Here is a 72,089-nt window from a genome sequence, read left to right as displayed (position 1 = left end):
TGATATTGTTCAGTGCTGATGTGTTTTACTAACCATTTTCATATAATAGCTTGGCTACTGGAAGGCACATCGTACACTTATAAAGGCACGGGAGTATGTTAGGGGTACACCTGAAAGTGGATACGCTGAATTACCTGCATATTTATACATGCTGAGGTGCTCTAATCCGGGGATCCTTAATAGACTGGTCGTTGATGCAGAAGCCAGATTCAAGTATGTTTTCATTGTGATTGCTGGATGCATTAAGGGTTTCAGGTATATGCGGAAAGTTGTAGTTGTAGATACTAGATGGAACCTTTTTGAAAGGTGAATTCAAAGGGACTCTTCTGATAGCGACAACACAAGATGGGAATTTTAATATATTCCCTTTGGCATATGCGGTTGTTGATACAGAGAACGACGAGTCGTGGGAATGGTTCTTTACGCAATTAAGTAGTGTAATTCCTGATGATGAAGAGCTTGCACTGATATATGACCGGCATAAATCTATTGGTAAAGCTATCGGTAAAGTGTACCCCCTGGCAAGTCGTGGAATCTGCACTTATCATCTTCACAAGAATATTATTCAGAGATTTAGTGGGAGCGAAACATTCCGGCTGGTAAAAAAAACAGCTGCATCGTACCGTGTAGTTGATTTCGAAAAAATCTTCCAGCAAATTCAAGAAGCGAATCCGCAACTGCATGCTTACTTGCTGCGTGTAGATGTATCCAAGTGGAGCAGGGCGCACTTTCCTGGTGATAGGTACAACTTCACCATGAGCAACATTGCAGAATCGCTAAACAAAGTACTGAATCCTGCGAGAGCCTATCCCATTGTAGAGTTATTAGAAGCGGTTCGGAATATGTTAACACGTTGGTTTGCTACAAGGAGAAAACAAGCTGCCGCAATGCCAACTTTACTCACCAAAGGAGTGGAGAACCTGTTACAGGTATGAGATTTATTAATATATCCATCGATATATGTCAACCAAAGGAGTGGAAAATGGTAGTGGATATGTTGTGTTGCTTTGGTTATATGAACTTACGCTTTCATTTACTCATAGGTACGTATTGAACATTCAAGGCATCTAAAGGTTCAAGAAATTGATGAAGATGGATTTCAAGTAAGTGGTGGTACCTCTACGCATGTTGTCAATCTGAGGTATAAGAGGTGTTCATGTAGGCGTTTTGATCTAGAGAAGATGCCATGCGTACATGCTATCGCAGCCGCATATACGGCCAACCAATCAGTTATAATCCAGTTCCATCCATACTTCCACAGAGACAGCCTCTGCAGTGGTTATGCGGACTCGATAGTGCCGATAGATACATCCTGCATCGTTCCTACTGATGTTACACCGTCTAGATGTAAACCGCCTTTCGTTAGGAATCCTCCAGGAAGGCCAAAGATGTCGAGGATGAAGTCTTTTGTCGAGGTTGCGTTGGAGACGAAGCGGCCCCGTAAACAGCATGCTTGTTCTTAGAAGAGTGAGTTCAGTAATGGTTAGGAAAAAAAGGAGAGACAAGGTCCCAAACAGGAGGCGGTGACACTGCTAAGGTTGATATGACAAATAGTGTAAGGGTTGTAATATTTTAACTTCTTACATATATTAAATTATGTTGGTATCGTGGTGTGCACATGATGTTCGAAATACTCGTGGTTTGAAGGATGTCATACATGGTGAACACTCTATCAGTGGTGATACGTCAGTTGGAGGCCAGGTAATGGACAACATGTCATTTAAAATGCGGGTGCATCAATTTAATGTGGGTGTTTGTTGTTGATGCACCTATCATTTCCCTTTATATAATTGATTGTAGGGTACAACCGTAGTCCTATTACTGGGTGGGAAACAGATAATTACGACTGTGACATGAAGGAACCATCTCCGGACGATGGAGTTACTGAGTGTTGCCAAGATTATGACGGGGGTGAAGCTAAAATTGCTGTGGAGCTATCACCAACTACAACCGTATCCAATGTAAGTATTTGACACGGAGTGGAGATTACAATTACGTGTATTCATATTCAAGCATTGTCCACCTTTAATTGAACAAATTTTGGTGCAGTTGAATACTGAAATGGAACCTGATCTGCATTGTAACAAAATGGTACGTCAGAATGTAACCATAGAGGGGATCACCATCTGTAGGTTTCATATATATTCGGTTATTTGTTTATCTCCTCCGATCTAAACGTGTTAAAATGTATTTTGTACCGAGGTCTACAAACACGCGGTTCTACATACATATAACAAAAGTTTCATTATTTTGAATAGGTGGATGGGGAAGAACTGCATTAGGAAGGCGAAAAGTCGAGTGGTTTAACAGTACCGAAGGGGACAGAATACATAAGGAAGGCGAGTCAGTTGAGGGTTGTAACAAAACCGGAAAACCTATAGAAAATGAAACTACAGTTGAAGGTCAACCAGAGGCAAGTGTCTAACTTTTTTGATTTCGATTATTTGTAATACCCACATATATATAGTGTGTACTTAGTTACATTAGTGTACGTAAATATGAATCTATGCACGTACATGTTTTAGGCAGCAGTCCAAGCAATACGCAAGGAAAGCGATGTCGAGGAGGGCTGTAACAAAACTGATCGACCTGTACAAATAGAAACTACAATTGAAGTTCAACCACTGGCAAGTGTACGTCACAATTAATCTATGTACCCTAATATATATAGTGTCTACTATATATATATGTGGGTATTACAAATAGTCAAAGGATTAATCTATATATATAGTGTCTGCTTAGTTAATTAAGTGTACGTCACAATTAATCTATGTACGTACATCTTATTAGGCTGAAGACCAAGCGATACACAAGGAAAACGATGTCGAGTAGGGCTGTAAAGAAATTAGAGGTCAACTAGATAAAAGTCCAGGGGAGGAATGTATTCCCGGTGACTCAGATAATTTAGTGACGCAGTCGGTTATTATTGTGGATGAGACAGGACGGACAGAAGAACAGATCATCGAGATACGTGAGAATCAACCATCTGAAGCCATAGTGATAAAAGCAGGGTCGGTTTCATACGACCCGATGGAAAATGTTGATGATGGGAAATTCGCCAAATTCACCGACTTGATAAAACGCGATAATGTGTAAGTGTAGTATATATTACTCAGATGACATAATTGGTATGTCTCAACCATTAATTTAGGATATTCGTAACAATATTGCGCAGGATACACAACATTTTTGGATTCCGCTAGGCAGATAGCCTATTCTTCTCTACTCTTATATCGCCTAAACAATGGGTCCAAAATCTGGTACATATTTTAAACTTTACGTACACGATTTTAGGTGTGTATGCACTTTGCGTACATGGTTTCTTGTTGGATTTAAAATTGAGTTAGTTTGCGTTTAACTAAAACTGCAGCACATGGAGATGATTGCCCTAGCGCTGTGGCACAAAAACGGAGAAGAAATGATAAAACGAAGGAGCGTAATTTTGGACTCCGTTCTCTTTTACGAGTTGACAAGAAGGTCCCAAGCATTCTCCAAGTCCAAGATGAAACAGAATTTCCGGTGGGATAAAGTACTCATTGACATCGTCAATGGGGAATGGATGCACCACGAACCAAGGTTGAAGTGGGTTACAGATGTCGACGTTATATATGCTCAAATGAACTGAAAATCTACGCATTGGGTTAGAGTGGCCATAAATCTTAAAACGAGAAACGTATCCATTTACGATCCGTTGATGAGCTTGGCCAGAGAACCTGTTGTGAGGTCCCGGATGCAGCCGGTGATTAAGATGATACCGTACCTACTTCAGTGTGTTATCGATGTCAATTACCCTGTCGATCCATTTACCGCTTCCAGGGTCAGCCCTCTAGGACAAAACTTGAGGACGAGAGATTGTGGACCTTTTGCTATGAAGTTTTTAAAACTGTTGAGCATGGGTAAACCGATGGCTGATTGCTTGAAGATCACCGACAACAATATTGGCAATTTCCGAAAGAAGTTCGCGATGGATGTCTACGAAGCTGGTATCGGCCCGATAAATTAAGTAGCGAATAACACTTCTTCCTGGTTGTAATTATTACTTTCACGCAGGTGGTCCATCTGATCCAAAACCGTTTGTTAGGATGATTCTAGTTTGATGCCTTGGAATACAATTTAATTGCCTCGCTCATCATACATGCACCTACATGTTGCCTATGTACGTAGGATTACCAGTAGGGACAACTTAATGTGCTCAAAATGGAGAGAAACTAAGTACGAACCATGCACATAAAATTAACGTTTATAACGTTAGAGAATCGATTGTACGTACACAGATGAATATACGAAAAGAAGACACTTACAAAAACTTATGTACGTACACAGACCATAATAAGGCCGTTACTTAGTTAATGATACGTACACAGCTGATAAAGGCCTTACATATGCTAATACGGGTTAGAAAGACATCATAATGATACATATCTAAACCCTGCAATATACAAAACACTAGACCTAAAGAGTGTTTAAACCGATCGGAGCTATGTGGGTGACCAGACGTCGAATAATCTAAGAACGACATCCTCAAATCCCACATGTTACCAAAAATTTTATGACCAAGGACGCATTTTCTATTAGCAACACGCGTAAAACCAATGTTCACCGGTTCCAAAATTATACTGCTCCGGTAATGTACATGGAACCTAACTTCTTCAACTGTTTGATCCCGAGATGAACTCAGCTTCCGGATAATCTAATGTCACCGACGTACCATCTAGTTGCAGAAAGCAGTATCGGTCTGGAACCTCATCAAACACTTTTGCAGCAAGTTTCATCCTAATCGAAGACATGGCTGCATCACAGAGGCCTGTGTAATTTATACCAAGAACTATACACTCTAAGCACTTTAACGTGTACACACCACAGTCACCTTCTTGATAGTTCCNTGATGGTTCTGTGGGAGTGTTTTCACCCTGTAATAACTAAATGTCGCTGCCCCGATATTATGATCTTTGTACCTCCGGTAATATGCTTGTATCAAGCGAGGAATCATTTTAGCGAGCGGCTTACACTTCGTTTGTAGAACAAAGTCGCTTCTACCGTTGTTTATGCTATCGTAAACTCTAAGCCTTCAGTGGACTAAGTCAGCTTCGATGGCTACCCAGTGGTTGTTATCGAGGTTGTATGGGAAGAGCAGGGTGTCTACATCGTCAACCACACCTTGTGCGTCATTTCGTATTTTGGCAGCCTTCCCACGTACGTCTCAAAACAACCTTCTCCAAATTCCCATTTATTAGAGGCTTCCATTTTTGGGAATTCGAATGCCCACGTACTAACAAACAACAGGTCAAGGAAAGCAATACGATCTGTTATATATGGGGATGGCGTTTGCGTCCCCCTACTACGGAACATATGCATACATGTAACCATGTGCTGCAACACGAGTGACATCTATCAGGCATTAGTATACCATAGTTAGGTGCGTTAGATGTTATGGAACAAAACTACAAAGCTTACCGCATCCCATAACCAGCCAAACGTTGTAGTTGGCCACGATTGTTTAGGGGTCAGGAGGCAAAAATAATATTTGGCATTTCCAGTGTTAGGTACTTTAGCCCTGAATACCAAAATTAACAAATATGTTATAAATCGTAGTTGATATCCTAATATAATCAGTAATTATATCACAACTCTAAATAAACACTTACAAATCATCAGTTATGAGGACTTCAGCTTTTCAACTTTCTCAGGACTTGCCTCAATGAAAGGATCGTACACTGCGGGAGAGAGGACTACAGTTTGGTTTTCACGTCGGGTAATTAATGCAAGTCGCGTTGATTCGTCATTAGGGCTTACCCCTATGTTAGTGCCCACTGGATCTACTAATAGAAGATCAAGCTCTCTTGAGGGAGGAAACACTTTTTGTAACAAATGTGCAAAATACCTGGGTTTCTCCTTATCTTTCAGTGTATGAGATGATGCAGGAGTACTGGTCCCCTCGGTTAAATCCACAACAGATTCGCACTTTCAATCCGACCATACAGGATTACCACTACTTGGGAGATCACCACTTACCGGATGGATAATATTAATAGGAACGGGTTGAACACCTGCTCCATCTACTTTGTCATTATACTTTACTCTTTTATCACCTTCCTCTGTCTGCCAACTCTGTACTCTTTTGCCACGCTGTACACTGTCTACCATCAGCTTTGGAATTCGCTCTAGACTCGCAGCTTCGTTGTCCTCTGGTTCGATTATAATACTCCTAGACCCCATGACTCTATCCTTAATGGCTAACGGATTCCTAACACAACTTGCAACTTTATAACCATCCTGGGCCGAATGCTTCATCTGATATAGCCATGACTTGAACAAAGACATGTATTTGACGTTATATACAAGACATTTGAAATATAATATGACGCTGTTAAACTAGAGAAAAAGTATACAAATTGCAAAATTTGTGTGTACAAAAATCATATATCAAAATAATTACAAAATTATACAACTTCACAATACTGAAATTAATATTGTTTCTTCGAATAGATAAATACAAAGACTTCATACTGAACACTAGATATATAATAACAATTTTATCAATACGGTACACAGATCATACCTCCTCTATTTTAGGTTCGTCATTTTTTATTGTACGAGGTCCTTGCATATGCGCTCCTTCGTCCGTTGAGTAGATAACAACTTTCTTCAATAGTTGAACGTCACTATCAAAGTTACCCATCTTACTCTCCGTACCTTGAAGTTTGTACACAACTTCCGCAATTGCTCTAGCAAACGATAACTCAATATTATCCATTTTTGCCCCTAGTGTTTTAACCATAGTAAATAACCTTCCACTACCATCTTCACCCTGCACACCTGACTGCTTATCTCCAGACGCCTTCTTTGCTGAACATTTGTCCCAAACACTTTCTTTCTTCTCTCTCGCATTTTTTGGGGAAATTACTGATGCTGGTTGGGGCTGTCTCAATGAAATCATCGTCACTTACCCCTACAACAGGTTGCCTCCTCCCCCTCTTCTTCGTATGTTCCCCCTTGTTCTTTTTACACATTCTCATTCTCTTTCATCCACTTCGCAATTGATCACGTCTAACAGCAGATTATCCAGTTTCTTCTTCAAACCTTCCCCTACACCATACACAGAATACTCTCATGGCCAATCTGGATATATGAACTCCAAAGGTTTAGGTACTAGATGCTTCACCTGAAGCTGCTTTTCAGATACCATAACTTTAAATATGCTTACTATTATATAAAATGCTAACAAATAATGTATATGTAAATTGAAGGCATACCTCCCCATTATTAAGGAGTTTGCTCTCGGATATGAAGGCTTCAATATCCTTCCTTGGCCTCCCTCCTCTCCACCATAACAGAGGCAAATCTACACCTTCTCTTACATTCCCATAGCTATCCCCCAGCACCTTCACGCTCTCAAATGCCCATATCAGCAATACATGGACACATCCATGGAGGGTATAAGCATTGTTAGGTAACCCGAGGACTTTTATGGATCAACTAAACTCTTGAATCCAACCCTACCCCATTGAAAACTCTCAAATGCTTTCTCATTCAACGCCCTTTTTGCGTATTCCAGAGGTATCCTACTGTTCCTTGATAAACCAAGTACTCCAACATGCACAAGATACAACCGAACAATCTGAGTCTTCATTTCATCAGGCCACCCACGGCAGCTTCTCAAACCGTCAACTAGCTCCTGCCAGTTGGGTCCATTAAAAACTTGCACCTTTAAAGCCGCCCATAAAGGTGTATGATCGTCTTCACACTCTGTTTCATCAATCTTCTCACAATTCAAACCACTAATTTCTTCATATTCATATAGAGAGAACCTTAGCCGCTTTCCTCCAACCAAAAACCATACCTCCGATGGGATATCTATTGACAATTGATTGGTCAATAGATAATGAATGGTCTTTCCACAAAACAGGTAGTTGGATTCTGCTAGATCCAATAACACTCCCAGCTGCGATTTCTCTCTTATTTTGTCGTACAACTCATCACCAACGAAGCCTTTCAAACCAGCTAGATTGGGGAAACTACAATCATGGGGCATGCTTCTCATCGGCAGTGGAAATTTACCATCCCGATACAGCCTACTTGTATACCTCTTCGCATCATTGCTTGACCCCATAACTACGATATAAGCATTAGTTTTGTTATTAATTCAACATCACAAAACATTTGTTGCTAACTTTATCAACGAATCAACATGAAGTCTCACCAATATCTTCCGAAAAACAGAGTTCAACTACATACTGAAAACTAACATGAATATATCAACATGACTATCATCAGAAGTACCCTTCCACAAAATACAACGCCTACTATGTAATACTCAAAATTTTACTAAACAACACGCAATAGAACTTAAACCACGATATAGAAATTTGGATTAAGCAACGCAGAGAAGATCGCTATATACCTCCTCCCCAGCTTCAATCCACCTCGCACGAAACTCGCCGCCCGTCCGTCGTCCACCCGCAGTCTGTCGTCCAGCCGTCCGTTGTCGACCCAGAGTCAGTCCTCGCCGCACACTATCCAAATAGTTTCTCAAATACCCGATCTTAACCCAACTTTCGTAAGACAAACACCAAAACATTCAAGGGATCGATGCCAGCTTTTATTGGGATTCTCTATTATTCCCTATAAGCATCGTCGTTTAAAAATTAAATGGCATATACCGTAATAAAACACACAACCCTGGTTTATAAGTAATACTCAAACTTTTCTGTATTGTTTGAGTAAGTCGGAAATCATAACGTGTTGTTATAGTAATAAACCTACTTTTATGTAATATTCTAGGTAATTTCTCTATTTTTTATTGTATGCTAATTATATTATATGTGTGTTCTCAATAAAATTTAACATGTGTAAGCAAAAACTTAATTTATTAAGCACGTATATTAATCAATAAATAATGAATAACAAAGTTTAAAGAATAACATAAGTTATTTAACATAATTTTAGTCAGATATAAATTGTATTTATTATTGTAATATAAATTTTTATTGTAAGTAAGTATACAAAACTAGCCCTGGGCATTCGGATTCCCGAACCCGATCGGGTTCGAGTTTTCACATATAGAACCCGTTTGGGTTTTTTATACTATCGGGTTCGGGTTCAGGTAATTCAGGTAATTTTGGTATACCCGAACTCAAACAAACCATTAAAAAAACTAACTTTTATTTCTTTATAAATTTTAGAACACTTGTATATATAGAAATATTTAACGTTTCACATTAAGACAGAGAAACTAAGATGGCAAAATAGTTAAATATTAGGATGCATAATATGCCTACTTTGAAACGTTCCGGGTTCCGGGTGATTTGAACTAAGATGGATATGAAATTATGATATATAGAAGAATAATATTTAGGATATTTTTAGATTTCCAAAAATTTTGTGGATGTTAACTGATTTTTTTACTGATTATATTTATTGTTAAATTTAAAATACTAACCAATATACATATGATGCTCATATTATTTTTGTTATTAAAATTTTAACTCTAATCCATGAAGAAGTGAATTATGGTTTTACGATGAAATAGATAGTTAAATGTGATTACTAAACTGAATGTCTAATGATTGAATTTATTTTAGGTTAAAAACTTTTCAAATATTAATATGTATCATTTAAGAATATTAGTAATTTTTTATGTTTGAATTTTATAATTTTAACACATGTAATTTTGTAATGCATATGTTAAAACATAAGATAATTGGAATAAATTATACTTTATACGAAGGAATCTTAGTTATTTGATGAGAATGTTTCTATATCTTTATATATGCTTTTATTTTATAAATTTCACTTATTTAAAATTGATTATAACATGAGGTAAAATTAATACTTATGATATAACAACCTAACAAATATATCTTAAATAATATTGATTCAGTTTTTTGCGAATTATATTTTGTTAATTTTTATTTGTATTTTCAATTCTTACTAAGATATAGATTTGATATCATGTATTAATTGTGTTTGATAGAAAATATTTAGTACTATGCATTAAGATGAAATGTGTAATTAAACTTAAAATATCGTTTGTTATGATGGTATAGATATTTAAATGGTACTCCATGTTCTATAAGAGTTTTTGGATAAAAGCATAAAAAGATTAATAAACAAGAAATATTATCTCTTTTATAAAACTTCAACCAAAAAGAAAATCTACTATATAGTTCAAATAGTAATAAATTGTTATATCAATAAAAATTGTATATAAAAATTTGAGAAAATCTTATTATATAAAGTTTGATGTCAAAGTTACTCATTAACAAGATCGTGACATGTGTCAACTGTATCATTCAGATGTTGACACATGTCAATTCTAATTTATTAATTTTTTTAAAAATATAAATGTAAAAATTTAAAACCTACCATAAAAAAAGTTTATGTAAAAGCAAAATAGAGAAAAGAAAACTAATTTTATTTAAAACACTTGGCCTCCAACAACAATGTTCGCTCCTCAGCAACGCAATACCACCAGTCCAATCCTGAATGCACATTGGTTGCTTTCCAAGAACCATCAATCTGACAACAAGGTGAAGAAATCTAGACATCCGAAGACGGCGATTGAGCTGACATGACCGCCGTAAAAGAGAGCGCCTCTTCCCAAAGCTTGAGCAATTATATCATTCGCCTCAATCTCTAAACCTTTAAAAACTTTTTTATTTATGGCCTTCCGGGTTGCCCATAAAATTCATGGTAATTGAAGAAGTTGATTAGGATCACCCTCCCTCCAGAAACAAAATCAAAATTCAAGTATACCGACTCATATGGAAAACTCTCTGACGAGACTGGAGTCGGAGATAAATCCTCAACTTCACACGAGCGAATGCATTCAAAGAAACATGATTGATAGTCTCAACCACAAAGTCGCAGCACACCAAATATCATATTGGACATCTGGGTGTATCTATTTACTTTTATAGATAGTTTCTACTTACTAAAAATATTTGCTTTATATTTTTTATTAAAATATTATTTTATAAACTCTAAACCCGCACATCGGACGGATCTAGTATGAAATAAAGATGAATGTGATATAAGTAAATGAGATATATAGTAAATAAATGAATAAATTTATGCCAACTATTCTTTTCTGAGGGATATGGTTTAACATAAATAAATGGTTAAATTTGGCAAAATATCATAAATGTTTCATCCAACCATATTCTTCTTATCCCTCTAGGCTCTACCTACTCCAAAGAATATCGAAATATATACTGAAATGAAAAGAACTTTTTAAAAAATAACAATCATCATTAGTTTAAAACATTAAGTGCTTGGCGCATTTATATATTGCGTGTATGTGTACTGTGTTGTGTATATATGCTTTGTGATGATAAACAATTAAGTTTTAACAGATCATATTATTTTGTCTTTTATACATCTCAATGTATAATACACCTCGTATTCCACGACGACATGTTCGTAAGTTCCACCTTCCAACTCATTCTCTATATTTGGTAAAGTCTACAGCTCAAGACCCTAATCATTAATCCAAAAGAAGAAAATTAATTATAAACTCGAAAACATTACTTAATCAGAAGAAAGCTCTCAACAAATACAAAGAGACATCGAAACAATGAAACAAGAACATAACAACAACAAACAAAAGAAGAAGCCAAACAGCTTTAAAATCAAATCAAAAGATTGGTAACTTTTTTTGTTTCATGAGCCTTGGTTGAGTCCATGTGAAGTGGCTTCTAAGACACAATCCATAGCTTGAAACCCTATTCTCTCTTTCTCCAAATCATACACTACCTTCACATTCTGTTGCTGAAAACTCCCGAAAATTCCGGCCGGTCCATAATCTCCATCTTCCATGTTTTGAAACAACAAGCATTTCACCACCGAGTCGTCGCTAGGCGCGCTCATTGCGTAAAAAGAGTTACCTTGATGGAGAAGTAAGGTTGCATTGTTCAAGAAATTGAATGTGATTGAAGGAAAGACCATCTTTACATCGTTCTCGAGGCTAATGAGATTGTTGTTAGGACATGGGACTTTGTAGCAGAGATCAAAGCCAGTTCTTGATTCAGTTTCCGTTGCCCTCGGGTATGTGATGATTGATTGGAGAACTGTGAGGAGTTGTGAGTAGAAAGGAACGGGTAAATGTGTGTAAGTCGTACCTGAATCGATCAGCATTCCTCCATTTCCTTGTGAATCAAACTGTCTTAAGGTTAAAGGAACCTGTGTGGGAGTGATATTTGTGCCTATTGTAACTGATTCTAAACCGATGTAATAGCTATTGGGGTACATTGGAGTGTTTAACATGGGAGTAAACTGTAAAGAGTCGGTGAGATTGACCGATAAAGCGGAGGCTCCTAGTATCAATGGGCTTGAGATGTTAGGGTTGTTGACAAACTTGAAAGGCAAGAAACAGTGAGAAAACCCCTTTTCAACAAAGCCTAACTGCGAGGGGAGAGAGAGTATACCTCTTCCAAATCCAGCTATGCCAATAGGTTCACGGTAAGTGGATGCTACACAACCGAAAGAGAACCTTGGGACTTCCCTTGTTCGAGCCTTCAATATATCTCTGGTTAATATCCCAGAGACAAGACCCCCTTCACCATAAGTATAAGCAAAGGAGGGACAAGGTCGTAAGCAAGTGGACTTGAGAAGCATACTCACAGAGCAGCCAGCAATTGCGCAAGGGTCAAAAGGATTGTCGGAACTATGGACCTCGACGCAAAAGGAACTAGCGCAAGAGGCTCTAAAAGATGAAGATGAATGAAGAGGAGAGAAGATTGATGATGATTTTAGATTGTTGTTCTTGAGACCATAACAATCTATGCAATCGAAACTTAGATTCCCACATGGAACCCAAGTGAGATCACTTCCTGTGTCCATGTACACTTGGACTGCTTGTGGAGGTGTTCCAATGTTCAAGGTTATCAAATAACCATCTATCACTTCTCTCAAGGGCTCCATTACTACAACATCTAGTGATGATTCTAATGGCTTCTTGATCCTTTCTTGGGGTTGGGATATTGGTGTGGGAAGAGAAACACTTGATTTGGTCAAGGCAAGAACAAAAAAAGAAGATGAGGAGGAACTAGGGTTTTTATGTTGACGTGCTTGGATTTTTTTGGTGGTATTTAACAGTATTGTGATGATGAGTAGGAAGAGAAACAAAACATTTGTTCTGGTTTCCATCGCTTGCAATGATGGTGAAAAAAAAAAAAGAGATGTAAAATTAAAGGTTTGATTTTGTATATGTTTTGTGTGAAGTTAGTTTTGGTATTTATAGAGACAAATTAGGGTTGAATAACCCTTATTTAATCAGTTAGCTGTACTTTGAAAGCAAGAAATAGTATATAAATAATGTATTTGATAAACTAAGATTAATAGGGAGCTTTACATGTACTTTTCATGTGATATTTTAGATTACGTAGTTTTACATTTGATATCACTAGCTTCGAATGGACTGCACTTTGTCTCACGTGGAGTAAAGTATTGTTAGATACCACTATACCACAAGCTTTTTAATGATCATTAACATAATAATGGTTAATGGGTTTGATTGTTACTTCGTTTGAACAAAGCAGTAAAAACGGTGGAAAATTGGTAATTTCATATCCCAGCTAAGGGTATGTTCAATTCCTACACAATGTTTAATCCTGTGTAAATCCATATATTAAGTTAAATAAAATTTAAATTTACAATCCCAACTCTTCAAACTATGCTAATACATACCTAAGTCATAACGGTGTTAAGAAACCGTTAGCGGCTTCTGACGTGGACGCCACATATGAAACGACGTCGTTTTGAAAAAAAAAAATCTTTTAATCAAAACGACATCGTTTCCTTCCTTCTTCTTCTTTCTCTTTCCGGATTCGCGTTTTTTCAATTCTTGTTTCTTCTATTTTATCAGAAACTTGAGAATTTTCTTCTCGAGAATGTAACCCCTCTCCTTCGTTTCTGTATTCGGATCTACATTTTTGTGTTTTTTATTGAGGTGGGATTTTGTTGAGTCCGTACCCAAAGAATCTGGGTTTCTGCGATTGAACCGGCTGCAGAAGAGGAAGAGAACACAGAGTGCGTTAGGGTTGTCGTTAGAATTTAGAATAGGTTGTAATCTTTGGGATTTGATTATTGTTTCAATTTGGCAAATCCAACTTTATGCGTGAATGAGAAATTATTAGGTTTTTCCTAAGATCATTACCATTGGAGTTGACTCCCAAAATCGTCGTCGGCGACTTTGAACTCTGAAGCGGAGAGAACAAAGCACACATGTCTCCGCCTTGAAATCTCCAGCGCCGATCTGATTTTTGTCAAAGGCTCTTGGTATCACTCTCGTTTTGGTATCTCTGTCACCGATGGCTCCTCCTATTGGATTTGCAATGGTAAATAAAACCTCTAAATTCATACTGTCACTAATCTTTTTCTCGGATTTGACGTTTCTTTGGGGTTTTAATCGGAATTGAAGCAACGGAGGAGGAGCTTTCGGAGCGAGCGAGCAAAAGAAGGAAGAAGAAGAAGGAAGGAAACGACGTCGTTTTGACCAAAATAAGTTTTTTTTTTTTTTTCAAATCGACGTCGTTTCATATGTGGCGTCCATGTCAGAAACCATTAACGGTTTTTTAACACTGTTACGACTTAGGTATGTATTAGCAAAAATTGAAAAGTTGGAGTTGTGAATTTAAATTTTATTTAATTTAATGTATGGATTCACCTAGGTTTAAACATCATGTAGGAATTGAACATACCCCCTTAGTTGGGATATGAAATTACCGATTTCTCTAAAAACGGTTGTATAAAGATGGTTAGTGAGACGAAGATCAAATATAGTAGAAAAGAAACCTTAGTTAATTTTAAAAGATCTGTTAAATAATAGCGGTAATTAGTAACAAACATTTACATAGTATATTTTTCTAGAAAAAATAACATAAACAAGTTAAAATATAAGTAACTGTTCAAAAAAATAGAGAGTACTAAATAATAATCCGCGCTGGTAACGCGGGGAATATATATATATATATTTTGAATTATATGATTATAATTATTTGGGATCTTATATAATATAGTGTTGTATAGTGTAATTTAATTCATATTATAATACTAATTGGTTTATTTTTAAAATATAGAGATAAAGAACATATGTTGGACTATATATAAATTAGAATTAGCATGTAATGTAATTAAGTATAAGGGGTTGGTTAATTAGTATTATTGTCATCATAACCTAATTTGTTTCCCAAAGTAGAACATCTCTATTAATTAATTTAGCAATGTAATTTAGAAGTTAGAGAATAATTATATGTTTTCATTGTGTTTGGATATTTTTTAAAGGTCTACCCACAATCCATTAAGCAAATTATCAAGTTAGTATACAATTAATATTGTCTAAGGTCCAATGCAAACGGCCCAGTCCAAGGCCCACAGTCGAAAAACGTTAACGATTATTTCATTCCTTTTTTTTGTTCATTTCAGTTTTTTTTTCTTCAACCGTCGAATCGGAAAACAATGAATCTCGATCTCTTCGTCTGCTCACTGCAAGAACAACAAATCCTTTCAGTTTCCCAATCTTTGATTTCTTTTTTGAAAAATCAGATATAAACGATGCAAGCGAAGCAATCCGTCTACTCACTACATAATTACCTTATGTTTCTGATTTCAAACTCCAACTTTTTTGTTGGTTTGTTGTTTACCTCAATTGTATCCATTGGACCAACATTCACAACTTGACCAAGTACATCTATGAAATACATGTCAGGAAATAACGATTTAAGTTGTTCTCCTGTTTAAAAAGTGTTACCAGCTTATAAAAGAAAATAAACAAAAACAGAAACTTACCAATCAAGTAGAAGAGAATAAGATCCCCAACAATGATGTTTTGAAAGTCGGGCAATGTGAGGTACACATCATCAGAGATGGAGACGCACGGTTACATGAATGTTGTTCACGAAGCCCATTTTAAACGGATGGTTAGTAACCCTGAACTGGCCTCTCACCTGGGTTAGTCCAAAATTTTCAATGACCCTCTGTTCACCTTTTGTAATCTGCCTCTCGAACTTACTCACAAGTCTTTTCTTGATCGAAGCATGAATCTTGGCATCCTGGTTATGATAGTTATAAACAAAAACAAAAAACTAACAATTAAAACATTGATTATAAGATGTTTACTTTTTATTGATTATATTTGCGTAAAAATACTCTGTTTATAACAACTTACCCTCTGGTCAGCTAACACCATCTCCAATGTTTTCCCAGATTGGGCAGTGTATTGCTTCCACGCATGTAGGACCTTAACTTGAACCCACCAAGTGCTTTTGTACGGTTTGACATTGGCGAGGTAAGTCATTGCCATTAGACCATTCATCTTGGGTAACTCGTTTGCTTCTAATAATAGGATAGCTGTTTGCGTATTTGTATTGATGGTTTGTAGAAAGTTGCTAATGGGCTGTTTATATAGATAATGAAGCAGTGAATATGTTAGGTTTAACTTGTAGAGATAAAAGTTTAATCTAATCATCAAGAAAGGATCATTCGAGTAAGAAGATCTTACCTGATATATTCTAAGAACTATATGATCAATGTATGATCCCTTATTTGAGAGCAGGTTCTTAAACTGTTATATACTATAAGGGAGATATGTTAGTTGTGTAGTTGTGGGATTGTAAATTTTACATTATCGTAACTAGCAAATGAGAATCTCACTGGTTAGATATTGAAACTTATTTTTTGTAGTATTGTGGTTCTTCTGGTCAGGTATCTATTATGGTTGAAGAACTCTATTATTATGGTTGAAGAACTCTATTTTGGTGGAATTTTGCGAACAGACTACGATTTAATTGTGTGTCGTTTGTTTTTAAAAAATGGTTTATAAGCAGTCTTTCAAATAGGCTTTGTATGGGCTCATTTTATTTTTATTCCAAATATTAAGATTCTGTTATTATATTTTGTATCAAATTATAGTGGCATTTTGTGTAATATACTATCTGGAAGTAGGGTTATTTGTTTTGAACATTGTTTAAATAAGTATATAAAGATATAAATTTATATTAAAATTTTAAAAAGTAAAATTAATAAATAATAAATTTTAACAGTCGCCTTGATGTCATCATCGTCAAACTGATTTTTTTTTTTTTATTAGACATGATTTAGGATTTTAACATTAGACTAATCTCTTAGGATAAGTAGTATTACCGTCCAACGGATTATTACAACTACGGAACTACCTTTGTCTAGCGTTTGATTAATAAACTCATGACCTTTTTATAATTTTCTCATGACCTTTTCCAACTATTTATTCTAATCACTTTTTTTCAACCCTTAGTTTGATTAATAAACTCTAAAATGATTTATTTATAAATGAAGTTATTGGAAATACCAATCAAAACAAATACTACTATATATATATATTACTACTATTAACGAAAAATAAACAGTTTTATGTCTAAAGGAATAATCGAACTATATTCACTTTTGATATAAGGGATTTTCGTCACCTAATTTTAAACTAACGTAATATTAATAGGTTGTAATGCATTGTGAGAAATGTAGAAATACTTATATAAAAAATATGTTTGTGTAATAATAATGCAGAAATTAATAGATCCAGAAAATAAGGAAGAGTCAAGAGACGAAAATGAGGACAACAAGGTGACGCTGAGGTGTACATGACTCATCCACTTAACTGTCTAACCGTAAGTTTCCCGCAAATTTGGTTTTTATTTTTATTTAATTAAAGACTAACCAAACAATTTAAAGAGGATTATATACAGATAACTATATTTTGTAGGACGTACCAATGAGTGCACCATAAAATGTGTGTACTTACTTGCATTTCGTCCAATTAAAATGTATTTTTGTGGAGCACGTAAGCCCCACCATACATTGTCTTCTTTGCCAAACCAATGTACATACACAAAATACAAAAACAAACACATTATATTCTTACTTTTGGTTCATTGTCATGACAACTATTTTATAAACGATTTGAACATAAAAGAAAATAAAAACTATTTTATTTTTATGTATATGATTCCAGAGAGAAGTTTATACTCTACACTGATTCAGAGTTTCGTTGCTCTTGGTTAAATATTTACAACAATTTACATATATACTAGTTCGTCAAATTTTACCAGTAATTGTAGATAAATCAGTTTCATGTAATATATATTTTTAACTAATAACATGAATTTCGCACATGTTTTAAGCACATATCATGCATGCTGATCCCTTTTATCTAATATCATGATATTTTACCTTATATCTGTTATTTATTTAAATTATACGGAAATAAAATACATGAGTTCCTTTTTACCCTAATTTACTGCATTTTAAAATATTTTTTGGAATAAATCTTGATTATCAAGCAAAGAACTCCTATTTACAGTGATCAAGGTTTCACTCACAACTAAATCATTATCTTCGATAATATGCAATGGACATTTGCATTTAAAAGTAAATCATAGTTTTCATTTACATAAAAGTACACAAACACACATTTCAATAAATTATCTATGTGTTCTTTACTTTTTTGTCAAGCTTCAGTTCCACTAATATGAAAACAACCATAGATTTTTTTTCTTTAAACCTAAGTTGGGCCATATGTTTATCTTATATTCTTCAGGCTAATCAAACAAGAAGATATACAAATATAAACCAGATGCAATACAACAATCCAAATAAAAGTTACATAAGAAGTGTACACAAATGGAACAACATATGCAAACAAAGATTTATATGAAACCCAAAAAGGAAAATAAAGGAAATACTTTACAAAGTTGTACTCATATCTAGGGATGTTAATTTGGGTATAAAACTCCCATTTAATATATGGGTACGCGTAAAAAATTTTACCCATATAAATCCATATATCAAAAATAATTTAATGGAATAAAATGGGTTTATCCAACTAAACCCACTTAGTAAATAGGCTTTTATATTACTATACGGGTACCCATTAAGATTATTTGTTTCGTCACATAAAATATAACGACAACGTTTTGGCTTAAGGTTAAACATAATCTTCCCCAATCTTCACGAGTCACGAGTCCAAGTCGAGAGAATGAGTGATACTGAAAAAAATTTCGGCAGCAATCTCGATTCCGACGTGAAGATTGCTTAATTCACTGCTTTTTTGGATCTGGGTCGTCGTCCTCTCTTTAATTTTCGATCTGGGTCATCTTCCTTTGTTCAATTCAATTTATTGTGAATTTGTTATTCTAGCTTTTGACTTTCCTTAGACACAATTTCAAAAACATAACATATGTTTCAGATTTGTGTAATGCTACTTAGCTTATCAAAGATTATACATTTTGAAACATAGAAAATATCAAGTAAACTTATAGTAAAACATGTGTTTAAAGTGGGTATAGTTAAATGGGTTCAATATGTTAAATAGAGTAATGTATATTTAAGTGGGTATAGTTAAATGTGTTTCAAATATATATTAGTTTATATATTAGATTTTGCTTTTTCTTATGATTCACTTTTATTTTCATGTTCGTGTAGCTGTTACTTGGAAAGTAAAATTTCAAATCTTACTGTTTTGTATTATTCACCTAATTTAATGTGTTTTCCTGTTCGTGTAGTGTTTTCTTGGGAACCAACATTCGAATCTCACCAAGCTTCGGTTATTGTTGGTTCACCTTTAAAAAAGGGTATAATATTTTACTATTTTGAATGATGATTTACATTAGTTTCTTTTGTCATGATCTCAAAATTATATTGGTTGCAAGCCAGAGATTATATATTACTATATTTTACTATATATTAGTTTCACTACAGATCTATAGATTAATTGTATTTACCTGTTTCTATGGTTGTTTCATATATAATAATATAATAATAATTATTATTTGATCTAGGTATTGTGGAGCACATTAAACGATACAAGAATTTGATACTAAATAATATCATGTATTATTTCAGGTGTTTGCATGAGAAATGGTAAGTGCACTAAATTTTTTCCAAAACCATTCATAGAAAATACTATCGTCGACGATGCTGGTTATCCAATATACAAACGGAGGAAAAACGGGAGATTCGTGCATAAAAAAGGTTTTGATTGTGATAACAGCTTTGTTATTCCGTATAACCAGGAATTGTCTATTCGTTATCGTGCTCATATTAATGTTGAGTGGTGTAATCAGTCACGTTCAGTGAAATATCTTTTCAAGTACATTACCAAAGGGCCGGATTATATTAGAGCTAACGTAGGAGAGGAAGACGATCAGAATGAAATCAAGAAATACTTTAACTGCAGGTGTGCCTATTTATTTAACACATATGTCTAATTGAAAATATGTGTAATCCCTAATAATTTAATATTTATTAATAGTATTATTCTTTTATTAGATATGTCTCCGCATGTGAAGCAACTTGGCGAATATTGGCTTTTCCGATTTGCTATCGTACTACTCCCGTTGAGAAACTTCCGTTTCATCTTCCTGGACAGGAATTGGTAGTTTACAATGAAGATGATCCTATTGCAGATGTAATGAAGCGTTCAGCCAGAAGATCTAAACTGTTGGCCTGGATGGAATGCAATAAAAAACATCCGGAAGGTAGAAGTCTCACTTATGCTGAATTTCCAAATATGTTTGTGTGGATTAATAGTAAAAAAATCTGGCAACGAAGATCTGAAAGAAAAAAAAGTTTTGCAATAGGTAGAATTACATATGTACCACCTTCGATAGGCCCGGCGTACTACTTGAGAGTTTTACTTAATACAGTTCCAGGGGCCACAAGTTTTGATTTTTTAAAAACGGTAAAAGGTAAACTGTACAAAGAATTTAAAGATGCATGCTTTGCATTGGGATTATTGGATGACGACAAAGAATATATTCTAGCTATAAAAGAGGCAAGTGTGTGGTGTTTTGAGCCGTTTCCAAGGAAGTTGTTTGTCATACTATTGCTTTCGAAAAGTGTTTCAATGCCTCTCGATCTCTGGCTCGCTACAAAAGACATATTGTGCGAAGATATTTTGTATTTGCAAAGGAACCGTACGAACAACCACAATAAGTATTTAGTGTTTAAAATATAAATAAATATAATAGTATTTTTAAAATTTATTGATCTACACTAACGTATGCGATTATTATTCTGATCATAAATATGTCAACTAAAAAAAAATTATCCCTAATGCAGGTCTAATGTTAAGTCAGGAACAAATAACAAACTTATGCTTAGCTGAGATTGAAATAATTATGCGGGCCAACGGAAGCTCTCTGACAACTATTGTGAATATGCCTAAACCAGACCAATCTGTGATGGATAATAATGAGAATAGGCTTCTGCTAGATGAGAGAAACTACAACCGTGATGAACAAAGAGAGAATTTAGACAAGTGGTTACGTATGTCGACCGATGAGCAATGAAGTGTCTACCTAGAAATTATTGAAGCTGTGAATTGTAACAAGGGAGGTATGTTTTTTGTTCATGGATTTGGTGGTACCGGAAAAACATTCTTGTGGAGTATTCTTGGCGCTGATATTCGATCTAGGGGTGATATTGTTCTTAATGTTGCATCGAGTGGTATAGCTGCTTTACTTATGGAAGGTGGTAGGACAGCTCATTCTAGATTTGGTATACCCATCCATGTGGACGAATTTACAATATGTTCGATAGATGGTAAATCACATGTTGCCGAGTTAATTAGAGAAGCAAAGCTCATTATATGGGATGAGGCTCCAATGATGAACAAATATTGTTTCGAAACCTTGGATAGGAGTATGCGAGATATTATGAAGTGTGATCGGATTTTTGGAGGTAAAGTTTTTGTTTTAGGGGGTGATTTTAGACAAATTTTACCGGTTGTGCCAGAGGCTGGGAGAGTTGGAACAGTTTTAGCCTCTATAAACTCATCATTGCTTTGGGATAGTTGTAAAGTACTTCGGCTTACACAAAACATGAGGCTTCGCAAGGCGAAAAATAGTCAAGATGCAGATGCTCTCTCCACATTTTCAAAATGGCTACTCGATATTGGGGATGGCAAGATCAACGAGCCTAACAATGGTGAGGTAGAAATAGAAATACCCGAGGATTTATTGATTGTTGCATGTGATAATCCTATAGAAGCAATTGTTAAACAGATATACGGTCCATCATTTGCAACAAGGACCGATGCAAAATTCTTTTGCGAAAGAGCTATTCTTAGTCCAAGAAATGATGACGTCGATAAAATAAATCAATATATGCTCTCTCAACTTCCAGGTAAATTAAGAGTGCAACTTTTTAAAAAATATTTTTTTTGCAAACAAAATTCAATATAAACAGTTACTTATTTGAATTTTATTATATCCAGGGGAAGAAAGACAGTATTTGAGTTCAGACAGCATCGAGACTTCCGATACAAGTGCATACGACGATATGATCTACACTCAGGAATTCTTAAACAGTATTCACATTTCTGGATTACCTAACCATGTTCTGACTNTCTGACGCTAAAAAAGGGAGCACCTATCATGTTGCTTAGGAATATTGATCCTAAGGGAGGTTTATGCAATGGTACGAGATTGATTGTCACACAAATGGCGAATCATGTTATTGAAGCAAGGATTGTAACAGGTAAAAGAAACGTCAACGACAAAGTTCTTATCCCTAGGATGTTTGTGACGCCACCGGATGCAAAGTTTCCCTTTCGTATGAGGCGTCGTCGGTTTCCTGTTGCTCTTGCATTTGCGATCACTATAAACAAAAGCCAAGGACAGACGTTGGAACATGTTGGATTGTATCTACCCAAGCCCGTATTTACACATGGACAACTATACGTTGCATTTTCCAGAGTGACAAGCAGAAAATGATTGAAGATTTTGATTACAGATGAAGAAGGGAAATGTCAGAAGAAAACCCTTAATGTGGTTTTCAAAGAAGTCTTTGAAAATATATGATTTTCTTTTAAGCATCTAATATCTACTATAACGTTTCATTCCATAATATTGTCATCTGATTCTCAGTTTTTTCCCCTTAATGATATTACCTTTTAAAATATCAATATACAAGTGTTAAGTTTTTAAAAATGAGTACGTAAAAACATCTTAATATCCAAGTGTTAAGTTTTGAAAATTGAGTACGTATAAACATCTTAAACACGTTAACATAAATTATATTTTCTACATACAAATGTGATAAACCTTATATTAAAACTGTGTTTATTTATAAAATATTATAATTTAAAATAATCAGACTAAAGTGAGAAACTAAAAAGATTGAGACGCAACGTTTAGTCGTGACTCTTTGTATTCTTACAAATCAAAAATCCCCTTTTTGTTTTCGATAACATAGAAGAATCCAGCAAAACCTAAATTGAGAAAATCATGAAATTCGATTATATTGCTGATCTGGTTCGCGAAAGAACTAATTGGTGTATCAATGTCAAGGTCTTACACTCTTGGACAGTCAGAGAGTTCTTCAAAAAACGAGTTCTGCTCCTTGTGGATCAAAAGGTTAGAGTCATTATCTGAATGATTTTTACTTAAATTTCGAGTTCTAACAGTTGTTGTATATAAGACTTCTTACAAAATTTTTGTTAAACTGTGAAGGGTGACACAATTGAAGCTCCTTATTTGAACGATACACTCGCTAACCTCCCGAAATATATATATGATGGTGAGTGGTGNTACGATGGTGAGTGGTACAATATTAGAAATTTCAAAGTGATCTATCCAACCCTGGAGGATAGGAATACTCATCACCCCTATCAGATTAAATTTACGGGTCAAACCACAATGACGCTGCTCGAATCATTGAGTCCTAAGAATTACTTTAGGTTCGAGGATTTGGATGACATAAAACATGGAAGAATAGATCATCCTATCACTTTCGGTATGAATTTCTTTAATTGATTATATTAGTTTGAAACAATCCGTCTATATAGTTAATTGGTATCTTTGTGTTTGAAAAGTAGATTCTTAATTTTAGGATTTATGAAACTTTGTGTATTGGTTCTTCACATAAAAAAGGAATAATAACACTTTACCAATAATAGATTAGCAACACTTTGAAAACCTATATTCTCTATTTTCCCAAATTAGATGTTTGTGTGTGTATAATGGATGTTGAAGATAGAAGACGGCCTGGGAGTATCATTGATATTAATGAAGTTGTTCTCACATTGTTGAATGGCAGGTACTAGATATTTAATTTCCCTTTATGATTGTTACAATTCAAATTAGTTTCTGTCAACATTTTAATTGAGTTGATAAACATGTAGGTGTGAGACTGTGAAGTGTCGTCTCAAAGACAACCACGCTACTGAATTCAGGACCATATGGCAATCAAGCGGGTGCCATCTCATATACAAATCCGAACCTGTGTTCTGTGTAATGCGGTTTATGAGGGTTGGAGAATATGAAGGTATGTAACATAAGTTTTAATTATCATAAGGTAGTCAATAAAATTACCTAAAATTCTAAATGTCCATAGGTTCACCATGTCTTGAAAATACCTTGGACTCTTCGAAGATCTTCATAAAACCAGAGTACAAAGGACTGGAGCATCATCAGGCTATGTAAGATGTAATTATGTTTATGAAATCAAGTTCTGTATGATGTTAAACTCAAATTTCTTAAAACAATATATATATATATTTGCAGGACTGAATTTTCTGGGCGTTATTATATAAAACATGTGATGAACCAACAAAGTTAAAGCTCAGCAACTCAAATGTGAAGAATGGGATGTTGGCTGTCTTTTTTTTTTCTTTTTGAATGACTATATTTTAGTTTTTGTATTAACCGCTACTCAAATCCAACTTTCCGTTACTCTAAACTTTATTTTGTAATTAAGATAATACATTCTAATATCGAACTTTTGGAAATTACTTACGCTCTTACAAAATTTGGTATTACTTATTGAATCTCAATATCTGTTTACTACAGTTTAGTAGTTTATTTAAAAGACTCAATTAATAATTCACATTCAGAATATTATTTTTCTTTAGTGAAATAAATCTTTTACTATATATGCAAATACAAAAATGTATTTATAATCAAATAAAACATTATAAACTTTAAAAAATTAGTTCAAAAAAATAGCATATCATAAAGTAACAAAACAGTTATTATTAAAATCTTAATACCGCGCTTTAGGCGCGGATACCTTCCTAGTTTTGGTTTATTATATAATTAATTAATGCATTAAGATTTAGGATTGGTGTCCACGTTTAGGTTAATTCTAAGCTGTATCATGGCCTATATAAATACAGGTCTTATGGTAATGGAAAACCAAGCTCCAACAATTAACCTAATTCTCAAAGAGTGAGTTGGGTTAGAGCGAAGTTTTGCCTAAATCATTCCAGTCTTTTACGTTTATCAAAGATTCTAATTACGGGTTAGAAGACAATAACTTTGACTTGTAATAATTTGGTATCAGAACTGATCGATTCGCTGGGAGGGTTCGATAAGATAGCGATAGGGATCAATATTAACAACAAATACACAATATCAACATAAAGAATTAGAAACTTTGTGCGTGTGCTGCGGTGATGTTGTGTTGATTTGGATAAAAATAAAGATGTTTCGTTAGGCTAGGTGGTTTTCATATATTGTTTAATTTACAACGTAACGTAACAATGTATGTATGCGAATCTAGAGAGTAAATGGGTAGGGCATTGGACAATTTCTCAGATATGACGATGTGTTTATGCGGCAGAAATGAGCGAATATACTTGATTATTGCAGTTTTGGTTTTTGTTATTTAGACATTACAAAAATTAGCATTCAAGGCGATTTTCTCTCCCAGGCACACTCCTCGAGGAGCCATGAGGAAGTCTATTATCCAGATCTCACCCACCTCTTCCCATCAATAACCGCTGACCTCTCTTGTTATCCGTTGGTCCAACGTTAGACTGAAGCAGTTTTTCAAACTTTCTCAGCCAAAACCCTAGATCTGCAAGCTTCATCAAATCAAGTCCCTTAATCTGGTTTATGTTTCTCTTTGAGATAATCTGAATGCTTTGCTCGTATACCGCATTTACTCTGTTCCAACCGTCTTACAAACCTTTTTAAAGCCATCCTTAAAGCCAACACCTCAATTTTCTTCTCGCCAATCGTTCCCCTTCGTATCACCATACTCAGCAGCACTCTCACCATGGTAAACTGCATACCAAACCACCTGAAAGGCAAAGAGATCCAAGGAGGTCACTCTCCACCACCCCGCAAGAGAATCAGAGCCCCTGAGCTCGATACCTCAGATCTAATCCAAGAGAACGCCCTCACACTCATTGGTCGACTCACAAACCCAGCCATCCAACGTATGTGGGCTCTTTTCCCTTTTTTGTTAAATCGTTGGAACCTACATGGCAAAGCAGCAGGTGCAGATCTAGGCCAAGGGATCTTCCAGTTCACCTTTGAAACCGAGGAGGATATACTACAAGTGCTAGCAAACCGACCCTATCACTTTGATCACTGGATGATCATACTTCAACGCTGGGAACCTGTTATCTCTCTGTCCTTCTCATCCCAGATCCCCTTCTGGCTCGAGATCCAAGGCCTACCAAAACACTACTGGAAGAAGGAAATGGTGTTCTCCATAGGGGAAGCTCTCGGAGAGATCCTAGATTGGAACATTACTCCCTCATCGGTCCTTATCCAACTTCTCATAAATGAGACTATCATCGAATTCACAGTAGGAAGCGAAGCTCTAATCACCTTGGAATACAAAAATCTCAAGAACCATTGTTCGCACTATCATCGTCTTACGCATGATAAAGCAGCCTGTCCAGGATTACTGGACCAAAGAGAAGAGCCAAAACTTTCAACAAAATATAACTTACCGGCGAACTCGCAGCAGTCAATATCCAGGAACTACTATACTCCCCAGGACCACTTCCTTCCACCATGCGAGAATCCCCAGATAACTGGAAACTCCTCTCACCACTGCTTTAACCAGTTCCCAAAGACCAGGAGTTACAAAGATCGAAGCTCCAACCACAGAGGTATCATCTCCCCAAGACATTACACTCGCTTTTCGAAGGAAAGTAGGGAGAGATCATTTAGAACAAAATCACCAGACAGACACGCTCCCAGTCGTGAGGGAAGGTCTCACCATTCTGGCCATCATCGATCCTTTGAGCATACAACACGTAATCTGCAGTGGAGAGAAAAACCAAGATCAGCTACAGGCCTAAACGATGAAACCTCTGTTTCGTCTAGAACAAGAAGACCCCCTTTGGAGAGAAACATATTAAGTCCTGACCCCCATACCTCTACTTCGATCCGGAATAAGGACACATGAGACAAAAATCAGCCTACCGCCCTACCACAACCGGAAGCAGTACAACAAACTAAGGAACAAATTTTAGAGGAGCTCCAAGAAGTCACCGTCCAGTATATCTCGTGCCCAAACCTGGTTGAAAGTGCTGCTAGAAGACTTCGTGTCCTACATAGTGACCAAGAAAACATGATGGAGGAAACTGGTAATTCCATCCTAGCATCCAACCAGAAAACTAAATCTCTGTTGGCATCGTCTCCTAATGATCTCCTGGCTGATGAAAACCACATACCCACCCTCTCAAGTGCTCTTGTTCCACTGCAAAGGACCATAGGAGAACCTAGCAAAAGAGGTCGAGGTCGTCCTCCAAATAAAAAACAGACAGGAAAAACAAGCCAACCTCTACGTGGAGTAAAATCACAAAAGAGGATCTTTACCCAAGGATCCCCTAGGAAATCACCCAGTCACACTTCCACATCCTCTAAAGCAGGTGCTTCAAAGTCCAACAAAAAGAAAACCTCTTCACAGCCAGTTGGTGTAACCAAGGATAGAGCCCAAACTCTAGGAATTCTTCCAACGAATCACCCACCCTCCTCTAGTCCACCTTGAATCTCCCTGATCCCTGCCAGTAAGAAAAAGAAGGCGGATTTTCAGAAACCGCCAACCCCTCTTCCTTAAGATTGGTGAGCTGGAACTGTTGTGGGCTGGGGAACCCCATAACAGTCCAAAGACTCCGGGAAATAAGGAAAAAGATATTCCCAGATGTATTATTTCTTATGGAAACTAAAAACTCACCCGATTCAGTTCTTCAAACCCTGCTATGGCTTGACTACCCCCATCATCATCGGGTTCCCCCTGAATCTCTAGCTGCGGGTGGTCTTGCTCTTTTCTGGAAATCGAGTGTAGAATTAGAAATCATCAAATCTAGTCATCACTTTGTAGATACAAAGATTAAAGCAAAAGGACGATATTTTTTCTCTACTTTCCTGTATGGTGAACCGGATCAATCAAAGCGACATCAAGCTTGGCTTCAACTCCAAGAATATGCTCTGGACAGAACAGGACCTTGGTTCATTACTGGGGATTTCAATGAGATCATTGGAAATGATGAAAAGTCAGGAGGCCCTATGAGACCTGAAAGCTCTTTCACGGATCTACGCTCCTTTATGTCAGCGTGCGACCTATATGACCTGAAACACTCTGGCAATTTCCTCTCATGGAGAGGTCAGAGACACTCGCACCTGGTCAAATGCAGTCTGGATAGAGCAATGGCGAACAGTGATTGGATCCTAGCTTATCCCTCGGGTAAAAGTGAATACCTGCGTTTTGAAGAATCCGACCATAGGCCCCTGGTATCTTCCTTTGATCCTGTCAAACGACACCACAAGAGTCTATTCCGCTATGACAGGCGACTCAGGGATAATCCAGAAATTAGCCATATTGCCTCTGAGGCATGGAACCTTGAACCTGCGGCCCCCATTGACCATCGGTTACATCTATGTAGGCTAGCAAAAATCCAATGGATTAAACTACAACACCAAAACAGTCAACAGGAAATCTCCTCTCTTCAAGATCAACTGGAGGAAGCTATGTGTGATGATACTGCGTGCCAAACCACCATTGAATCTGTCAATCAGAAATTGCTTTTAGCCTATAAAAGAGAAGAAGAGTATTGGAAACAACGCAGCAGGCAACTCTGGCTCACCCTAGGAGATAAAAACTCTAGATATTTTCATGCAGCTACAAAAAACAGGAAAGCTCTGAATAATATATCCGTCTTAGAATCAAGTTTAGGATCAAAAGTCTATGAGGAAAATGAGATAGTGAGAGTAAACTCTGAATATTACCAGGATATCTTCACCTCGCATGAAGGAGAAAGGACTGCAGTGGTAAAAGAAGCCTTAACTCCGTGTGTCTCCCCTGAAATGAATGAGATGCTGATCTCCATGCCAACCCCCTCAAAATCAAACAGGCTTGCTTCTCGATACACCCTGACAAAGCACCAGGGCCGGATGGTTTCTCAGCCAGCTTCTTCCAAACGAACTGGTCTTCAGTAGGTGATGCAATCATTGCAGAGATCCAGGCTTTCTTCATCTCTTGTTCCCTGCCAACAAATATCAACCATACCCATGTCAGACCCAAATTCCAATGTGGCTAAAACAATTGAGGATTATAGACCAATAGCTTTATGCTCAGTTTACTACAAAATCATTGCAAAACTGTTGGCAAAAAGACTACAACCTGTCCTGCATTGTTGTATCTCAGAAAATCAATCAGCATTTGTACCGCAAAGAGCCATAGCGGATAATGTCCTCATCACTCATGAATCCCTAAACTATCTGAAGACTTCCGGAACTCAAAAGCGATGCTTCATGGCTGTGAAAACAGACATGAGTAAAGCCTATGATAGGTTAGAGTGGGACTTCATAAAAGCTGCGTTGTTACAATTGGGCTTTCACAATACTTGGGTAAACTGGATTATGCAATGTGTCTCCACTGTGTCTTACTCCTTCCTCATCAATGGACAAGCAAAAGAACTAGTCCAACTCCAGCGTGGAATCAGACAAGGTGACCCATTATCCCCCTATATCTTCATTATCTGCAGCGAAGTTCTATCAGGACTTTGTTTAAAATCTCAACACCAAGGAAAGTTACAAGGATTGCGAGTATCAAAAGGAAGTCCCAGAGTGAATCACTTACTTTTCGCCGATAATACCATGTTTTTTATACGCTCTGACTCCAGTAGCTGCCAAACCCTCAGATGGATCCTGCAAAGGTATGAATCAGCCTCGGGACAGAAGATTAACCAAGCTAAATCCTCCATCACCTTCTCCTCAAACCCCCCCCCCCCCAAGAGATTAAGGAATCAGCAAAAAGAATTCTTGAAATCCATAAAGAAGGAGGACAAGGCAAGTACTTGGGCTTACCAGAGCTATTTAGCAGGAAGAAAAAGGACCTCTTCTCTTCTATAGTGGATCGCATCAAACAGAGAGCTCTTAGTTGGTCCTCACGGTTCCTCTCCACAGCTGGGAAGCTAACAATGCTCAAATCAATATTGACAGCTATGCCAACCTATATCATGTCGTGTTTTCACCTCCCTGCATCTCTTTGCAAACGGATTCAATCCGCACTGACACGCTTCTGGTGGGACTCAAAAACAGAGATGAAAAAGATGTCTTGGGTGGCCTGGAAAAGAATAGCAAAACCGACAAAAACAGGAGGTTTAGGCCTTCGAGATATTAAACTGTTCAACAAGGCTCTATTGGTAAAGTTAAGTTGGCGAGTCCTCACTAACCCTAAGAGCCTAATTGCAAGAGTGCTAATAGGGAAATATTGCCCCTCACTACCTTTCCTGGAATCCTCGACCCCAACCTCAGCCTCTCATGGATGGAAAAGCATTTGCTTAGGCCAAAACCTCCTCAAGTCAAATCTTGGGGCTCTAATTGGTTTGGGAAAGAACACACCCCTGTGGAGAACCCCTTGGCTATCTCTCTCCTCACTAACAAGTCCAATGGGACCCCCAACTGAAGCTACGCAGAATCTTATAGTGGCTGACCTCATTATCCCTCACACAAATAAATGAAACACGGAAGTTATCAGAAATATTCTACCAATGTATGAGGATATGATTCTTAAGCTAAAACCAAGTGCAAGATGGGCAAAAGATACATGGGCCTGGATGTGATTGGCTTGCTCGTTACACTCCGATATATCTACATTCTACCAACAACAAAAGAAAATTGCACTTTATCGAAAGTACCCATGGATAATGCACTCTATAGAAATCAAATAGCAAATTTGAAGTAAATCATTCAACTAAATTATTGATCAACCACTGTGAGAAGATTTTAAGAACCAAAAAAAAACACACACATACATTTTGGTCAATATTAGTAAGAAAAGGAAGACTTCAAGGACCTACTAGTAATTTATATCCTTCGGTCGCCTGAAAATCACAAACGGTACGGAAGGTTTAGGTTCTGAGCGATGGAACCTTACAAAATCAGGAGAAGATGGAGGATTCAATCGCTTTATAATCCGTAATTTTCTGGTAAATTTCAATTCTTTCGATGATTTGTTAAAGAAAGATCACTATTTTTCCTCTGGGTTTTAGGATTGGTGTGTTTGATACCTCTCTTTTACCTTAAATTTGTTAGGTTGCAATGATGTTTTCCAGATTCTTGAAAAAATTAGAAAGAATTGCTCAATTCAATATCTGCATTGCTCATAAAAACAAGGTTTCAAGGTCCAAACTTTATAATGTTTACAGTACAGTGAGATGTTATCAGAATGGTAGATTTGTCTGTTCTTCACGGCATTGGTCTCAATCACCAACAAGGGTTTTCGGGAATCGGGTTTCTAAAGCTATGAAGAACGAAGCTCAAAAAGCTCTCTTTGATTACTTGCATCATACGAGAACTCTTAGTTTTGTTGATGCAGAGCATATAAGTAAGAATTCCCCTCGTTTTGTTTTGAGTTTGTTGTCCAAGATTGATGATACTCGTAAAGAGGATATATCTCGTTCGTTGGCCAAGTTTCTAAGGTACAATCCCATCAACGAGTTTGAACCATTTTTCGAGAGTTTGGGTTTGCGTCCATTTGAGATTTCACGTTTCCTTCAGCGTGACTTGGTGCTTTTGAGTGATGACAGTGTCATGTTTGAGAACTTTCATGTTCTTTGTCATTATGGGATTCCCCGTGGCAAGATTGGTCGAATGTATAAAGAAGTAAGAGAGATTTTCGGATACGAGAATGGAGTTTTGGCTTCGAAACTTGAAGGTTATGAGAGATTGGTTCTTAGTAAGCCTGTAGTTATTAAGCTTGTTACGTGTTGCCCGTTGCTTCTTGTTGGTGGCATTGATAGTGAGTTTGTTTCTGTGGTGAATAAGTTGAAGGGGTTAAACATAGGATGTGACTGGCTTGCTCGTTATTTGTCTGATAGGAAAACATATAACTGGCGCCGGATTCTTGAAACAATGGAGCTTCTTGATAAGGTTGGGTTTAAAGAGGAAAAGTTGAGTAGTCTTTTGAAAGCATATCCAGATTTGGTGGGTGAAACTTCTGGCAATAAAGCTTATATTATGTTTGAAAAGTTCCATAAAGTTCTTGGACTTGAGATGAATGAAATCGATAAATTAGTGATAGACAATCCAGAGATGCTATTGGAGAAATCTGTTAAAAGAATTTTGGAGGCGTTGAAGTTCTTGAGATATATCAAAATGGAAAAGCAGTTTATCGTTAGTTTTTTACTGTGTCACATGAAGCTTATCTGTTCATCATCTCTGATAGGACCTAGAGCTGTTTGGAATAGATCAAAAATCGGAAGAGACGAGTTATGTCAGATTATAAAGGGAGAGCCTTTGAAATTGTTTAGTTTAGCTTCTAAAAGTAATAATAGTAGGATTGAACTTGGTTCACTGGACTCGAGGAATGCAGAGAAGACGGCATTCTTGTTGAAGCTAGGGTATGTAGAGAATTCTGATGAGTTGGTGAGGGCTCTGAAAAAGTTCCAAGGGAGGGGAGATGAGCTGCAGGAAAGATTTGATTGCTTTGTGAAAGCTGGTTTGGACTATAACGTTGTTACTCAGCTAGTTAAGCGGGCTCCTCATATACTTAACCGGCCGAAAGATATCATAAAAAAGAAGATCAATATGCTAACAGATTATTTGGGTTATCCAATTGAATCCTTGATAGAGTCCCCAACATATTTGTGTTATAGTGTGGAGAGAATACATCAGAGGTTCTCAATGTACATTTGGTTGAGGAAAATAGATGCAGTCATTCCGAGGCTGACACTAGGCACTATTGTTGGTATTTCTAATACCTTGTTTGTGTCATACTTTGTCCGTACCCACCCTGAAGGTCCAGCTACTTGGGAAAATATAAAGAAAGCATCATACCTGGAGTGAAGTTAACTGGTCAGTTCAATTATATAAATGTTATCTTCAATCTGATGCAGATGTCTGTTGATCTCTATAGCATTTTCTCATTGCTGTGCTCACAGTCAGTGACCTGAGTCTGGCATTTTTCAGTGCGGTGGGGAGGATCAGAGAATATGTCCATGCATATAAGTATTTCCGCCTTTGGAATTGTATGAAACTCTATCCATCAGTATAGTGATATTAATTCCAACAAATGGACAGGAAGGACTTGGAGAAAGCTGAAAGAACAGAGACTCTCCATAATGTTGATATGCTATATGCCATTTTGACGTATGATGCATCTTAAAAGGCTTTCTTTGTTGAAAGAGAGTATTGGTCAGACAAGCCCCGACCCTATACCAAAGAGATCAGCTAACATCTACATACTGGGACATACCTGTGACAGCTCTATTCAGAATGCATTATTACAGGTTTTTTGGAACAATGGTTTTGTCCTTTACTCTTAGCCACCATAGTCTTATCGCCTGTAACTATGCAAAGATGTCTATGACAAATGATCATGTTTTTTCCTGATTTTTTTGTGGAGTGTCTTAGTCTATTTTAAGTGTCAGGTATCTGAGAAGTTTTTGTAAATTACCTAAAATAGTATATATATCTTTGTATAGAAAACAAAAGATTGCATATGGTTAGAATGGTCTGGGTTAATCAGCACTCCTATTCTTACTGCTTTACATTTAACTATCTCTTTATTAAAACTGAACCTAAAGCATCTGTATATAAACTGACCCAAAAAGAAGAACCCTTTTAAGAAAGATATCTAATTACATTTAACTTATGGTGCAGATTCATGTTGCGTTCTTCAGATGTCTTTTATGGAAGAAGAAGGAGAAGATGAAGCAGAAAGACAAGAACGTGCAATCTTAGACTCTTTGTCTTTGCTATACGCCTTTTGCACATCATCCTTAAGCTCTCTATACCTCATTCTCTTCAATCTTCTTTCCTGTGTAGATCCCTTCTCGATACGTAAATCATCGAGGATGTCTTCGTCTATGTACTCATCCATGTACCTATCTAGAACCTCTGAGCCATATGGAAAAAATCTCCGACCAGTCTCAACTGCATATTGTAATGGTTAATGAAGTTAGTCAAGAGAAAATGAGCAGCAGAAGAAGAAGAAGAGTAAACTCACAAAAACCTAACCTGTTTTCATCAGAGCCTCCATACGGGTAAGAAGTCTTTTGGTTAGCATATGAGGTGTTTCGTTTAAATCAACCTGACTCAAGTTTCCCGTTAACCCATTCGAAGGCGGTGGCAGACCTGTGAACTCACTTGTACCTTCTACATTACCAATGTCCATAGCCACTTTAGCTTCCGTTGGAAAGAACAACTGAGCAAGTCCCACTGCAAAAGGTTGTGATGCTTTAACAAATATATATCGTAAAGATACAGAAGATTTTAACAACTTTTAGTCAATTACCTCTCTTTTCTAGGTACAACAGTCTCATTTGGAGATCTTCAGGCATAGATAGGGAACACATTGGTGTATCAAGAACCATAGGCTTCTTCCTGATTTCTCTTTCCAAGATGTCAATGCATAACCGTGCTTTACTAGATTCACGCCCTTTCGCCGTTTTTGTTTGGTAATCCTTTGGATTAGTCAGTCTTCTCAATATATTAACCGCACTGCGTCCATCAGATGTGAACTCAGATGCATTGGCGCCTTTTTCGATAAGCGATATAATGATCGATGGCTCTCTACGCATTGCAGCAAAATGAAGAACCGTGTAACCCCTAGAGTTTCTGTGATTTACATCACCCATACCAAGAGCAAGAATCTCAGCAACAACTTTTGGATCACTATACACCACTGAATAATGCAGACCATTGGCTTGATCTAGAGTAATATCTGACTCAGTTAAAAGAAGCTTCACAAGCTCAACATCATCTGAATCCAACGCCTTGAGAATTTTTCCAATTCTCCCAAGCAATTTCTCTGAAACCTTGCTCTCTCCTCCGTCTTGTGGAGACTTGAGTCGAATCTGTTTAATCTTCTCTGCTACTTCGAAAGGAACCTCTTTTTCGATACAGAACCTGTAAAGATCTGACCTCGCCACTCTCTCGATACACTGATCAAGTAAGTCAGTCAAGTTACAATTGAAAGCAACCATAAGAATGGGAAGAACATTCTCAACAAGGGTCTTCTCCACAAAGTTACAAAGCCGCCGCTGCAAACACACACACAAACATAAAGCACAAACCTTTAAGCTCTCATTGAGGTCTGTAAATCAAGAAACAAAGAGACACAGAGAAAAAAAAGATGATTTTTACCTGAAAAGATGAAACTAGCTCAGGCACTTGGAGAATAGATGAAGCATACATCAACTGAACAACAAAATCAATGGCGGGTCGACAAGAGTCATGAGCACAAACTGGATCAACACAAGTCGAAGCCTCCAAAGGAAATGGCTTTAATCTGCCAGTGTAGATATAACTCAACAAGTACAAGAAAGCATCATGACCAACAGCTCCATAAGGCAACATCTCTTTCAACTGGTACTTTGGTTTCTCAGTTTTCGAAATTTTCTTCTCTTTCTTGAACATTTCTTGGAAAAACTTACTTCTCGCAGCTAAAATGCATCTGTGAACACCAACAGGAACACCATCAACAATGACCTCCGCATCGCTGTAATCACAATCCGGATTACTAAGAAGCTGCTCAAGATTGGAGCTGAGTTTGCTTAGACTAACAACTTCAGGATTCGAAGCTGAGCTTGATGGGAATTGATTAGACCCAATAGAACCGTAAGAGAAATGAGAAGATGTGAAATTCAAAGATGATGATGGCTCAGTCAAAGTAGCCATTTTTTTCCCCTTCTGTTTTGCAGAATTACCAACCAAATCAAAAGCTCTGCTTTTGTTGTTGTTGCATGGAGGATCAAAGATCACACAAGTCTCAAGAAACAATAGCCCTAAATTCACATTTCTAATAGGGAAATAACCAAACCCAGAACCAAAAGGGTGAAAATTGTGAACTTGGAGGATTGAGTTAACAAACTATAAAAACAAAATCGAAGAAAAAGTTCGAATTTTTCAGACAGAACATTACTCTATNAGAAATGAGAAGATGTGAAACTCAAAGATGATGATGGCTCAGTCAAAGTAGCCATTTTATTCCCCTTCTGTTTTGCAGAATTATCAACCAAATCAAAAGCTCTGCTTTTGTTGTTGTTGCATGGAGGATCAAAGATCACACAAGTCTCAAGGAACAAAAGCCCTAAATTCACATTTCTAAGAGGGAAATAACCAAACCCAGAACCAAAAGGGTGAAAATTGTGAACTTGGAGAACTGAGTTATGAAACTATAGAAACAAAATCGAATTTTTCAGACAGAACATTACTCTGAATCAATGTCCTGACCTAAACAGAGAGTCAGAAGGAAAGGTGAAAACTTTAAAGAAAGAATCAAACAAAATTGGGAGAAACCAAAAGAGAATTAAAAAAAAAAACCCTATAAGAATCTGAGGAAACGAAGGAATTAGAGACTGAGATCTGCACAATCGTAAAAAGATAAGATCAGAGGAGAAGGCAAAAGTTGGATGGAGGAAAGAACCAAAAAGGAAGTGATATATAAAAGATGATGAAATTGAGAACAAACAAGACACAACAGGTGCAACTGATGGTGAAAGAAAGAGACAGCTTCAATGTGAAGATGAGGAAGGAAGGAAACAAACTATATAATATACATACTAATCTCTTACATTATTATTAATAATGTGACTTTAAGCATTTAGATTAAAAACATGGTCTAATATATAAACAAAGACTTGAATATGAAAGTTGACAAATAGAAAACAAAGACTAGAAAGAAAAATACGTGTGTGGTGCCAAAGGTTCTCCGTGTATCATGACGCCACACACTAACATTTTCTACAATTTTTCTCTAATTTTAATATAGTTTTTGTTTTTTTTTTTAATGTAGAAAACACATTAAAGCTTAAATGTAGTTTAAGTTTTAAAATTTGTAACAAACAATTCGACACTTTCTATTTAAAAATGTTCGCTTTTTTATATATATAATTTTTTTCAGCCTTCGCTTTTTTTATAGAAGGCTTATTTTTCACAATAGTTAACTAGTATAATTTAAAGATAAAACAAAAGTGAACTTTTTATTGACAATTTTGGGATTTTGTCATAGATATATTTAAGAATTGTTTTGTATGATGTGAATGCATTTTTCGTTTTAATTGACCAATAAACTAGTGACTATATATGAAATCAAATCAGATCCACTCTACAATTTAAACTCCCAGAATCTTTGATTCTTATAAAATTATTGTTATATAATAATTTATGGTTGACATGTAGTTTTAAATAAATAGAGTTTAAGATTCTGAATTCACAAATTACCTGAAAAACATATATGATAAATCAAAGGTTCGCATGATAATAATATATTCACAGAAAATAACTTGTTTTCTATTAATTTAACGAAAACTAAAAAATTAGAAAAATTATTATTTGATTCACTGTGTTATACATGCTAACTATTCAAAAGTTTTAGCATAGTTTAATGATTTTATGCATTTTCGTAGATTATAAATTGTTTTTCTAAATAATTAAAAAATAAAAAACTTATTAGAAATGTTCTTTTTGAAATATTCCATTTCAGAAATACTTTTGTTTAGTTTTTTATTTTATTTTATTTTTACTATCTTTTATACAATTATAATATATTAAATTAATTTTAAAATTTAGTCATTTAATATATTAAAAAGGTATTTTTGAAAATAAATACCATAAAACATATTTTTTAAAAGTAATATAGAAAAAAGAAAATTTTTGAAAATGGAAAAAAAAAATAAAAAATACATGCTGTTAAAATTGAATAACCGAAAATATAAAATTTAGTGAAATTAGGAATTAGTAGTTTCTAAGATGGACTTTCAATATGCATGGGTCTACGGATCCCAATTTTTTTTGTTTATATAAAGAAAAAGGAATATAGGACTAATACTAATAAATAAAGTTCTAATGATTATGCTAATTGCCGTCACTAAACAGGCTTAAGTCAAGAAAAAGCCGTCACAATTGATGACGGAAGGAACTGACGCAAGCAAAAATGCGAACGGCATATGAATGATGTCGGCTTGTGGGTTGGATTTGCTGTGATATGGTTACGTATTAGACAACGTCACTTTTTCTTTTCGGGAAAAAAAAGCTAGATAAAATCCTGATTACTAATAGTTTATTTATTTTGTAGGTACGTAGTGTGGTCCGACTTTATTAAATTTCATAATAATATTGTGATGACCAAAGTCATTCTTTTATGTGGCCTATACTATAGTTCCAAATTTCAAGACATGTAATGTTTCTAAGATTGAATAGTATATGAAAGAGCGACAACTATTGAATTAGTTTATAAGAAAAGAAAGAAAATAATTTTCAGAGGGTAACTTAACGAAGTGGTTAAAACTTAAAACTCTCTAAAGCCATACTTTCTTTGTTCTTTAAAAATTGATGTTCGAGGATTTTCAGAAAAATTAAGAAGTAATGATTATTAACATTAAATACAATATTATTTTTTTACTAAAAATAATTATATATTTATAAACTAATGACTGATTAGATTTTCAAATTTTTTTAATGATTACTTCTTGAAATTCACAAAAGTTTAATATTGATTAACTAAAAATAGTAAAACATTAATTTTTGTAGAATAAAAAAATCACAAAATATCAATTTTTAAGGGACAGAGGGGCGCAAGGTTATGCCACAAACTGACAAAAACTAATCTGGCATGTTAGTTTTTAATCTGAATGCCATAAAAAATATGATATTCATAAATTACCCTTAATAAAATCAGAGACGAAATACAACTAGAACTAATGAGAAAAAATTAGACAACTGGTACAATATGATAATTAATACAATTAGTACAACTGAGATATAATATTATAATGAGTACAACTGATAGAGAATAGAACAATTGGTACAACTAATATATAAAAGTACAACTAGTACAAATGATATATACAGCGGGTACAACTGTTACCAAACCAACTATAATTCTAAACCCTCTAGTACCACCGAAGATTATGCACCATCAACCTTTCATTACTCTTCCTCACTACTTCCTCCGTCATCAACCCCCGATTTTAACCTCTCCATGGCTTCCTCCGTCGTCCATTTACGCCCCCAGATCTTCCCTCTTCATCACCAACTCATTTATGCCCCCAGATATTTCCTCCATGGCTTCCTTCGCCGCAAATCCTCATCTCCGCTGCAACTAAACGAGAACCGAAATAAGCTTTGGCTATAGCAGCACACACACACAACGATCAGAAGAGAAATCTAGGAACATTCAAAAAAAAAATCACTCTCTTTGTTTTTTTCAGATATGTCGGCGAGAGGGAGAAAACCGAAGGGAAAATAAATAAATGAGTATTAGGTTAAAGGGTTTTTGGTCTTTTCTAAACATTTTGATTTAAATAAAATTTAAAAATAAATAAATAAACGTGATATGGCATTCTAGCTTTTTTTCTCTGATATATGGCATTTTTGACATTGTTCCGGACAAGGAGAGTATTATATATAAGTGTCAAAATGAGTCAAGATTAATTAGCCAACTCAACTCAACTCAATTCATGAACTATAATGAGTTAAAGAAATTGATGGTTAAATGAGTTCATAAATCAAATGAGTTCGGTTATAATGGGTTTATGAGTTAACCACTAACCAATCAATTTCTTTATTATCAACCCAATATCATCAACATCATCATACTATCATCATCAACATAATACCAACATCCTCATACTATCATCATCATCATCATCATCCTACCATCATCATATCAACATCCTCATACTATCATCATCATCAACATTGTCATACTATAATCATCATCATCATACCTTCATAATCATATTAACTTCACCATCATCATATCAACATATATATCATAGTCAACAAGTTTAAATCTTTTTTATGGTTTTTATCTGTTTCATAATTTACAAGTTTTATACAATTCTGATTAATCACTAATTCGGTAAACGTTAGATTCAGGTATGTTGTTTTGTGAATCTTAATTTTATGTTGAAACCTTTATTATTTCAAAAATCACAAACTGAATGAAACCAAACTAATATAAGTTTGAACTGTAAATGATTTAACAAATAATTATATCTATAAATGTAATTCTATGTGTACATAATATATTACAAACCTTATAGTAAAAATAGTTTTGAATCAATCACGCACGTACGTGCGGATCCGTACCTAGTATATCATTTAAAAGGTAAACATAGTGTAAATCTAAATTAAATTCATTAATAAAACTAAATTTAAAATTTATATAAATGAAAATTTAAACATATTGTATTTTCTGTTCATATATTTTTCCTTTTCTAATGACTTTATAAATTTACCAATCACAGTCTATGTAAGAAATTTTGGTCATAAAATACTTGTTTTATTTTAAATATAAAATTTATAACTTATTTTGAACTGCCTACAACATTTTAATTAAAAACTTTCCTACCAACACATTTAAAAGTAGGGGAATTTTGTGAGATAATCAAATATAAAAAAAAAACTGAAGAAGAATATAGCACACTAATGTGTGAAATTAAGAAATGGCCAAGGTCCATTGTGAGATAACCAAAATAGGGTCACGTGGTATGAATGCCCTGTATGGAAGGAGATGCTGAGTATAATGTGTAGCAGCTACTGCTGTAGGTTTAACATGACATGTAGTATTTTATGTCTAAAATCTGATGTAAAAAATATTATAATAGTATATAGTGTTGGTAGTTAGATACAAATAATACTATATAGAATTTGGATGAATATAATGTTATACTATACTATTTTTAATATATTTTTAGAAATCTAAATAAATAAATAAAAAGCAAAAAGAAAAAAAATAATTTGTAAATACAACATTTCAGTTTAAACTGAACACACAAATGGAATAATAGAAAATGAAATGAAAAATATGAAACAAGTCATATAAAATCTAGTATGTTGAGTTGAATATTTGCTTAATAAAAATACTATATATCCTAAGGGATACAATATAGAGAATCCAAACATTCGACTCAAATGCATATCGAATAAAAAACGTTATACCATAAGGGATATAATATTGTCAATCCCAACAACCAAATTAAACGCTATAAAAAACATATAATTGACAAAAAAAAACATATAAATCGTTTACAACATTTCAGTTTAAATAGAACACATAAATGGAATAGTATAAAATAAAATGAAAAGTATGAAACAAGTCTTTTATTAAGAAAGATACAACATATGAAACATAATTTTTCGAGTTGAATATTTGCTTAATAAAAAACACTATATCCTAAAGAATACAACATAGAGAATCCAAATATTCGAGACAAACGTATATCAAATAAAAACGCTATACCCTAAATAATATAATATTGTCAACCCTAACAACCAAATTAAACGCTAAAAAACAATAACATATAAATCGTTTGCATACTTGTAATTATAATTTAAATTTTGTAATTATGCAATATAAATATAACTCAAAAATTGAGAATGATATTTTTTTAAAAACATGAAAGTGAATGTTGTTATGTTCTATATTTTACAAATAATTTTATTATTTATATATATAGTGAGTTAAAATTGTTTGTTTTAAAAAATGAAATAATTAGATAAACTAAAAAAAAGTTTGTTTTTAGATTGAGATTGTGAAATCCAAAAACAAATAAATTTTATTGTAAACTATAAACAGATAAATAGAAATATATAGAATAAAAAAATTAAAGGATAAAAAAGGAAAAAGAAGAGAGAAAATAAAATATGTGTACATATATAATAGAAATGAGGGTGCATAGAGGGTGAGAGAGAGAGAATGTGTTAACAACTTTTGATTATATACTAGGAATAATATTATCATTATTATAAAAAATATACATAATATGAGAAGGTTATAGTTAGAATAGTTAACCAGTTAATTAAAGTTTTTTTAGGTTATATCTGCCAATTTCCCTTCAAAGTACACCTCTCTTGTATAGGAATACGGAATACAAATAACCCCATAATGATTTTAAGAGTACCACATGGATAACGACACTCATATTCATCATCTATATATATAAAGTTAACTTTGTTCACTTCTCCTTCCTTCACATCAAGATCCACATAATCAATTTTTTTTGCATAAAAAATACTATTTAATATTCATTCATTGCATATTTATTACTTATAATTAATAATAGTAAAAAAATAAATAAAAAACGAATTAACTAAAATTAATTAAATTTTAAAATAGTATAAACAATAATATAATTTTTAGTAAATAATAAAAATAATAACTATCTAAAATGAATTAAGTAAAATAAATGAAAATTTTAAAATTATAAAAATAATACTATAAATTTGTTTTAGTAATAATGTTATTATTAAAATAATAACGAAAAATGATTATATTCCAAAATTTAGAATAAGTTAATGAGTTTTAGAATGTAAGTAAGATTTTAATGCATGGTGGAATAAAAAAAACAAGTTATGTAATTGTATTTATAAAAATCTAAACATGAAAATAAAATTGAAGTGAAACATTAGTTTCTAAGAAACATATACCATAAAGATTTATTATTAAATTTTACTTATAAGAAAGAAAAGATTAATTACTTAAATTAACTTAACTTAAAAGTTTTGATCTAAAACAAAGATATTGTAAGGGGGAAAACTTTTTTTTTGGGAAAACTATGAAAAGAATTTTGGAAAAATAATCTATCTAAAAAAAAAAATCAATGGTCAGGAAATATAGAAAAAATGATATGTTAGCCGTTACAAAAAGTGGCATGTGATTTGTGTAGCATATCTTATAAGATATATTATCAACTGGAACTACAATTTTATAACATATATATAACATATATATATATATATATATATATATATATATGTATATATATATTATATATATGTATATATATATATATATTATCAAATGCTTTTAACCTAAAACATTGGTAAAAACAACATATTTAAAGTACACTATGTTTTTTGAGAAAATGAAGTTGGGGTTGCATCACAAAATTAACATCTGCAAATAACATATGAGATTTTAGAAAAATATGTAACTTGGATTAGTGAATAGATATTCATTGTGGGGTTTAAACGTTTCATCATTTAAGCATTCTTGACTTAGTTGGAAATTTTATTATGGCAGATGATGTATTTGTATAACCTTATTGTAGCGACATAACACTAAAATTATTCATGAAACTTTGTATATTCGCATTTCATGTAGGATATCGATATGTTTAAATGGTTTCTATAATTAGGTCAATGATCGATATTGACATTAGAACTTTTAAATTTATGTTTTCATGGGATATGAATATGGAATGAACTCTATTAAAGATAAAAGGTTAGAAGATCGACAATATTATTGCGACACTAGACAATATATGTTATATATATATATATTAGTAAAATAAGTACGGCATTTATATAGATTTATCTTTTAATCTTCAAATTATATTCATATTCAATGGTTTTTATTGATAAAAAAAATAACTAAAATTCCACATAAAATCGCAAATAGATATAACAAAGAAATATTATCTTCAAAAATATATATGTTGTATATCACTGAGTAAAGTAAGTTTAGTATTTATATAGATTTATATTCAAAAGTTGGAATGATTATATTTGAGCTCAACAATTTCTATTGATAAAAATATTTTAAATTAAAATCTCGTGCGTGTGCGGATACAAATTCTAGTTGATATATAAAGATGAGTGGAAAGCAAACTTGACTTCACTGACAAAAGAAAAAAAAAAAGCAAAAACAAAAAACTTGACTTGACTGAAACAATAAAAACCAAGTTTGTAAATTTCCATTCAAATATATATACGGCGAACTTTTTGTTTTGCTGTGGAAAGAGAAGACAAAATTGACGACCGAAAGAAAAAGGTATAGAAGAAAGGGAATTTTAATAAATCTACCACATTCCATATAAAACTTTTCTAAAATGCCACATTTCAAAAACATTTTCAAAACTACCACAATTAACTTTTGTTAGATAATAGAAAGACGAAACTGTCCCTGCAGAAAAAACAAAACTCTCGGATTTTTAATGTGATATAGGACCCATAATAATATTAATTATGGAGATATTTTAAATTTAAATTAAAAACACGAAATAAAAAAAACAAATTGACAATAGAGATATTTATCTGAAAAGTTATTTTGTTATTTCTTCTGTGGACCAAAAAACAAATAATTGTTGTCTACGAGATTTGGTGGAATATTATAAGACGGTGGACAAAATTTAGTTTTGTGAATGTCACGTAGACAAGTTGAGGAGTACAAACTTGTCCATTAGCTTAAATTAATTGTCTACAACAAAAATAAATAAAGGACTAGTTGTTTCTCCGAGTTTAAACTGGTCCACCGAGTTAATAAAAATGTTGTTTACTAGAGTTACTTGTCCACAAATATAAAACTTGTCTATCGAGTAAATAAAGTATTGTCTTTGTAAAATAACTTGTCCATGATAAAATTAATAGTGGACAACCTGGTGCATTTAATTGGTCCATTGGTCTTGCAAGGAGAAGAGGAAGACTATGCCAACGACGAATGGTTAGATCCGGTAGTAAAAGTAAAACCAGTGACAGAACTAAAGGCAAGGACCAAGAGATATATATGAGGAGGCGATCTGGCGGTTCCGGTTGGTCCGGCGAAAGAGCTATGTCGAAATCCCGTCAAGCTTTTTGGAGCTCCGGCGATGGCGGTGGTAAGAAAAGCTCCGAAAAGAGATGAAGACAGAGATGTGGAGGAGGATGACGGAGCTCCGAACGGAGAAGAACCAGGCTGAGAAATCCCGTCATGGCCGTTACTGATTCTCTTCTTCTTCCTCTCACTGGTTCGACGATCTACGTCCTGGTCACCTGTGTCAGTGTTAGTTTCCATCTCCGGGAGGGATCCGCCGTTGAAGTTTCGTTTGGTTTCTCTTTGTTTTCAGATTTTTCATTTTGTTTTAGTTTCTATAGGAAATATGAAGGGTTTCTAAACAAATGCAAAAAATAAAAAAAAGAGAAACAACTAAAATATTTTGGGGACAAAAGCATGAAACGACAAGACCTTTGTGACTTACAGAAAATTAAAATTTAATTATTAAAAAGCTAAAAGGTTCAACTATTCTAAGGTTATATGTGTCTTTTGTAATTCTATGATGTGGTATATTCAGAAAGGATCAGGTGAATGTGGTAGAATCCACCAGATTTGTTTTAAATGTGGTACATTTGTTAAAAAACTCTAGAAGAAATATACAGAGTAGTAAGAGATTAACTAGAGCCTAAAGAAAATTGTTTTAACGAGGAAACATCCCAATGGAGCGGTGGATGGATTAGTGTCGGACCTGTCGGTGATGCTTCTGCTGAGAAGCTACGCGGACTAAAAACATATTTTTATTCAGTTTATAAACTAATAAAAGTCTCCTTCTTGTAACTCTTTTATATATATAATGAATAATTTGGATACATTAAAATGGTCTTGAAAAATATATAACATGAGTTTCGACTGTTGAAATTTGAATTTTTCGTCCATTAAAATAGACTTGTCGTGGCTTTGTGCTCGTCCGTTTTCTTTCTCGCAGTTAAATAATATTCCTATGTAAACTATATTCTAAGGAGTTGGGTCATATTCTTACATAGGTCATGACGAAAACAGTTGAACCCTATTTCACGTGAATTAAAGACCTCAAGGTAATCTCTATTCACAATTTGCAGAAATATTTCAGATAAGGTTCTGTTGAGTTGGTTACCTCAAGAGTCAAGGTATCTCGCCCTCCATTTATACACGGTCACCATCTATGATTGCGAATAGAGATTTTCTTGTTCTTTCCTTATTACTACGATGGAATATCAATAAATTTTACCTGTCTCGTATCTGAAAGGATTTTGAGAACTAAGGAATTTACTGAATAAATTTGTATTTTGCTTAATATTACTTTAGAGTTTTATATCCTTTTATATAAAAAATAGGGAGAAAAACTAAATTGACCCAAATTAAGAGTTTAATTATTAAACTAACTCATAAAATGTGAGGGTTAAATGAGTTATTTTTTTACCTAAAATACCCTTTTTTCTTTATTAAGAAAAAAAATAAAGTCAAATTTACCCTCCCAGAACTTTTTTTTAAGAAAATCTAAATATTTTCAAAAGTCTGCTGGACTAATTGTGACAGATTTATTTGTGTACGACAGATTTATTTTTGCACAACCGATTTATTTTTGTATGACAGACTTATTTTGGACGACAGATTTTTTTAACACAGTTATAACAGATTTATAATTGATGACAGATTTATTTTTCACGACAGACTTATTTATAAAGACATCACATATTTTCACAATATAGACAGATTTGTAAAATGTCTGGCAGATTTATTTTCCTCAATTATTTCAGATTTATTTTCTTAATTAAAAATCTGTCGTAACATGACAGATTTTTTTACAAAAAATAATTACTAGGTTAACCTCTAGTGATAATAGATTTGTTTTAAGTTACGACAGATTTTTTAATTTAACTAAAAATCTGTCGTTTAATAACAGATTTATAACATTTTTAAAAAATTGCTAAAATGACCTATGTGAATACTATATGTTATGGCAGGTTTTTTACGCTATGACAGTTTTTTTATTTACTTCCAAAAATCTTGTGTTTGATAACAGATTTATTAGATGTAAAATGTAAATATAGTGACAACAGATTTGTTTTAAGTTATATTTTTCAGTCATATTTTTATTAATTATATTTAATATAAATCATATTTTCAAACTCTTATATTTAAAGCATATTTTATACATTTTAATTTCCTAAATCATATTTAAAAAATTGACCTCATATTTTAAAATCATATTTTTATATATTATATTATATTTTCATAAATCTTATTTTAATACTTTTTATATACATTACTTTTTTAGTTATAATTTCATACATTATATTTTAAATAAAACTTATTTAAACTATATATGTTAAACTTCATATTTTTAAATCATATCTTTATACAAAATATTTTTATAAACAATTTTTTGAATATTATTTTTATACATTATATTTTAAATCATACTTTATTTTTAAAAATTATATTAAAAATAAAAATTCTATTTTTAATCATTTTATATTTCTCATTAATCATATTTTAAATCAAAATATTAAATGCTATATTGTATTTTCGTTTAAAAAAAAGTAAATAAAAAACAAATTTTCTGGGTTTTTACTCTATTTTTAATCACTTTATATTTTTCATTAATCCTATTTTTAAATCCAAATATTAAATGATATATTGGTTTTTTAAAAAAAAATAAAAATTAAAAAGAAAATTTTCTGGGTTTTCAGTCTTTTTACCTCAAAATTGTGTCATTCTAGTTATTGGATAGGTTGGAGTGTTAATCTAGCAATTAATTGCTAAATTTGTGTCAAACTGGTATATTTTCACTAAAAAATAAGGAACACTCTAGAACGGTACAAAAGCAAAACTTGTCTTTGTGGGCAGCTATATTAGGGTGAGTCATTGGAAGCTCAAATCTTTTTGGATGGGAGAAGACACATATTTCTCCGTACTGGTTTTGCAACTCTGTTTTGACCGTTGAGACTTTGTCCTATTTCCAATCAAACTTTGATGTTGTTGGACTTGGGCTTAATATTGTTGGACTTGGACCTCTTTCTCTTCTACAGTATCCTTCATATATTTTTCAAATAATTTGTTTATTTTTTTCCAAATATTTGTCAATAACAACAAACACACAACTCGATCGATTTAATGAAAATATTTTCAACTAGTGGCGAAGGCGGAACAAAAGTTTCATAAGGGTCAAATACAAAATTAAAAATTCATTGGGGTCAATTTTTAGTTTTCAATGGGATCAATTTACAAAAACAACTAAAATTAAACTAGGTTTAGAAAATCCATGGGTATCAATTGATCCATGGTTATACCCTATCTTTGCTACTATCTCCAACTTATTTTTGTTCCTTTCAAATCTCATCGATTTGTAGATTACCATCCCATTTGAAGTGTTCGATTGGTAGTCTTGTCACTAATGAAGAAAGTAACATCTGGAGAATGTGTTTGTTAACTGTAGAAAATGAAGATCGTTGTAGTTTTGCAGCAAATGCATATCATAGTTCGGCGTAATAACTAATAACGACATTTCAAGTACATACGGTTTCTTGATTTTATGACCACTTCGCAAAGCAAATTTAAACTTCCTCAACCAATAATCTACTATCCCTAAACGTCAACAACTATGACGAAACTAAAATAATTGACATTTGGTGAATTTGCATAATATTATTAAACACAACTAATCATTTCAGAATTAGTAGATGCAATTAAAAAATCAAGTTATATAGTAACTTAAATTTGAAAGAAAATAAATATATGGACATGGAATCTATACTATGAAAGTTGGCCAACTCTCTCCATCCTTCTGCCACATCAGCAATGGAGAGAGTGTCACATGTCCATGATTAAAATCAATCAATCATCTTGAATTCTTTATATTGCTTGACTGATCCTCTTCGTCTTCCTTTGCTTGATTTTTGTAGTAATTGCTGCTTCGACTCTTTTTGTCTTCCCTTGCTTTGATTTTTGTAGTAACTGCTCCTTTATAATATCTCTCACATCCTGCTGTTTTTTTTTGTAGTGAACGAAGATGTGGAAGATGAAGTTCAGCTACAAAGTATTAAATCAAACACAAAGATTAAACAAATAACTCTTGTTTATTGCTTTAGAAACTTCTTAAAACTAAAACAACTTTTCTCTCTAATCTCATAAGTTGTGCTACATCTTAGCACCTCCTTATATATAGACTTTATTTTCAAAACACTTTTGGAAAACTAACTTTAGATTTCTCCTAAAGAAAGTAAAACTAACATTTTGATATATATATATTTAGATCCTCCTAAATATATTCTGCTTGGTCTCCAAGCTACTTCAAGCTTACAACAACATTTTCCCCCTTAAGCTTGACACCTTGCTCACTCACATCATGAACTCCAATGAAGCTTTTTATTTCGCTAAACTTGATTCTACCAAGAGGTTTTGTCAAGATATCAGCCTTTTGCTCAACGCCAGGAACATGTTCAACTTCTATCTGCCCATCTTCAACGCATTCACGAATGAAGTGATACTTCCTATGGATATGCTTGCTGCGACCATGGAAAACAGGATTCTTGGTGACTGCTATAACTGACCTGTTATCTATACGAACAGTCACCCTCTTAAGAGCTTCACCAGTTACTTCCGAGAGCAAATCTTGCAACCAAATAGCCTGCTTCGCTGCTTCAGTAGCCGCCATAAATTCAGCTTCACAAGAGGACAGAGCCACTATCTCCTGCTTCTGAGAACACCAAGTAATAGGACAGCCATTCAGAGAAAAGATGTGTCCGCTAGTACTCTTTCCATCATCTTCATCGACATTGTAGCTACTGTCGCTATAACCGACTAAGCCCGAGTTATCACTTCGTTTAAAGGTGAGACCATACTCTGTAGTTCCTCGCAAATACCTCAAAACATGCTTTAGAGCAACCCCATGACTCTTCTTTGGTGAATGCATATAGCGACTTAAGATCCCAACAGCAAACGACAGATCAGACCGGGTATGAATTAGATATCTAAGACAACCAATGCTTCTTCTAAACTCTTGTTCATCAATAGATTGCTCTGCCATTGATTTAGAGAGTTTCGTACCTGAGTCCATTGGAATTTGTACGGCATTACACTCTGTCATACTAGCTTCTTCGAGAATCCTAGCCGCATATCTCCCCTGTTTCAACGTAATTCCACTGCTTTCTTGCAGAACTTCAATGCCAAGATAATATGTCAACTTACCAAGGTCACTCATCTCAAATCGAGATGACATTTTGAGTTTAAACTCATGAATTAAGCTCAAGTTGCTTCCAGTAACAAGAAGATCATCAACGTAAACCGCAACAATCAACAAATGCTCCTTTACCTGTTTTCGATACAGAGCAAGTTCCTTAGCACAACGAACGAACTCCAATTCCATAAAAATCTGATTAAGCTTATGATTCCAAGCTCGAGGAGCCTGTCGCAGACCATAAAGAGCTTTATTCAACTTGAACACTAGTTCTTCACTTCCTTTCTTCTTGAAACCTTCAGGTTGAGTAACAAAAACTTCCTCTCTAAGTTCTCCGTGGAGAAAAGCAGTCTTTACGTCGAGATGGTGCACTTCCCATCCTCTTGATGCAGCCAATGCAATGATGAAGCGGATTGTCTCAAGTCGTGCTACTGGAGCGAATACCTCATCAAAGTCGACTCCATGTTTCTGTACGTATCCTTTGGCAACTAACCTTTCCTTGTACTTGTTGATGCTCCCATCTGAATTCCTTTTAATTTTGAATACCCATTTTAAACCAATTGGTTTCACACCAGCTGGCAACTCAACTAGGTTCCAAGTTTTGTTCTTCTCAATCGAACTCAACTCCTCATTGCAAGCCTCTCTCCACACATCTAGCTCTTTTGCTTCTTCATAGTTTCTTGGCTCATCATCAAAGGTTAGCAAGAGTCATACTGCTTCTTCTTCTCCAAACAGCACATAATCATTCAAATAACTTGGTCTTACACTAGGTCGAGTTGATCTTCTTAAGACAGGTGGAGCTGCTTCCGGTTCTTGTTCTAGTGACTCTCCTGTTACTTCAACTCTATTCTCAGAGTTATTAGCTGGTACACAATCTGTTTCAATTTCTCTTAAGCCATTGTTACCAAAATCTCCAAACGTTACAGTGAAGGACCCGGAGACCTCTGTTTCATCGTGTGTATCACTCCAGTTCCACTTCTTAGGTTCATCAAAGGTTACGTCTCGACTTACTGCAATTTTAGGCGTTGAAGGATTGTACAAACGATACGCTTTGCTTCCTGGTTCAGTTCCAATGTGCTCCAACGCACGCGATCTATCATCTAACTTCTTTAGATGTTTTGATTCCACCCGTGCATAGCCAATACATCCAAAAACACGCAAATGTTCTAAGTTTGGCTTTCTCCCTTTAAACATCTCGTACGGTGTTTTGTCATACAACGATCTCGTAGCCACTCTGTTAATCAGATAGGTCGAATGCCTTACTGCCTCTCCCCACAAGTACAGTAGAACCTCTATAAATTAATACTCTTTAAATTAATACTCGCTATAAAATAATAAATTCTTCCGGTCCCGAGTTGGGCCGGTGTAAAAAATGACACATTTCGATAAATTAATAAGATAATATTTTTTTCACAAATTTTATGTAAAAATATGGTCCCATCAATATCATAAATTAATAATCAAGCTAATATTGATANATATATATATATATATCTAAGAAAATCTAGTGAAATATGACTCTATTGTTGTTTCCATATTCTTGAATTTGCATTCTTATTGGAGCTCATCTTTAATCTTTTTCATTGATGTCTTCTCAAATCGCATCCAAAAATCATGGAGAATCCTAAATGCGATAATTGTTTCCTTACATGTATTTGGTTCTAAAATTACCACAATATATTCTTTGACTTCATCTTTACCATGAATGATGGTAGCAATTTCTTCTAAACTCTAAACTTCTAACATTTATCATTTATATCTAAACTCTAAACTTAACAATTACGATAGCCAAGATTATAAATTAAGAAAATTCTTTAATATTATGAATGATAACACTAGTAGTTCCGGTTAGCCCACTTGCCCGAGCACACTCTCAACTTGTAGATGATCAAAAAGTATCTTATTTTATAATATAATTTTTAAAAAATTATGAAAATTAAAAATCTCTTCATAAATTAATAAAATATTAATTTATCGATAAATTAATAATTATTAATTTATCGATAAATTAAAACCTCTATAAATTAATAAAATTTTGTGGTCCCGACCTTATTAATTTATAGAGGTTTTACTGTAATTTGGAACCTCCATGTGTTTTAGAATGGATCTTGTCATCTCGAGCAGTGTTCTATTTCTTCTTTCCACCACCCATTCTGCTGTGGTGAGTAAGGAGCCGTCAGATGTCATTGAATTCCATGTTCTGCACAATAGTTCATAAACTCGAAGGACACGAATTCACCTCCCCTATCAGTCCTGAACACCTTGATCGTTGTTCCACTTTCTTGCTCAGCGAGAGCTTTGAACCTTTTGAAAGCATCAAAGGCGTCACTCTTGTCTTTTAAAAGCAGAGACCACATGTAACGAGAGTGATCATCAATGAGCACAAAAATATACTTGTTTTGTGCTACTGTTGCAGGCGAGATAGGGCCACATAAATCTCCATGGATCAGGTCGAGTGGTCGTCAGCTCGGAACCGTGTTGCCTGTGGAAACGTCTTCCTAGTTTGCTTCCCAAGCAAGCATGAAGAGCAAGTTTTATTAGCAAAATTCATGTCTGGAATTCCGGTGATGAACTCCTTTCTAACCATTGATTCCATTGTTCTAACATTGATGTGCCCGAGTCTTTCATGCCACCTTGTAGGAGGATCCGCTTTACTAACTTGCAGTAAGTTGCTCTCAGCTTCCATACGAACCTTGTACAACCTGTTTTGTGATCTAATTGACTTTACCAGAAGCTTTCCATCACGATCATGTAGCATCAAGTAATTTTCCTTCATTCTAACTTCACACCCTGTTTCTGTTGCTTGTTCAAGACTGAGGATATTGCTCTTGAGGTCTGGTATCCAATAGACTTGAGCCAAGATCTTCCGGTCACCTGACTTGGTGACAAAGAGAATTGAGCCTCTCCCTTTAATGTCGACTCGCGAGTCATCACCAAATCTGACTTTGCCTGTAACAGTCTCATCGAGTTTGGTGAAGTAGCGCCGGTTCCCAGTCATATGGTTACTGGCTCCGTTGTCGAGATACCACACATCATCTCAAGCAATGTTTGTTTCAAACTTCTTTGGATGAACCTTCTTTTCATTGAGAAAAACCACCTCATGCATCAATAACTCCTCAGTGTCTTTGGTTTTTGAATCAGTTGTGTCTTGAATCTCCTGTAGCTTGAGTAACCTATCCGGACAGTTAGAGGCATAGTGACCATGTTTGTCGCATCGATAACAAACAATCGAGGACTTGTCTCTGTTCTAGTAGTTGTTACGGCCTCGTCCTCTGCTTCGACCTGCAAAGCGTCCTCCTCTTGCACCTCTGCCTCGTCCATGGTCATAACCCTCCTGGTAATTATTCGCATACATAAGCTTGGTTTGATCATCCTCTTGATCTTCCTTATCTCGAATTCTTTCTTCATAAGTCTTAAGCCGACCAACTATATCCACAAAGCTTGTCTTGTTAAGGTCAAGAACCTGTTCCAAAGCTGCAATGATGTGGATATACTTCTTCCTTGGCAGGCTATTCAAAAACTTTTTAACCAGCTTAGGTTCTTCTATATTCACGCCTAAGGTTCCTGACTTTGATGCAAGCTCAGACAATTTTCCCACAAAATCGTCGATTGAATCAGTGGTTTTCATCCTCATCCTCTCAAACTCCGACATCAGAGTTTGTAACCTGCCCTCTTTTTCCCTTTCAGCTCCAACGTAACGTGATTTGATTGCTTCCCGGACTTCTTTAGGTGTAGCCAGAGTTCCGACTTGTAGGGTTAGTGTCTCCGGAATCGATTAAAACAAGAGAGCCTTAGCTAGATCCACCTTATCAGCATCGGTTTCCCCTGTTTCAACCGTTTCCCATACTTTGTTCACCCTTAGCATCACGTTCATCTTCATCGCCCACACCGTGTAGTTGGTGGTGGTAAGCATCGGACATTGCAGGGTTGACGTACTGGTCTCCTTAGGTGCGGATGTCACGGCAATGATATCTCCCATCTCTTCTTGATCAAAGGTGCCTTAGTTCAAAGACAAACGACTGGTGTTTCAAAGATTCAATAATGCTCTGATACCAAATATTGAATCAAACACAAAGATTAAACAAATAACTCTTGTTTATTGCTTTAGAAACTTCTTAAAACTAAAACAACTTTTCTCTCTAATCTCATAAGTTGTGCTACATCTTAGCACCTCCTTATATATAGATTTTATTTCCAAAACACTTTTGGAAAACTAACTTTAGATTTCTCCTAAAGAAAGTAAAACTAACATTTTGATATATATATTTAGATCCTCCTAAATATATTCTGCTTGGTCTCCAAGCTACTTCAAGCTTACAACAACACAAGAAAAGAGAACTTGAAGATCAAGCATATTCAGAGAATACTCTTTTGAAGAAATCACCAACATAATCAGCTTTAGAATATAGATTAGAAATGTTGAAGATAACAGAGGACTAAACTTCCTAAAGAAAGAAACTTGTCTTATACTGATGTTAAGACAATTTTAACATCATCTAGAAATTATCTAATTGGAACTGATTAGTATGTTTATTGTTCCAAATAGCTGATGGGTACAACTTGTGGCTTTTTAGGCTTCTCAAGAGTCTATATCCACACATGAACGAATTTATATTGGTTGTAGCTGGTTATTTTTTGTAGCTTACCTATACTATGTTAATGCATTAGTAATGGTTTATTTCTTTTGCTCAAACTAGATTACAAGTTAGTTTCTTCATTATGGGAATTGCATGCTATGTTTTGCTTACTGTTTTCTTTAATTATCCCTATATTCTTTTGCTTTGGTACGGTGTTGCAGGTTCGAAAAAACAAATCCTTATATGGCAGGAGTCGTGAATATGTAGAGAAAGATGTTTAATTAGTTCTTCTAATTATAGTTTGTAAGTAATTATATTCATTCTCATTCGATAACAAATACGAAAAATCAAAGTTTTCTCTTAATTTTACATTGTTGTGTTGTTTTCCTTCTCTGCAAACCTTTTTCCTATGACTCTATCTGCTCAACTATACACAGGATTGCAAGTTCATTCTCACTATGGTGAACCTTAAAGATTTTGTCTTTGAGTGGTGTTGTTTCTAAATTTTTATACACAAGACCGGTATGTGTGTTGGTAAATGTAATCTTACTATAGGATAAAAAGAAACTGGTCATTTTGTGTTTGATTATTAAGACGTATAATAGATTATGAGACTTGGGAATTAGCCAAATTTACTACAGTTTTTTTTTCTTATTGCTCAAGTACTAGAGAAAAAGAAGATTCAATCATGTGTGTTGGCTACTCCAAATTTTCAGTCACATGATATTAATCACCATGGTTTATGCTTTCGTTTTTGACTACTCAATACACGATGTGATATTGACAGTGAAAATTTAATTGTTCATATCACCAAAAGATAACCCGTGCAGTGCGCGGGTACTCATCTAGTAATAATAATTTGTACTCAAGACAATACATCTCAAAGTTGTCTAGAAAAGACTTCTAAGACTTTAAACAAGAAAAAGAATAACACGGATGAATTCGGAATATAAAATAAGCATTACTGTTTCACATTATACTAGGAGATATATCCCATGCTTAAAGCACGTGTCAATATTTTTTTAAAAAATTACAATAGAATAATAAAAATTATTGTTATATATATTTTTTTTAAAGTTATTTTGTTTGAAATAATATTTATTTTTAATTTTTTTATAAATTTATATATGTTTTTTGAATACTAATTATTTTACAATATTATAGTATTTTATTTTTAACGTATATTACAGTTTTATATTGTTTGTTTGTTGTATTTGCATCATTATTTTTTGAAATATGAAGTAGTAATTTTAATATTATAATTTTGAAAAACTAAAATTTATTAATTTATCAGCTATATAAATTTAGTTTTACCAATCCGCCAATGTGAAAATTAAAATCACACATTTTATTTTCATACATCGAGTAATATATCTTTGTTTTTAAAAATTTAAATCACAACATATGCAGAAAAAAAATCTGTATTTTATTAATCATAAGTATTATATTAAAATTCCAAAAAATTGCAAATAAAATAAAATAAAGATGATAGGAAAATCATAATTTGAAATCTTAACAAAATCTTCAAAATCTAGTTATTAAAAATAATTATATTGACTACTTGGATATAATATCTTAGTTTTTGAAATTCTGATTTGTTTATATTTTTTAAAAAAAATATTTTGTAATTTTCGTCCATAATTTATTAGAGAGAGAAAATATATTTTTTAACTTATAATTATTTAAAACCAATGGCATGACAATATAAAATAAAATTGAAAAAAATTTATCCGTATTTTTAAAAAATCTTTGCAGTTAATTTTTATTTTTTATTTTTTTCAAGTACAAATTAGTTTTGATTTGAATAGATTTCTTTTACTTTTCTAAATTTTTTTAGTATTTGATATGTCAGCGTTTTTATTTTTTAAGTAAATATATTTATTAATTAATTAATTAATTTTAATTAAGTTTTTTAATGGTAAATTGAATGTATTTTTTTATACATTTTAAGGTTAGTTTCATATTTGTACTTCTCAATTAATATAGTAGGATACTGATGATATGATTATTGATTCCAAATGAAGCTGTAAATTATGTCTAATAGTGTCATTTTTGCTTATTTTAGAAACTATATTTTCAAGTATATATTTTGTATATCTTATCTTGCAACGAATTAGTATGTCTGTAATTCTTAATCAGTCCACTCAAATTGAATCCCTAAAAAGACTTGAAATTACCGTTTCACATTTCATTGGCTATATATGTATACTCTTTATATATCGTCATTCAGGGAATATACAAACGTTTTAAACCAATAGCTAAGAAATGTTTCATCACACAGTCACACGAGCTCGAATCATTCTTGCTTAAATATCCACGTCTCATACCACTCTTGTAGTAGTACTTCTCTTAAAGAAAAAAAGATTTTGTCACTAAATGAAAAAAGTCTATAAAGTATGTAAGCTCAAAACTAGACTTAGAGAAAATCAATGGGTAGCCTACCAAAGAAAAAAAAAAGCAATGGGCTCTTCCCATTTGGTCTGGCCCAGTTTCGATACACCAAGTTTAAAATAGATTTTGATTAGTTGGATTTTAGGATTGTTTCTGGACAAAAACTCGAACCAGAACCGACAAGACCGTTTTCGGTTTTGGTGTTTGCCATTTTACACTGTTGATTTTTATATAGCTGGACTCGTAAGTATTTGTTTGGTTTCACGTTTTACCCAAAATGGTAAATCGAATACCCAAAATTAAAACACTTAAAAGCTAAGGAGGTTAGGGTTCTTTACATTTTGAAGTTTTGTCGTTTGAGGTTTTTCCTCGATACTCGATTATCTCTTTTTTTGTCAATTGTCACCCAATATATCAAATCTCAAGTACACAACCCTGCAAACTCTAACTGGCGTCCCTTCACCACCCTCTGTGTTATCGAGAATCCAAACAGAGGTATTTTCGATTTTCCTTCTCCTTTGTTTGCGTTGTATATTTGTTATAACTAGTAGTTATATATATATTATTTGATACTTGAAAAAATGTTATAAGAAAATAAATTTAAAACCTATATCAAATCATGCACGTAAATACAGATATTTACCTAGTAACTAGTATAATATTGGAAAATGTTTGCATAAATTTTAGGAAAAATATTTATCAGCTACTTGAAATATACGCCAACACATAGCCACACATATAAACAATATAAATGTCTTCTTAACTACGTTAACTATTGTCATCACATAAAGACATCAATAAACAATATAGGTTATGTGTACAACACCATATATATTCAATTCCGGTGGTTGGTTAGCCGGAATTCAGCATTGACCATTGTTGAACAACATTGACCAGTGCTAACCGGCGTTGACCAGCGTTGACCAACATTAACTATTGTCATCACATAAGGACATCAATAAACAAACATAGGTTATGTGTACAATACCATATACATTCAATTCCGGTGGTTGGTTGGCCGGAATCCGGCATTGACCATTGTTGACTAACATTGACCAGTGTTAACCGGCGTGACCATCGTTGACCAGAAAAAATATTCAAAACTTTTTTTTTTCCTAAAAATAATGATTCTTTTTATGTATTTTTGATAAATACATAAAAAAAAAAGATATACAAAAATAAAATATAACAACAAAAAGTTATACAACCAAATTTTATGTGTAGTAGATCTTGAAAGTTTGATTCTATTAACTAGTCATTAATTAATACGTGTCTTTTGGGACGCGAGGAAAAAATTACTATATTTCCCGGTCAACTATACCGAATCTTTTATCTTTTTGAATCCATTTATATTTGGGCGGATAGCGGGAATCGAACCCGCGTCTTCTCCTTGGCAAGGAGAAATTTTACCATTCGACTATATCCGCATTTTTTTGCCTTCTTGATAAGAAATTTATCGATAATATTTGTTCAAAGCTAGACGAGATACACTCTTTGGTTTGGGGTCATTTCATAAAATTTTACCACCAAATCAATTCAATTAACAATTCTATTATTTCATAAAACTATAACAAATATATACCTTTTCCTTTTAACAATCATTTTTTGTTTTGTATTTTCAAAGGTGGGGATTTTAAATATATTTTTTTCTTTTTACTTATTTATAAGATTATGTCATTTGAAATATATCCAAGGCATTGCCAACTATTTCTTTGATTTTACAAGACCAATCTTTGATTTTACAAAATCAACTTTTGTTTTTTAATTATCTTCTAGATATATGTCTTTCATGTAAATAAATAGAAATTTCATTATTTTCTTCCTTTCTTTTTCTTATTAAAAATAAAGAAATAGTTGGCAATGTCTTGGATATATTTCAAATGACATAATCTTATAAAGAAGTAAATATATATATTTAAAATCCCCATATTTGAAAATACAAAATAAAAAGGTATATATTTGTTATAGTTTTATGAAAAAATCTACTACACATAAAATTTTGGTGGTATAGTTTTATTATATTATTTTTTGTATATTTTCTGTATTAACAAAATTAGTTACTAGATATACCACAAATTTTGTTTGTCATATAATTTTTATTTTTTGGTACATAATTGTCTTGTATTATTTTGTTGTATAACTTTTTGTTGTTAAATTTTGTTTTTGTAAATTATACAAATCATTTATATTTTTATTTATTTATCAAAAATACATGAAAACAAAAAAAAATATTATTTTAGGAAAAAAACAAAATATATTTTTTCTGGTCAACGCCGGTTAACATTGGTCAATGTCGGTCAATACTGGTCAATGCCGGATTCCGGCCAACCAACCAACCACCGGAATTGAATGTCTATGGTGTTGTACACATAACCTATGTTTGTTTATGGATGTCCTTATGTGATGACAATAGTTGACGTAGTTAACAAGATTTTTATATTGTTTTTATATGTTGGCGTATAATTCAAGTAGCTAACAAACATTTTTCCTAAATTTTACTGTAATTTGTTAGTTATAAAATAATAGTACAAGTTTTATCTGATTTACTCTATACATTTGATAATCTTTTACATTTACTTTACTTAATTTTATATTCTGATTTCAATCTGACACTAGGATTTTACTATCAATTATCCTAGAGTATTATTATCATGTCATTGCAGTACAACAGGTATCAATCCAAATGGGATGATACTAGTCACTCAAGATACAATCAAGATATCACAAGTCAAGCCAATTCAAAGAACGTGTTTATGTCTAACAATCCTAGAATGATCAAAATGCAAAACATAAATAAACTAGAAAACTAGAGACGAACATGCATTGCAAGAAGTGAACATGAATAAGTAGAAGCAGAAACAAGTCTAAGCATCTTGGAAGCACCTTCATCCTCCTGGTCCTTCAGTTCCCTGGTCCTCGCAAGTTTGGTTTAAGGAAAGAATCCCAAAGATGGCTTTTATGACTTGGCTTACTGTTCAGGACCGCCTTACAACGAGAGACAGACTAATTCGTTGGAGCTTACCCGTTCCTCCTTATTGTCTTCTCTGTTTGACAGGTATGGAAACGAGGGATCACCTATTCTTTCAATGTCCTTACTCGAGGAATCTATGGACGGCACTCTTCTCCTCCTTGCACACATCAACAACAATAACATTTGATGGAGTCCTCAATTGGATTAAGTCCCCCACCACAAACAGGAGACTCAATTCAATCTGCAAATTGGTTTTTCAAGCCCTTATCTATTACATTTGGCAAGAGCGCAACTCAAGAATTCATACCACTTCCTCTCGAACAGAGCTCAACTGCAGAGGGAAATCCAGCTAACACTTCGTCGAAAGCTATTGTCGCTGGACCGGACCTCAAGAGCTGTTCAACCCTTAACGAATTCGCCACAGGACACTCATCTTGGTCTTTGGTTTACCCATTTCCAACCTCCGTAATGCCTATTAGTAGCTCCAGTCTATGATCATGTGTTGCTCCTTTTGAACTTATTTATATCTTGCCTCCTATTGTACTAAACTTCTCTTGAAGGGTTATAATGAAAAGAAAAAAAAAACAAGTCTAAGCATGAACTAAAAAACAAGAACAGAAAACAGTCTCAGGAATGCAATAGCAATCAGAAAGGTAGAGATCCTAAGGATGGGAGTAACTAATATAGGCGAAGTCTCCTAGTCTACAGAGTGTTTAACATGCCACAAGCAAACTATCCCTAGACAATGAACATTACGACTTAGCTAATCCAATCTCTTGATAGAAGCTACTCATACTCAAACACTTCCAAACCTAACTCTCGCTAGAGAAACTTGTTCAAGAAGGCATTACATACAAGTTCATTCATGTCAATAAACACCCTAGACATCCAATCTCTTAGGCTAGGAATGCAAATCTTTGGCACTAGTTGGTCAGACATTTTATCAAACACCTTTTGGGTGTGGAAATGCCTAAGTTCTAATTCCAGATGATTAGTAAGAAATTAGCATTAAGAATCCTAATCCAAAAGGGAAACAATCAGATCTAAGCTTCAACACCCTATACACTAAGATTCTCCACCTAATCTATCTCATCCTCAAGAACACTAACACTACTCAAAGAAAACATCATACTCAAGAACACAAACCCAGAAAATGTTGAAACAAGCATGATTAAGTAGATGATATTCTAAGAAGCAAGATTGATCAAAGAAACACATGCAAATTCTAAATAGATTCAGAGAAGTATGAATTACAAACTCAGAAAATGTTTTGGTGGCTACTCATAAACCCTAGGGTCATAACAATATCCTTTGGATAAAGACTTAAGAGAGTATTTATAGCAAACCATAGAAAATCCTAAAACATAAAACGACAAGATAGAGAGGCGGTTCGAGAATCTTTTGAAACGGTCGAGACGGGTTGCTCGAGTCGGATGTCTGGCATGGTCGGTCAAGTGGAATGTCATCTCTTCCAGGCGTTTTGGTCGAGTGCATGTTGGCGCTTCTTCTTGGGAGCGCGTCCAAGTCGCATGTCGGTCGAGTGGGATGACAACTCTCCCGGGGGTGTGCTCGAGTGGCATGCTGGTGCTTCTTCCTGGGAGTGCATCCAAGTCGCATGTCGGTCGAGTGGGATGACATCTCTCCTGGGGGTGTGCTCGAGTGGGAGAGTGGTTCTCTTCCTAGAACATGTCGAATCAAGCGGGAAGGCGAGGCTGGATTGAAGCGCAAGGTGGAGATGGTGGCGCTTGAGTCTGACGTCGCTTATGAGGTGTTTCTCTAGTCGCGTGGCTTGAATCATTGAGGTGGTGCTAGAGTCGCATGGCGTGAATCCTCAAGGTGGTGCTGGAGTCGCATAGCGTGAATCCTTAAGGTGTTGCTAGAGTCGCATGACGTCTCTCCCGGGAGTGCTGGTCGAGTCGCATGGTCAAGTTGAGCTTGGTTGAGTTTGACGTTGCATTCTTTTTTGTGCGCTTGATTCGGATGCACGTCTCAGCCTCCATTCGGTTCCAACAGTGTGAACATCTCCTTATACCTGAAATACTCCAATATGCAAGATGTATACGAAGATGATACAAGAACTACCTAAACATGCAAAATATATAAAAGAGACTAGAAAGTGATGTAAAACAATGAGTTATCCTAGCTAAATGCATAATAGATATATGCTAAGGAGAGACAAAATATAGACATATCAACTCTCCCAAACTTATTATTTGCTTGCTCTCAAGCAAACAATCAAGAACAAAGTATGGAAGAGAGGTTTCAAGATGGATCTCAGAACCTAAAACATGCTGAATATAGTAGTTAGAGTAAAAGTTTTATTTTTAATTCTATGATGCATGGTGAAAGGAATTTATTTAAAAACTTTAGATAAATTCATCACAACCTAAAACGATTCCAATCTTTAATCTACACATATAATCCTATCAATTATTCTTTTCAATATTCATTAACAGACAACCATAAATCAAGTTATGCAATATCATCAAATTCATTTAGCTAGAATGTAGGTTAGAGTGACGCTTAAACTTCATCTGAATGCCCAAGTCTAAGCTTTTCATTCGACTGTTTTCTTTTTTATTTCTATATGAAAGTTCGGCACTTCAATATTATTATATTACTTATTCTTTTTAAAACATTATATTTCCTGTGAATCCAATATAATATTTTTTTTTCTTCTCTTTTTGATAAATTAAGATAATAATATTAATATTCAAGCTATAGTTTTACACTTTCACCTAAAATCATTTTATATGTTTGATTGAATCGACTTCTTTTAGTCGATTAACATGTTAAAAAAAATTGTATTTTTTTCTACTTTTTGGTTTAATGTTTTTGTCGGTTTAATAATTTTTCTTGTTAATATCGAGATGTTGCCATTCAAATTCTAATGTGTGTAATACATGTGATTGATAAAAAAAATAGATATCAAACATTAGTTCGGAACTAGTAACTTTTCTTCTGGCCTTGAACTTGAAATATTTTATACCTGTGAAACTTTATCATAGTTATTTCAAATATATGTTCAAAATTAAACATCTAATATATTTCTAGTCTTATAGATTAGTGAAAAAATAATTTAGTGGTATATTAACGTTGACTTGTTAACGATCCAAAAGCATGAACGAAGCTTAAATCCTCGATCGCCGTGACCCATGGCCAGAATGAAAGTACAGATAGAGAATATATATACTATATAAAATAATTATAATATATTATATAGTATAGAATATAATCATTTATATGTTTGGTATATTTAATATAATTATATGTTAATTATAACCATACGATAAAATTAAATAGCCTTATCCATCTCCAACCATATTAAACCCTATCGTAGTTCATTGCATCGTCGCCTTGAATATTGGTAGGAAACTTTAGAGAAAGTTAGGTTTTCTAATTAGTTCTACGAATATAAATAAAGCAATGCAAAGAGTTAGATTTTCTAATTAGTTCTACGAATAAAACCTCAAAGGACTCATTAATCTGACAAGCCACCAAAATATTTGATCCCTTAAATACATACATATGAAGTTAAGAATTTCTATTTAAACCATAAGATTACATATTCGCATAAACTATATATTTATATTTAATATTTATTCTGATATTGACTCCGTGTGTCATGCGTTTTTATTCTTCCTAGATATAAAAAGAATAATATACCATGTCAATATCAACAGCCAGCATACTATATAGTCTCTATTTATATACGAGTCAAATATCACATTATTTGAAGCAAAAATAACATATATCCGTTTCCTTTACTAAAAAGCCAAAATTAAAAATGGCCACGACAACACAACACATGAATCAAATCTTCCTCGTACTCCTCCTAATCTCCTTGGCAATCTCTCCGACAATCTCAACGGTTCCAAAAGAATGCGAGACCGACCCAACAGACTCTTGCATCGATAAAACCAGAGCCTTACCCCTCAAAATCATAGCAATCGTTGCCATCCTCGTGACAAGTATGATCGGAGTGACAGCTCCTCTCTTTAGCCGATATGTCACTTTCCTGCATCCAGGTGGTAAAATCTTTATGATCATCAAGTGTTTTGCATTCGGAATCATCCTAGGAACTGGTTTCATGCACGTTTTGCCCGATTCTTTCGAGATGTTGTCCTCTCCATGTCTTGAAGACAACCCATGGCACAAGTTTCCCTTCACGGGCTTTGTCGCTATGTTGTCCGGTCTTGTAACTCTCGCTATTGATTCTATTGCTACAAGTCTCTACACCAAGAAAGCTGTCGCTGACGACAGTGAAGAAAGGACTACTCCGATGATTATTCAAATCGATCATTTGCCTCTAACAACTAAAGAAACTAGCTCTACATGCTCAAAACAACTCTTGCGGTACCGAGTTATCGCCATGGTTAGTTTTTCATTACGAGCTCATTTAGCTCTTGCTTTAACATATGGAAAGTACTATAAATTTTGAATATTTACTTTACATCTTAAAAACTCACGTGTAAAATTAGGTGTTGGAGCTTGGGATAATAGTTCACTCAGTGGTCATTGGATTATCCCTAGGTGCAACCAACGACACATGCACCATTAAAGGTCTTATTGCAGCTCTTTGCTTTCATCAGATGTTCGAAGGCATGGGTCTCGGTGGTTGCATCCTCCAGGTACAATTTTTTTTATATTACAATCTTTTATGATCTCTGGTCTAAAACAATACTAAACAAATCGTAAAAGCCTTAAGCCCCAATGTAAAAATTAAATGAGGATCAAAATTAATATGCACATATATTATTTTCAAAAATAATAGCAACTAACACCATAAACATATAGATTAAATAATAGTAATTTAAAATTTTATGTGAATTTGTGTAACCTTTGTTTAATAATATTTTCAATAAAAAGTATCTAACGATAATAGAAACATAAAACATTCTGAGTATACAAACAATTATTTTTTGAACAGGCAGAGTATACAAATGTGAAGAAATTTGTGATGGCCTTCTTCTTTGCGGTTACAACACCGTGTGGAATCGCTCTTGGTATAGCCTTGTCCAGCGTTTACAAAGACAACAGTCCAACAGCCTTAATCACAGTCGGACTGCTCAATGCATGTTCAGCAGGGTTGCTAATTTACATGGCACTTGTTGATCTTCTAGCCGCAGAGTTTATGGGATCTATGCTCCAAGGAAGCGTCAAGCTTCAGCTTAATTGCTTCGGGGCAGCTTTGCTCGGTTGTGGTGGAATGTCAGTCCTAGCTAAGTGGGCGTAAATACTTCAACATTTAACTTTCAATTTTTATGAAATGTAATAATATTTCAGTGAGTGTAAATAATATATTTTTCTCTATCATAAGAAGAGAAAAATGTGATATTCAAGCGATTATACTTTCGTTTTCATTGTCATACTGTATTGCGGGTTATACAATTGAATTATGCTTTATCTTGAGGAATTTTTATCTCTTACTACCATTTTTTTTGGTTTGTTTGCATGGTTAATTCTATTGGCAAAAGAAAAAGAATTTTTTTAACTTTATCGTCGGATTACAAAAAAAATACTTAATAAGGAATTTCAGTGAGCTTGTCGATAAAAGTATTGTAGGGATATAGTAAAAGCAAAATAAAATTTTGGTCCATTAACAAAAACTGTTGGAAAGAATACAAATATTAGAAAGAATTAAAGTCAAACACTCCAGATTAAAGAAGAAAATTAAAGGCGTTGGCCACTACACCACCAACAATTTTTCTGAAAATGATTCTCCATTGTTAATAAATCCGATGCCTAAAGTCCTTGTTCATGAGTGATCTAGGGCAGGCCTGATCAAATGGTATTGATCAGTGAGTCTGATTCCGAATGAGGAACAAGACTGAACCAAATATGAGATGTATTGATCAATGAGTCTGATTCCGAATGAGGAATGGTCAAAATTCCCCTTCATGTAGTTTACATTATCTGTTAAATGATTATGCTTGCGATTGTGGATTTGGATTTGGACAGTCTAACGTTTCTTTCGTTCCAAATCTTTAGCTTGAGGATGTTACCAAAATCTTATAACCAATTGCTTTACCTGATAAATTTTACCACACTAAGGATATATGGTACATATGGTTAATTTTACCATATACATCCTTAAATTGTTTTAAAGAGACTTTTACTTTACAACGATTAACCCCTAGCTCTTTACCTCTTAACACTCTCTCTATGCATCTAAAAGCAGTGTACAAAAATTATCACGCCACGTGCTTCTCTCTTTCTTCTTAGATCCAAAGAATTCTCTTGTTCCACAAGAAACTTAACCCATTCATATAAATAGTCTATAAAACAACAAACTGTGATACATATTTTTATGGATTGGAATATAATGGCTTCGTACATGCATGTCTTGAATCAAAAGTAAAGAATTATAAGAGAGAATAGATATAAATATGTTTTGGTTAAAATTGTATAGTTGAAGATAAACCATTAAAAAAAAAGGTTACTCCTCTTGTAACTATTTTATTCTCCAAATCCCAATAATTAGTCTATGTATATCCAACCGTACGCATTGTACGACTTGTGAAAAGGCACGATCCGTACAACTTCTTATTACGTACGTGAGCAAGAATATTGCAGTTTCACCAAATCCTAACATTAAAAAATAAAATTATTTCGCCAACTCCTTAATTCTTTCCGTACATATTAAGAAGAAATATCTTCAACGTCAGCTAAATTTTGGCATGGGAATAGCCAGCCCACTTTTTCCTATATAAGCTAAGTCGTACCACGCCCAAATAGAACACACGACTACACGAGAATACAAATCGCTCGAAGAAAACTAAAACAAAAAGAAGTTTCTAAAACAATTATAATGGCAGCTTCGGTTAAAACACTTATGAAGCTCTTCTTCTTCGCCCTAATTCTTATCAGCTTTGCCGTATCTCCGGCGATGTCAACGGCCCCGGAAGAATGTGAAGCGGAGTCAACTAATCCATGCGTCAACAAGGCTAAAGCCTTACCTTTAAAAATCATATCCATTGTAGCCATCCTCGTGACCAGCATGATAGGTGTCTCGGCTCCTCTCTTCAGCCGATACGTTTCTTTCCTCCATCCGGACGGAAACATTTTCACAATTGTCAAGGCTTTTGCATCCGGAATCATCCTCGGAACAAGTTTCATGCACGTGTTACCAGATTCTTTTGAGATGTTGTCATCAGAATGCTTAGAGGATGATCCATGGCACAAGTTCCCATTCACAGGATTTGTCGCTATGTTGTCGGCCCTCATCACTCTAGCCATTGACTCTTTGGCGACTAGCTTCTACTCTAGCAAGAACGGTAGTGAGATCGTACCTTCTGCTAGTAACGGTGATCAGGAGAGAGCCAATCCGATGATAACTCGTGGTCATAGCCATGGTCATGGCGTTACACTAACTAATAAAGATGATGGTTCTTCACAGTTATTGCGGTACCGTGTTGTTGCTATGGTAAGTCCACCACATATATAAATTTACCAATTAAAGTGATATAAAGTTTTTACAAAATTAGTTAACAGTTTAGCATGTTATATAAACACATGATAGGTGTTGGAGCTTGGAATTATAGTTCACTCCGTAGTCATTGGACTATCCCTAGGTGCAACAAATGACACATGCACTATTAAGGGTCTTATTGCAGCTCTTTGCTTCCATCAAATGTTTGAAGGCATGGGTCTCGGCGGCTGCATCCTCCAGGTAAATCGCAAACTACATCTTTATTGATGTGTTTTAATACACTATATACCAATACACATGATAGGTATTTTAATACACTATATCCCATAGAGATATTGAATAAATGTGTACTAACAAAATCTTGTTAATTGTGAGTAGGCGGAATATACGAATGTAAAAAAGCTCGTGATGGCCTTCTTTTTCGCGGTTACAACACCTTTTGGAATCGTTTTAGGGATTGCATTGTCGAGCGTTTACAGGGATGATAGTCCGACCGCATTGATCACTGTTGGACTGCTTAACGCGTGCTCAGCAGGACTGCTCATCTACATGGCCCTCGTGGACCTTTTAGCGGCTGAGTTCATGGGACCAAAGCTACAAGGCAGCATCAAGCTTCAAATCAAGTGTTTCTTTGCCGCTCTACTTGGCTGCGGTGGCATGTCAATCCTCGCCAAGTGGGCTTAGAAACTTATCATGATAAACTGATCAGTAATTTTGGTGTTCATGTTTTAAAATAGTTTGGTTAATTAACCAAACTTATAAGTTCGGTTTTAGAAAGTGTCGTTTGATCTCTGTCTGTCGCGTGAAGTGTTTATGTCTTCTGTTGGTTACTTTCATATAAATTATGTAAAGAGCAAGAATTGTCGTGTGATGAATAATTGTGTATTAGTTTTTTAGAATAAACTTTCGATATTGAACTTTAACACAACGTAACAGACAAATTAATGATTTACTAGATTAGGACCCGTGCTCAAATTCCTTTTATTTATATTATAATTTTAAAATAAATATAATTCATATGATTGCTTTTAAAAGTTTTTTTTGATAAAACATTATGCAAGAAAATCATATGCTAAATATGATGCTTGTAAAAAGCACATATTTGTAAGTTTTATATTGTAATTTTGTAAATTTATGTATGAGAAATAGTTATTTTTGTTGTTTGTTTTTATTTTAATTTTTGAACATGTTTGATGAGAATGTTTTAATATGACCCGTGCTTAGCTAATATTTTATTTTCAACTGCACAATAAGATGTTGGAAATCATGATTAAGTGTGATAAATTACAATATTTTATTCTTTTTACGCCTAACATTATATTTTTATGCCTAACAGTATATATTTTGTAACAATACATGGAATACCAAAGATTTTATTTTGGAAATTATATAAATCATTGGAATATTCTCTTTAAAATGATTCTTTGGAATATTCTTAAGTGTATTCCATAGATTGATCAATTAATCTATAATATTTTTTTGTAACTAACCTATATTTAATCTATAACCTATTTTGTAACCAACTTATAAAAATTATATAATTTACAAAAAAAAAGTTGTATACTTCCGTTTTATTATATAGGGGATAAGACAGCATAACAAAGCATCAGACCAACCGTTTTAGTCTCCTAAGGAAAATTTTAGAAATATTTTCTCTTTATATATGTAACTACATAATGTCTTCTAAGTAACATGAAGAAAATTTAATAATTTTAAAAACTAAAATAATTTTTTTTGTTAGTGAAAGCAAAAAAAATTGAGTTATAAAACAAAATTGATTTGTTTTAAGTTCTAATGTTTAAACTTGTTGAGAATTGCAGACCTCGATTCACCTCTGTAGTGAACCGCATACGCGACTCTGCCCCTACTCCTTTTCTACTTCACAGATCAATAACATAACACAAACATAAAATAGAGATTTAACAAGTTCCCCTCTGCTTGAGGGTACATCTTGTGTGGGAACCTTTTCTCACAAACATCCATTATCAATTATTCAAGGTTTACATTGTGTTTCATATATAAAGCTTAGAGAGTAACTGATCAAAGGTCAATTAATAAAGAAATTGTGAAGATTAAATATAGCTTAGATAATGTAAAAGTTTGTGAATGAAAGTAACTATCAAAAACGAAAAGTAACAAGTGGTTTAAATCAAAAGAGAAACATTAGGCGCAGGGAATCATTAGGAAATATAACCACAAATTTAGGCGATTAAATTAAAGATGCATTAGACACCGTTCTAGAATTAAATCACGGTTGTAAAGCTAACCCACTCTCGCAGCGTTAACTATATAAGCAATGAATTTACTAAACCCTAAACTCTCGTTTGAATCTAGCAAACCAAGCAAGCATTAATAAGTTCAAGTTTGATTAGTTCACAAGGTACCTTAACTTCAACTCATGTTGGCTAAGGGTCACTGCGCTCTGCGCTCTTGCATTTGTCCTGCACAGTGCTATGCGTTGTGTCCTACAACTGCCACGAGAGTACAACTAGCTTTTTTTGTATGTCTTTATGCTTTCTGCGTATCTTTCTTCAACTCTAACTTCTTTTATATAGTGAAAGCTTAGAGTTTGTGTTGGTTTACCTTACAAACTATACAATTCGAATTTTATATGGGCTATACATTAATATAAGTCCAGTTTATTGTTCAGACCAAGTATGTTCATATGAAACAAAAATATACAACATAACCTACTAATTGTTGGATAATGGGCTTTGCCCCCCAACAACTAAGAAGCCCGATAGGAGATTCTTAAGATTTTAGGGCTTGAAGTCATGGACTTGGTCCATCTGACCGCAAAGGCAAAATCGTCATTTGCTGAAGGAACCCTAAGTTACTTGTCCACTATAAATACCAGATGTCATTGTCAGGGAACAGGATCCAAAATCTGGGCAATCAGAGAGAGAAGAGCAATTAATAAATACTCCCTCCGTTTCAAAATATAGGATGTTTTAAGTAAAACACGCAAATTAAGAAGCTTTTACTTTTAATAAGTTCAACCAATCAGAAATAATACTGCATAATATAAAATACTAAATTAATCTAAAAGTTGCATAGAAACTTGAAAACATCCTATATTATGAAACAAAAAACTTCTCTAAAACATCTTATATTTTGAAACGGAGGGAGTAGTATTTACTGCGCTTAGCACTTTGATTGTCTTTTTCTGTAAAGACTTCCTTCGATTCTACGTTAATAAAAGGATCAGCTCCGATTTATCTCCAATAAAACTCGTATTATTTATATTGTCGATTTCATACATCAACGCTAATAAAACTCGACAATCGCGTACTTTAGTCAGTTGGGATCTCTGAAAGTCTCATTATCAAGTTTTATTCTGTGTCGGTTGGTTTCCTTCGTTATATTGAGGAATAAAAAGGATTAGTTGGTACAATATTGATTATCCAAACAACAACCATATTAGTTCAACATTAGTTTCTGGTTCAAAATTTTGGTTCTTTTCCTATCTAATTAGAGTTTTCATTTTTCATCTAAATTTAGAAGTTTATATATATAGTATTAATCAAGAATTAATAAGATTATTATAAAATTGTTTAGGATAACCGTTATCAGGATAAAACTTACAATGAAGACAACTAAATTTACCTAAGAGGTGAGGTACTTTGTTACAAGCTTTTTTGGTAAAAACAAAACTAATCTCTTGAAAACGTTGTACCCAGGTTAAAATGTCATGACATTATCCTGCAATTTTGTTTCTATCCGTATGGGGTTATTAGATTAATTATGATGGTAAGTAAAACTACCAAATTATTGTTGGCAAAATAAATTGCCCAATTAAGAGGTTGGCCCCTTCACAGAAACAGCCCATTGGCATTTACAAAGGCACACAATTCTCTGTATCCTGAATTTGATGTAGTTGGATCTAAGTCAAATTCTGATTAGTAATACAATTTTAATTCTGATTAGTAATACAATTTTAACTACACAAGTAACTTACGTAAATGTATGCTGGGAAGAAATTTGGCCTGTTAGTGTTAGGCATCAGCCTATTAACATATCATGTAGTTTATACGTAAATAATGTTCCTTATTTTTAGTTCCTTTGAGCTAAATAATTTAAGATGTTTTTAAAAAAACTCTAGATAAACCATGTTTTAAAATTGATGTAACTCATAAAAGCACTTAAAAACTACCCTAAACTTTATAAAATTAAGAACATTTCCAGACCACTTCAATTGCGTATATAATTTAATTAATAACCTATAACATTTTCTCACAATTTAGATTCTTTTGTTCAACAAATAATATTCATATTAAACTGAATAGAGAAGATAATTATCGTTGATTAAGATCAAATGTTTGTTGAATATGGTTTTAGTCAAGATATGTGAAAGCATGTGAATCATCATCTAACCAAATAGTATCAAAATGTCATCACTACGAAAAAAAGTTGTTGGACGCATTATGAGGAGGAAAATATAAATTTTGGATAGCGACATTGTAACGTTTCTTGGACGAAATCATCGTAAATCGTGAATTCACACATCGTATTCATCGTTCTGCGTTCTGATATGCACACTTAAATGGTATATTTGAATAACATTTAGTTTATTATTGAATCTGGTTATCTAAAAAAGTTATGGGGTCTTTGTTTTGTCTATATGCACTGCACAAGATACGACCCCAAATTTTTAAAGTTTGTAACACGACAAATAATAATGACTTTGAATTGCAAAATGTCGTGGAAGGTATCAAAAAATTCAGACTATTGCTTTTTCTGACGTTTTCCTTTATACTTTTTTTCTTATATATAGTTGGGATAGCGAAATTTGATTCTTCTTAG

The 72,089-nt window shown here is 34.0% G+C and overlaps 5 protein-coding genes and 1 non-coding gene across 10 annotated transcripts; 3 read left to right on the top strand and 3 right to left on the bottom strand.

Moving 5' to 3' along the window:
- Positions 11,662-13,146, bottom strand: LOC104771709 (probable aspartyl protease At4g16563). The gene has a single exon (XM_010496282.1). The coding sequence runs from the start codon at positions 13,144-13,146 to the stop codon at positions 11,662-11,664; it is 1,485 nt and encodes a 494-aa protein (XP_010494584.1).
- On the top strand, positions 30,989-33,951 carry LOC104771707 (transcription termination factor MTEF18, mitochondrial-like). Of its 4 annotated transcripts, none has more exons than XM_010496279.2 (4): positions 30,989-31,204; positions 31,311-33,071; positions 33,297-33,505; positions 33,879-33,951. In XM_010496279.2, the coding sequence occupies exon 2, from the start codon at positions 31,317-31,319 to the stop codon at positions 33,060-33,062; it is 1,746 nt and encodes a 581-aa protein (XP_010494581.1). In that variant the 5' UTR covers positions 30,989-31,204; positions 31,311-31,316; the 3' UTR covers positions 33,063-33,071; positions 33,297-33,505; positions 33,879-33,951. The 4 variants fall into 4 exon arrangements, with proteins under 4 accessions (XP_010494581.1, XP_010494580.1, XP_010494579.1 ...); XM_010496278.2 differs by having other exon boundaries at positions 33,186-33,505; XM_010496277.2 differs by having other exon boundaries at positions 33,158-33,505.
- LOC104771708 (regulatory protein NPR3) lies at positions 33,679-36,140 on the bottom strand. Its single transcript, XM_010496281.1, has 4 exons — positions 35,364-36,140; positions 34,513-35,260; positions 34,236-34,436; positions 33,679-34,151 (listed from the first exon to the last, which is right to left on the bottom strand). The coding sequence occupies exons 1-4, from the start codon at positions 35,895-35,897 to the stop codon at positions 33,895-33,897; spliced, it is 1,740 nt and encodes a 579-aa protein (XP_010494583.1). The 5' UTR covers positions 35,898-36,140; the 3' UTR covers positions 33,679-33,894.
- TRNAG-GCC lies at positions 58,240-58,310 on the bottom strand. Its single transcript has one exon. It is a non-coding gene; the product is annotated as a tRNA-Gly (tRNA).
- LOC104771706 (probable zinc transporter 8) lies at positions 63,617-65,140 on the top strand. The gene is made up of 3 exons (XM_010496274.1): positions 63,617-64,229; positions 64,336-64,485; positions 64,785-65,140. The coding sequence occupies exons 1-3, from the start codon at positions 63,642-63,644 to the stop codon at positions 65,088-65,090; spliced, it is 1,044 nt and encodes a 347-aa protein (XP_010494576.1). The 5' UTR covers positions 63,617-63,641; the 3' UTR covers positions 65,091-65,140.
- Positions 66,666-67,970, top strand: LOC104771705 (fe(2+) transport protein 1-like). 2 transcript variants are annotated; one of them, XM_010496272.1, is made up of 4 exons: positions 66,666-67,131; positions 67,177-67,280; positions 67,377-67,526; positions 67,665-67,970. In XM_010496272.1, exons 1-4 carry the CDS (start codon positions 66,666-66,668, stop codon positions 67,968-67,970), a joined length of 1,026 nt encoding a protein of 341 aa, XP_010494574.1. The 2 variants fall into 2 exon arrangements, with proteins under 2 accessions (XP_010494574.1, XP_010494573.1); XM_010496271.1 differs by having other exon boundaries at positions 66,666-67,280.

The sequence above is a fragment of the Camelina sativa genome, chromosome 20, assembly GCF_000633955.1.
Source record: "Camelina sativa cultivar DH55 chromosome 20, Cs, whole genome shotgun sequence".
NCBI classification, from domain to species: domain Eukaryota; kingdom Viridiplantae; phylum Streptophyta; class Magnoliopsida; order Brassicales; family Brassicaceae; genus Camelina; species Camelina sativa.
This window is presented reverse-complemented; position numbering and strand designations above follow the sequence as displayed.

Bases quoted from the DNA above. Each gene is read 5' to 3' on its own strand.
- LOC104771709 (XM_010496282.1), bottom strand. From the start codon at position 13,146: ATGGAAACCAGAACAAATGTTTTGTTTCTCTTCCTACTCATCATCACA.
- LOC104771707 (XM_010496279.2), top strand. From the start codon at position 31,317: ATGATGTTTTCCAGATTCTTGAAAAAATTAGAAAGAATTGCTCAATTC.
- LOC104771708 (XM_010496281.1), bottom strand. From the start codon at position 35,897: ATGGCTACTTTGACTGAGCCATCATCATCTTTGAATTTCACATCTTCT. The intron at 34,437-34,512 runs GTAATTGACTAA...AACCTTTTGCAG, and splicing joins GTTGTACCTAGAAAAGAGAG to TGGGACTTGCTCAGTTGTTC. The intron at 34,152-34,235 runs GTTAGGTTTTTG...TACAATATGCAG, and splicing joins GGAGGCTCTGATGAAAACAG to TTGAGACTGGTCGGAGATTT.
- LOC104771706 (XM_010496274.1), top strand. From the start codon at position 63,642: ATGGCCACGACAACACAACACATGAATCAAATCTTCCTCGTACTCCTC. The intron at 64,230-64,335 runs GTTAGTTTTTCA...GTGTAAAATTAG, and splicing joins GGTACCGAGTTATCGCCATG to GTGTTGGAGCTTGGGATAAT. The intron at 64,486-64,784 runs GTACAATTTTTT...TTTTTTGAACAG, and splicing joins TCGGTGGTTGCATCCTCCAG to GCAGAGTATACAAATGTGAA.
- LOC104771705 (XM_010496271.1), top strand. From the start codon at position 66,666: ATGGCAGCTTCGGTTAAAACACTTATGAAGCTCTTCTTCTTCGCCCTA. The intron at 67,281-67,376 runs GTAAGTCCACCA...AACACATGATAG, and splicing joins GGTACCGTGTTGTTGCTATG to GTGTTGGAGCTTGGAATTAT. The intron at 67,527-67,664 runs GTAAATCGCAAA...AATTGTGAGTAG, and splicing joins TCGGCGGCTGCATCCTCCAG to GCGGAATATACGAATGTAAA.